General features: G+C 41.7%; 1 protein-coding gene across 1 annotated transcript; it reads left to right on the plus strand.

Annotated features, from left to right (window-relative positions):
- Window positions 1-16,844: 16,844 nt before the first annotated feature.
- sfrp5 (secreted frizzled-related protein 5) lies at window positions 16,845-31,843 on the plus strand. The gene is made up of 3 exons (XM_083923432.1): window positions 16,845-17,771; window positions 25,893-25,970; window positions 30,175-31,843. The coding sequence occupies exons 1-3, from the start codon at window positions 17,213-17,215 to the stop codon at window positions 30,501-30,503; spliced, it is 966 nt and encodes a 321-aa protein (XP_083779558.1). The 5' UTR covers window positions 16,845-17,212; the 3' UTR covers window positions 30,504-31,843.
- The last annotated feature ends 31,612 nt before the right edge of the window (window positions 31,844-63,455 follow it).

The following is a 63,455-nucleotide window of genomic DNA, read 5'->3' on the forward strand; positions in this document are numbered from 1 at the left end:
CTTACTTCTTCTTTTTTAAAGCATACATGAATAATTTCAATAGAGCTATGATTGAGTTTCCATGAAAGCTATACGTCGGCTACCATGTTCAGTCTACTTGAATTAACCCAGATATAAGATGAGGGGAAGTGAGTGAATGAGAGAGAGAGAGAGAGAGAGAGAGAAAGAGAGAGAGAGAGAGAGAGAGAGAGAGAGAGAGAGAGGGAGAGAGAGAGAGAGAGAGAGAGAGAGAGAGAGAGAGAGAGAGAGAGAGAGAGAGAGAGAGAGAGAGAGAGAGAGAGAGAGATAGAAAGCAAGACAGGGAGAAAGGGCAATATTCCAATAATAAAGAGAGAGGGTCCTGCCAGGAGGCAGATGATTAGTCTTCTCTGCCAGGAAGGAGAGGTCGGGAGGGAGGGAGAAAAAAAAGACAATACTGTTACATAATAGGTGATTTCAAGAGTTTTGAGACTCTCATGTCCAGTCCATCTCGAATGGATACTGGGGTGAACAGAGGACACCGGAATTGAAATAAAAGAGTTCTCCCTCGGTTGTTGACAGCCGTGGCTTTAAAGCGTTTTGTGTAAATAGAGCTCCTGTCATGGTAAGGTGCTCTGAAAATACTGACAACACACACACACACAGCACACAGTAAGACACCAGACACAAAAGGTTGACTTGTTAAACATACTGAATTTATGAGCTTTCAGGACTTTTCACAGTAAAGCTCTGGCAGTGATACTGACAGCAATGAGTTTGAAAGCTGTTGGACTGAGCCCCATGATAGAGTGCTCTGTAATATAGTGTAATGATACCACCACCAGCAGTCGTCCTACTGAGAGAAGAAAAATGAGCCTGTCAGGGGAAAGAAGAGAAAAAGACAAAAGAAAAAGAAAATACCCCCTCAAAGTCCTAATGTGCTGTTTGGCCGTAGACCTCCTTTTCACAGCCAAGTCTCTGCACAGATTAAAATGCACTTATTTCATCAAACATCCAGTGAAGCAGCCTGCCAGCTATCTGGCTGCTGTTTGTTTACAGGACGGAAGGATCCAGCTCTGCTAAAATAAGGCCTGAGAGCATACAGGTGCACAGCTGGTAGAACAGAAGACATGTTTTATTACTGTCACGGTAATGTTCCTTTTACTAAATGAGCCTCATAATTGCATGTGATCAGGTTCCAGAGAAATAGACTAATGCATGTCTCCTACATTAAATCAGACAGAAACACCGCTCTCACTCTTAGCGTATGAAAATGACTGTAATCATAAATGAAAGTGAGGGTTCCCGCCATATGCCAAGTGTGCCTTGCTGTAGCCCACAGTGCAGAGCAGGATTTCAGGCTGTTGGGAAGCTTATTTCTTGCTGTGGCTAAAGAACAGAACAGACTGGTGGAGTGTATAGTAGAAGGTACGATGAAGCCAGCTAGTTTCCTGCCCTCAGATGGCAGAGCAGATGGTGAAAGTCCCAAGGGCCGAGGATACAGCCTGTCATCCAAATCTACATCAACAACACTCATTTTCTCACCATTTGGTGGTGGCAGGTATGACAAAGGTATGACTGCTTACATAAGGTGCAAGGGGTGTTTCCCGATTCACAATACACATTTGCTTCATAAAGCACCAAACATCATGTAAATCCGGCAGGTTTATGTAAATCACTTTTTCAGAGGTAGCAAAGTCATTTTGGATTGTTAGAAAGCTTCACACCTCAGATCCAGGGTCCAGGTCAGCCAAAGGCCAAAGATCAACTATGTCCACTGCCCCCTCTAGTGGGTATCCACAGTTAAAGGTAGAGTAATGAAAATGGACAACAATTGGAAAAAGGAGGACAAGAGGATACAATAAATTGAAGTTTTGCCCTTTTCTAAAGCAACACTAATATGTAGATTTAAAATATTGGTCAGATGAAGATAAAGTAAATCAGTGGTTGATCATGTTCTACACAATATCTGTGATTATTTTTCCATGAATCAGCGTTTGGAAAATGAGCAGCATAACTTCAGACTAATAGCGGAAAGAACAGAGGGCTCATATTATTCTATCATCTGGGCAATAATACAGAAGGGCCTTAATACATCCAACAGGATTGGCTTTTGTCTGTTTTTAATAAACCACCATCTTCTGTTTCAGTGCCGCAATTACTGTTTTAAGGATTTAATCAAAACACACATTTTGAACTATTAAAAGGAAAACAAAACAGTGCCTTAGTTCTGAGGGGAAACGTCAGAGCATCTGAACCAAAGATAGTCAATAAAGACAATGCTTTTGTGTTATCAGACTTCTTTCAAAAGGAACCAGGGATAGTAGATTTTGACTTGTGTCCGGTTGTACACCTGCATGGACAGACAAATACAACAAAAAAACAACAAATAAAGACTCATCCATCTCTCATCTTAGATAACAGGGGACCGAAGATGACAAGCGCAATAACAGCAGCTCTTGACAGCTTGCAGGCTTTTAAAAATGAAATAACGAACGCTGATGCACTAGTGAATGTCAGGCCTCATTACACTCACACACACAAAGGAATAAATGAATAAGTGCATGCAGACACACAATAATGCACGCCCACAAAGACTCACATACACACAGGGTTTTTATTATCAGATACTTGGAAGCAGCCACACAGAGCAGAACACTGCCCACTTCTTCCCAGAACCGTTGGCTACTTTATTTGAGCTTAATCAGAGGACCTGAAGTGTGTGAGTGTGTGAGAGGGAGAGACAGAGGCAGACAGAAGGACAGATATGCATTAACATTAACAGTAATTTTGTATCATAAATAACCTATTTAGGCACAAGAGTAATTTACCAGAAAGCTTCCCCTAATCAGATCTATTCTCACATGGCACAAGTGTAAAAAAAACACGTCAGCATGCGGTGCATACAGTTTCTCACTGCCTCTCCTCTTTTCTATCTCTGGAGTGTAATTTAGAGATATATTCTTCTTGTCTCATTTCTCCTCATGTGCTGCTTCTCCCCCTCTATCCCAAATCATCTCGCTGCATTTGCCAGTCTGCTGTTGCTTTAAAGTGCTTTTTTGCTTTTCACACTCAGACAGAGCTCTGGCCGGGCCTGACAGGGAAGGGACAATGCAAGAAATGCTAATAACTTTCTCCAGTGCAGTGTGTGTGTGTGTGTGTGTGTGTGTGTGTGTGTGTGTGTGTGTGTGTGTGTGTGTGTGTGTCTGTGTGTGTTTGTGTGTGTGTGTGTGTGTGTGTGTGTGTGTGTAGCTGAACATGTGTATTATCATCAATTCTCCAGCCTGGCTATGTCTAATTACACCATGTCATGTCTTCTCTTGTCACCCCCTGCTCCTTGTAATTCCTTGATCATCCAAGAAATGTATTTTAACATTCTTAGTATGCCATATTCATCGCCTTTTTTTCTTGGTTAGCTCTAATTTGACGATCCATAAACTTGGCCAACTTAGTGCCATGGTCCACTCACAGTGCTACACAGGGGTGGCCCCAGACCAGATCACAGATTTTTTTTTGGCTCAGGTACCTCTAATCAACCAGTCATTTTCCAAACTGTAAGAGCGAGCCCAGATTATTTTTAGAGCCCACCTTAGATTCAGGAAATTACACCTTCTCCTGTTCTCTGACTCAAAGGAACATGAGCTCTAACTGTCCTCCAAATGTCCCATCACCTACCAACAGTGATGGAGACAAACTAGCGCACTCATTAGCCATCAGCAGAAATCCATATGTCATTTTCAGGGGAGTAGAGGAAGGGAACGAGGGCTGAGACAACGAAAAAGTAGAAAGCAAGAACTATAGTGAGGAGGAGATGGATTTGTGCTGTACTGTTTTTGGCAGCAAAGTGTCAGTGACCACAGGTCAGAGAAGATGGTTTGCATTTCATGGACAAGAGGAGCAGAATTATGCATACTAACAGCGGGCTGGTTTGACTGTTTGAGCCAACACAGAGAGCATTTCATGTGGAAGCACAGATGCATACAGAGACCTTAATAAATTTGTCCGGGATCTTGCAGAATATGAAAAGAAGTTATTGAATGTGGCGCTGTAGCTGTGCGAGGTTCACATTCTGCCAAGACTCCACTTTAAAGTGAAAGAATGTATTTTTATAGAGGCAAATGCTCCGTTTCAAGCAGTGATGATTGATGCAATTGATTGAGTCTTCCAGGCAGTTGTCAGAATCAAATCGTCTTTTTGAGTTTGTGCAACTGCAAAACAAACAAGGGAAAGATTTAAAACCCATATTCAAATTTATTTCTGGTTTATTTCCAGGTAGACTTGATTTATTAATGGGCATATGTGGTTCTGAACATATGAAACTATGCAAAGACAGGGCAGAGTGGTTATGTTCATAGCCCCACCGTACCATGGCTAATGTATAATGTACCACATCCAATGGAAACAATTAGTGCTATAAAAAAGCCATACATACAGCATGACAGCAGTCTGGTACAGGAAGGGAGGAGTCTGTTTTCTGGAAATTAAATTGTCAAATGGCACAAAGTGTAACCAGACTGCAACAATAATCAGAACAGTGACCCAGAAAAAGACTGTGGAAACAGAGCTAATCACAGAAGGATGGGGTCAGGGATGAAGGTGAAGAGAGAGATCAAGAGAGCGCTTCAGCACCTGACAAAAGAAAAGACTAGAGAGTATCTGTCAGCACCCGGATTGGACCTGAATAAATGAAGGGAGGAGAACAGCTGTCTTGTAACTCAAAGGCTCTCATCAAATCTGCCGTCACGAGAAGGACACTTGCACTGTCACTAAAAAGAGAGGGAGGGTGAAAGAAAAGCCCCCGAGCATAAAGCATCTATAGCTCTTCCTTGTAGATGAAACTGAAACCATTCCCCATCTGGACGGATTAAGATTAATTACATCAAGTACAGAGTTTAGCCTGCTAATCTAGAATGACACTGCAGAGTGAGAGAGAGAGAGAGAGAGAGAGAGAGAGAGAGAGAGAGAGAGAGAGAGAGAGAGAGAGAGAGAGATAGAGAGGGGGGGGAGAGAGAGAGAGAGAGAGGGAGAGAGAGGGGGGGGAGAGAGAGAGAGGGAGAGAGAGGGAGAGAGAGACAGAGAGAGAGAGAGAGAGAGAGAGAGAGAGAGAGAGAGAAAGTGAATACACGGTCCTGTCATGGTTGTTGCGTATGCCCATTGTTAACATAATGTTTTATTGTTTGCTTCTTAAAAACTGACAGAAAGAGAGGAGTTACCCCTCCTACTGGGAGAAATGAAAGAATGTGCAGTGTTGGCTGCTAAATATGCCTCTTCCTTCCACAAAAAAAGGAGGCAACCAGTACCATTTCTTGATGATCTCCTCTGATGATATTAATTGTATAAATATTATTTTATTTCATTATCATTGGCAACACGTGTCAAATGTCATGTCAATAAAGCCTTGTGAAATGAACTATGTGCTTTGTTGAGAGTGAGAGAGAGGCAGAGAGAGAGAGAGAGAGAGAGAGAGAGAGAGAGCGAGAGAGAAAGATGGAGAGTGAGATTCTTAAACTTTTGTCTGGGAAACGCCAGCAGTGCCTCAATAAAATAAAAGCGATATTGTAATTCCATCCAAAAACAGCTCATTTTGTATGATCTTTGGCACTTTACAGAGTCTGTTTCTACTGTAGAAGAAACCACGGCTGCTCAGGTTGTTTTCTCACCTCACTGAGACAGGTCTGTTTACAACCAGGGCTTCTGGCTCACACACACCAGAGCTGGCAGCTCTTTCTCTACATCTACACGAACTGTATGGACACACTGGGGAGTTTCATGAATGTGGGCTCAGGGACAGATTATCAAAACGTGTGGAAGGAAGTCATGTTAAACAAACGCAGATACCATACATTACTTTATATGCACACATATTTTTGTGCATTCAGAAACACAGACTTGCTTGCCAAGCCGTTGTTTTCATTTTGTTGTAGCTGGTTATTCTTTGTGTTCCCGTCTTATTCAGGTCGCCCACGATGTAGATCAAAATGAGTGAGGGAAAGGAAAATGCTAGTGTGTGTCTGTATGAGTAACTGTGTGTGTGTCAATCATACTCTGACAGCGGGCAGTATGAGTCACAGGACACAATATGGTATATTGTTACCTATATAAAGAATAAACTGGGCCGAGATCTGAAACAGACAGTCCACTGATCAGCCACATGGAGGACATCATAAAAACCAAGATCTTGTAAAATGTACTTAAATAAACCTCTTATATGAAATGCAGATTTTGGTACCTTTTAAAGACAAAATGGGTGCAGATTACGTTCCTACAAGACTTTTTTAAATGATGTGACAATAGCACAAACTGGACAGGAAGATAACATACTCTACTTGCAGAGAAAAAACGTTTTTTTTGTTTGGATTAAGTTTAAATTGATGCTGAATAGTCTGGTTTTGCAATGCCATGTGTATCCACAGGCACAGCCTTTGTCCTTCTTTTGAGATCATCCCTATTTTACACGATAAATTAATACATTTTTTGAAAGCGATGTCAAATACATATCTGGAATTTTATTGGTTAAACATAGACATAACCAAATTAGCCATGGGGCTTCTTGACACCATGACAGGCACAGACCCAATCTACCCCTAGCCCAAGCTAAAGACTTTGTTTTAACCTAAGTGGCTGAAAGAGCATGGAATCTACTGCGATGTGGACGTAAGTGTGCTACTTACGTCCACATCGCAGTAGATTCCATGCTTTTAGATGCTAGCATAGACAAGCACAAAAGCAACGATCAAGGCCCAGGTGCCTCTTTACTATTATAGTACCTCAAAACACCAAAATCTCTGATGCAGATCTTTGTATAGTTTACCATACAGTCAAGCATCACCAGTTATACAGAAATGTACAATGTGTAATGAAATCTAAGATCTTCAAGGACTCATCAATAGCGAAAAAATGTGACCTGAGAAAAAAACAAAAAGCCAAAACTTTGTGCGAAAATGTCAGAGAACCCTACTGTCCAGACACACAAGGATTATGTAAAAGAAAATTAACCTTTTAACAAAGATACGGTCAAGTGTTTTCCCATTTCACCAACATATTTTCACTTATCAGAAGCTGACGTGCTTGCGGAAAACATTTTAGCCCATATTCTGTATAATGTAATAAGACATGCAGCAGGCAGCTTGGATGTCGACATTGAAAATGTTCTGTTTAAGGTTTATAGCAATTTTAACACCCCAGCTAGCAAAATGGTAGAGCTAGTTTGTGAAAGTGGAGGAATGCAATCTGCAGCGGCACATTGTTAATAAGTGGCCTCTCTGCTGCCATCCATTGACAGAATCCTGAAGTACTGGAAACTCCTAACCAGTTTCTTAGTGAGGAGATGCTTTGGAGATGATGTTACTGAACCTGAGATGTATTTTCTCTTCCTCAGTCACATTCTAAATTTGTTGTCAGACTGCATTGAAGCACCTGAGACCAAATCATTTGGCATAACCTTTGTGTTTAACGTAATCGATTGAGCTGAAAGGGAAGCTTGAGAGAGGCTTAAAGACACATTTTTGGCTTTGCTGTGAACAACAAACTCAAACATCTGCTAACCCCTGATCTGGCTAAGAAATGTGAGGTGGATTTTTATAGTTTTCTATGAAAGATCCAAGACATATGTGAGTGAAAGGTATGGCTTCTCTGAGAACAGCTTTCATTGCAATATGTCAAAGCTTGGCTTCACGACTGCTGTGTCTTGTGAAGAATACAGTGACGTGGTCCAGGCCTGCAGTCTGAAAGACATTGATATGGATGGACCAATGACGAATATGGCATGGTGGAAGCTTTTCTCAGCTCTTCAGAAATGGAAGCTTGCCACAGTGAGTATTTGAAACTGTTCTTCAAAGCAGATGTGCATATTGGGAATCTGATAAAGGTCAGGGCCTAAATCTTTTTTATCTCCTGTAGCAATGCTCATACAGAATGTGTCTTTTCAATGATGCCCTTAACTTGGAGAAATCAGATATTTTGTCCTGATGTGGATAGTGTCATGGCAGAGCTGCAAATTTGTTTCGATTTCCCATCTGAATTCATAGATTGTTATGGGAATGTCTTGCATACAAAACAAATATTTGAAGCAGCCGGGCAGAGCAGATGTATCAAACATAGACATTCAACGTGAGTACACTTATTCTGTACTAAATGTTTTTCAGCAATGCAAAGACTATGCACACGGATTGGCTTAAATATTTTCTCACAAACTGACTACTCCTTGGGTGTGCCTCAGGGAGCTACTCTTGGCCGCTTACTTTTTAGCTTATATGTTAATGACCTTCCTACTGTTTGCCCTGATGTTATGACTCAAATGTATTCAGATGACACCAACATTCTGGTGTTATGGAAATGGCCACCACAGTGCTGCTCACCCACCAACATCACTTTCCACAGTTTCAATGACAGACCTGTTGCAACTGTGCTTTCTTTCTTTTCTTTATATGGTGAGACATGTCAAGACATTCTAGAGGACAGGAACAACAATAATACATTTAATTTTGAATCATGCAATGATGACTTGGAATTATTTGGAAGGAAACATATTACATAGCTGTTTTTTCTGTTTCTGTTTTGCTTCTCTGTTTCCTGTAGGTGCCAGCATGACACAAGCATATCTGAATGAGGCGGGGTGTCAGGTCATTGACCGGAAAAGTTTGAGAAACTCTGATGTACTTCATTGCCCTTTCATATTCAACACAAATAGACCTTTCTGCACTGCTGAATTCACCCAAAGATCATCTGAACAGCGCAATAATGTTTCAGGTTCTCCTTGTTACACATTTTTGCACCTGTGAAATTGGTTGGTTTGGTGTAGATTACATTGAATGGGACTTCAGTGAGCAGAGCAGCCGGCACTGCCCTGGAGCCAGCCCAGCACATGCCTGTCTAATGGCTGTGATATGTGAGTGGGACAGAGCACACTCTGCACACTGCGCCTCATTGATGAAGACAGGAAGATTTTCCTCTGACCAGGCATGGAATAGCCAGGTGGTCCGCCCTTGACATTTTTCATCTGTGCAAATTGGTATGTGTGGGGTAAATGTGCATGAGAGAGAGAGACACAGGGACACAGTGAGAAAGTGAGGGAGAGAGAGGAGAGCATGATGCTTTTCCTATTCCAAAGTTTGTGTTGTCCAAAACTAGCATAGGTGTATGGTAACCAGACTGGAAGAGGACAGATGAAGTGGTTTGGAACAGCAGCCTCACTGCCAATGTGAGACTGCTGTTCTTCCATTTACACAGTACAGTAGCATGTCTGCCCACTGGAATAGTGAAAAGCACCATTGTACTTCACAATTAACTAGTTTGTTCTTACCTTAATTTATCTGGGCAGAGTTTGTTCAGGACACATGGTCTTACGCAATATGCCACATTCTTTCAGTTATGCCCAGTTCACTTGTACTTCAGTCTTCTATTGATGCTGGCCTCGAACAGCTCCAATTATGTGCTTTACTCAAGGAGGGCTAAAATATACAGTAGTTTATATGGAAGAACATTAGTAATGGATTAATCCCAGTCGCTCGCTCACTATTTAAATAATGACCATGTTATTTTTACTATTCACACATTAGACTTCTGTGATATAAGAATAGTAACACTTTGATAAAAAGCATTAACTGTTTATACGTGTGTACAAATCATCCAGAGGTTAGTTTAATTTTTAGATATTTAAGAAATACTCAAGACATACAGTATGACAATATAATTACATTATAGTGTGAGCGTGTTTCATAGGTGGAGTAATAATCAACAAAGATGACAAATATTGCATTTCCAATTTTTTTTATGACATCCAGCTCTCACAACTTTTGAGTTTTTAGGTTGCTTTGGAGAAAAAGCATCTGCCAAATGAAAGTAATGTGTAACACACATCGATAGGGGAACGGCTTCGACACAACAACTACAAAGAAATCTGAAACCAGCTCAGAGCAGACAAGCTAACAAACAACATTAACAAATAAAAGATGCTAACTCGGCGATCTGCCCAAGAGGCTTCACTGCTCCGGCGCCTCCTGTTTGAAACCGGTCAAACATGTAGGCCTATGGCTGATTTTCTCCGATGTGTTTATTCATGTATATTGGCGGTTTGCATGCTTCTCTTTCACCTCAGGCCTGTGAGTCAACCTCGGAGAAGAAGCTAGTAGAATGTTGTCACAGAGAAAGTCTCAACCTAGAAAGAGCGTAAGTGTGGTGGGCGGGGCAAGGCCAGATGCAGAAAATATCAATGGGGGAGAAAGAGTAGATGTGCTTCCAGCCCCTTCTCTCAGTTTTACTTTCTATGTGGAAAAACCATGTTAAGCTAAATATTACTCATATCAGAGTAGTTTTTAAATACTTTAAAACATGTAGGACTTTAATTGGTCCCTTTGTGTCTCCATTGTCTGAACACTGGCCATCTCAGCGTATAGTTGGGTTGCATAGGGTCGCTGCCTTATTTTCAGCATCCCCTTTGGTCCCCAACACAGCAGCCAAAATGCACTACCCAGAACTGGTGTTTTCATAGCAATCTCTGATATCGTGTGAATGCAGCTTTGGTTTCGATTTTCCATCTAATTGAGCTTCATTTCATTGTCATCTTGAACTAGAATAACCTTGAATAGTGTCACTTTGCCCATAAAATTGATTACTGGAGAACGTCTAGAAGTTTTATTGCGATGGCACCATAAAAAAAAAAAAACCTTTACGGTCTTGTTTTTAACTTTGTGTCAGATTTGTTCACACGGATAAATGTGGAAGGATTTTGAAAATAACCTTGTGAACAATTTAAATAAACTACTCATAAAACAGTTTAAGAGGAAATGAGAAATAAGCTCTTACACAATGTCAGTGGCCTGGACAATGTATCAGACGATTTCCAAGATGATATATCCATTACAATAAATATTTGGTTAAGTGATGCTAAAGTTTGAGCCAAGCTTGTTAAATCATCATCTTTGTTTTATCAGATGCTTTTAGATGGTGTCTCTCAATTCTTCCAGATTCACAGAAGAGACTATAAAATCTCAGGCAAATCAACAATTCTTTAATATAACAAAATCTATCTGAAACTGTGATTCATGTTTGGCTTTCAGTAGGCCAGTGAGTGGGAGACCTTTCTAAATGTTTGAAATATCGACTGCGTATAAAGCTGACATTAATGCCTAGACCTCTTCTCCGACCAGCCAAAAATGTTATCACGCGATCTTTCACTGAGATATGGGAAAATCCTTCCCTGTTTGTTGAAACTCCTATCTCTCTGTTTCTCAACAGAGGTGAGGTCTGATCCTTAACTGATGACCCCGGCCATTACAGAGATGAGCGGACAGGGCATGTGGACACACATACACACACACACACACACCAACAAAAAGATGAAGAGATAGCATGAAGAGGAAAAATGGGTTCTCACTGTCCTCGTTGACATATTTGGGATTATATGTTGAAAGACTAACAGATGGATCGATAAACACGCACACACACACAAACAGCAAACAGATCAAGTGACAGGAAAGTGTTTAACAATGAAGACCACGGCTCATAAATCATACCAGATTTTCCAGTAACAGCTTAAACACACAACTCACTCACACTCGGGTTCACATTACAAACGGTTACAACACTTGGAACAACACCAAAGACTAAGAGCTGTGCTAAAATACTCAGCTATACAGTAGCTCACATACAGGTTGTGAGTCAAAACGGATGGGGTCAAAGAGGAACCTGGAGAGATTCAAAACAGTCGACATCCTTTATTTAAATAAATCAGCGTTTCAAAAAGCCCCACATTTATTTATTCTACATATCCAATTATGTGAATGTTGCTGGAATAAGCTGGGGCTCAGCCTGACCTGTGGTTGCTTTGAGCATTTAACTTTAGGTTAACTCCCCTCCAAAAAACTATGCTACAGTATGGCGAGGTTTCACTGCCTGGCACTCGTTGAGCCTGTGTTAAATCTTCAAAAACTAAAACAAAATCTCTTCTTTGAACTGATCCCTTCCCATTAAATACACAGAGCAAATAGTACAAACGCCACTGGGGAAAGGTTACTATCAACTCTGTCCAGCTTGTAATTATGTTAGTCAAATCAGTCAATAAGAGTTTCCGTTTAGTAAAGTGAACTAAATGTGCCAGGGTCGTGTCAACTGATCCATGAAAAATGATTTTCTACTCTCGTGGCCGTTGTTCTTTTCCCCCTTTCACCTTCTCTCCTGTTCTCCTCTCCCATCTCATTTCCTGTCATACAAGCTGACGACGCACTTGTATGTGCATCCGTCCACATGCACGGACAAAAGCGAGATCCCAGGATCAAACATTCAACATGTGCTGCTTGAAGTGAGCTGACTGACGAGACTCAAGCTGACACTTACATACCCCAGTTGGAGGAAACCCATTTTTTCCCCCTGAAGAGATATTATGATATGCAAGTGCGCTCACGCTTACACACATGTAGCAATTGTGTGAATTCTAGCACTGTGGTAGCAAGTTTTACCCAAAATGCTGACGATGGCCATCGTCTCCGGGCACCGTTACAATAACAGGCTGTCGGAAGTGCAGTACGCTGCTGCTTCTGTTTAGAAGTGCGTGTACATGTGTCACAAGATTCAGCGAGGGTCACTCATCACTCAAAGGTTTTTACTGGAAGCTGACTAGATGTTGGCCACACACACATACACACACACTGACAAAAATGCCCTCCGCCCCAGTTTGGGTATCCCTTTCTCCTTTCTGTCTCTTTATATTGGGTTCCATGACGGTGATCTGGTCAAAGGCCCTTTACAAAGACTCCGATTGGGGGAAGCTGAAGCCAGTTGTAAGGGTTTAAGTTGAGAGTGAGGGGAGGTGTGTGTGTGTGTGTGTGTGTGTGTGTGTGTGTGCGTGTGCGTGTGTGTGTGTGTGTGTGTGTGTGTGTGTGTGTGTGTGTGTGTGTGTGTGTGTGTGTGTGTGTGTGTGTGTGTGTGTGTGTGTGTGTGTGTGTGTGCACGTGTGTATGTGTGTGTGTGTTTGATTCAGGCAGAGGGAGGAGAAATTGTCACATTGTCTGATTGTGAGACAGGAGACAGGAGAGAGCAAACACCTGTCAGCATATCTCTTCACCACTGCCTGCTGTGACAGGCATCTATGGGTTTAACACTATGTGGCTGTGGTGCAAGAGTCATCATCACATTTCAGCAACTACGTGCAACAGTCCCCAGTGACGGAATCGTTCACAGCCCAAGGCTCAGTGCACCGAGGCAGAACTCAGACACACCGTATAATCCTGATATTTCCTGTTGGCACTCAACCTGCCAGTTTTTGTGCCAGTCTGCGACATTCTTGAACAACTACAGTTCTGTTTTTTTTTTTTTTGTGTGTGTGTCTGCATGTGTTGGATTTTTAATCAGTGGTGTGTGGACTGACTGACCCACTGACGTTGTTTGCAAACAAGCAGGATAAGGGTGCAGATTACCCAACAAGCCTTAATTGTTCATGGATTGCATACTAATTTTCAGATCGCAGATTTTGCAGATTATACAGCTCATTTTGATAACTAGAACTATTGATGAAACCAAGATGTTTTCACTGCAAGCCTTTTTGCTTCTGTTTCTTTTCAATGCACAGCTTAAGCAGTCAAAGGAATTTTTAATTAACAAATGTTAGTGCTCAGAAAGGGAAGAATCAAACTGTAGAAGCTACTTTCAGAGCATCTCACCTGAATTAACCTGAGCAGTCAAATCTTCACGCTGAACTGAGAAAGCAGATAAAAACGTACTTACTGCACACACTGACAAAAACCATACTAATGAAAACGAGTGTGTCTGTAAGAGAAAGAGAGATGGATAAAAAGTGAAAGAAAGAAAAAGTATTTGTGGGAGACACTGGTCTATATGTTTCACACATGTTTTGACAGTTCTGAAAGCTATCTCCATTATTGCTTCACGAGGCTGGGAGGTGTGTGTGAGTGTGTGTGGTGAAGAGGTGGGGGTTTACTACTTTGGTAACCTGTTACTGCATGGTTGAAGCCTCCTCCATAGCTGATACGGTTTATTATTGCACACTGGAGTTATATAACTTCATGGATGTGTCTGAGTTGTGTTTCTGCTAATTGCAAAGAATCATTTAATAGAAAAATCTTTAAAAAACAGCTGTACTACACTGCATCCAAGAAACATTTTACCAAGCTTTTAAGTAAAATAGATTATTGAGCTCCCGAGAATACACCATAGATAATATATATATAGTAGTATAAAGTACATAGAATATATTTTTCTGCACTAGTTCAGTCAAAGAAAAACATGCACCATGCGGATGTATCTGTTGTCGTTCACATCACCCCCTCCATCTTCTTGTGTGGTTTGGAATTCAAACTCTGCTTGGAGGGCATATCTGGGCGTCTGGCCACCTCACCCACACCCTCCAGCCTTTCCTCTTTAGAATCTCCCTGACACACACACAACCGCCCGTACCCACCACCACAATCTCCAAACACACACACACAGACTCACTCATACAATTGCTGAGACACTCTTTTCAAACCATGCTAAACCTTTAGGCCCAACAATACAGACTGGACATAATCTTATAGCCCTCGTCCAATCGGAAGGCTGGAAACTGAAGAGTGGAATTGATTGGCCAGTGGCCACAGGGGCCAGTTAGGGGAAGGAGAACAAGAGGAGACAACCATTGTTGATTGATTACCATGAAAGACACTTTTGTTACCAACTTGAAGGCAGTACACTGTGCCTGTATCAAGAGGAAACACTAGCAGTCTTAAAATAGGTCACCGCTGAACTAACTTGTACAGAATACGTCACAGAGATAGGGAGGTGTGCACAATCTCAACACCCAACATGAAAGAGTGAGGTCCATAGATCATTAGCTGTGAGTAATATTGATTAGCTGTGGTGCAAAGGTTAGCAGAGTAGTTACTAACCATGAATATCAAAACAGAATGAAAGCAGGAGCAGAGTGATGGAAGAGAAGAGGTGAGGAAATGTAGTCAATTAGCCATGGCTATAAACTTATCAAACCACAACAGCTCTCTATATCCACTCAATGATGATTTTAGCGATGATGACGACATTTTAGGGATGACTTAAGCTCACCGCCATCTCATCTTTCTACATCGCAGGTTGTGAGAACTGCTGCAAGAGAAGATTGAGCTTGTTTGTTCTGCTGATTCCCAGAAAAATCACTTCGCAGTGTCTGCAACAAACCAAGAAGTCAACAGGGATTTGAACTATAGCTTGAGAAGATAAGGCTGAAACATGTTCAACGTCATTCTCAAGTAAAAAAAAAAAAATTAAAACGATTTGATGGTGCAGTAATTTTATTAACAACCCTCCGGCTCTGGAAATGAGTGTGGCAAGATACTGTAAAACTATATGGGTGCTTGGGTAATGTTGAGGGTTTTATTGATGTGCCTGATATTGAAACACTATTTTGTAACTATTTGATTTCATCATTGAATTAGATTTTACAGACTTACTGCTGTTTCTGGAATTTTATCTTCTACGCTACGGGCGAAGAACAACACTGTCCCTGATTCTCATCCAAGTACACCGCTGACTGTTTGCAACACACACACACACACACACACACACACACACACACACACACACACACACACACACACACACACACACACACACACACACACACACACACTCACACACACACACACACACACACACACACACACACACACACACACACACACACACACACACACACACACACACTTTCCTAGACTCCCTGTTTGTACTGCCACATACAGATATAAAATAATAATCCAAAAATCTCATGTCTTCTTACTTCATCTCAGTGTCAGCAGTATCCAGCCGCAGTATGTTCCAGATTTTGTCCTTAAAATCCTTCTTTATCATGATAAAATGTCAGCCTAAACCAGAAAAAAAACACTCCTTACTATCATTTGTATGAACCTGCATTTACAGCCCATTCACATGAGGACAAGCATTAATGCGTGACATAGATCAAATGCAAGATGCAGGAACGCTCTCCGTGTGAGCCGCCGATCCCACATCCTGCTCACACAGCTACAGCCCTTTGAATCTGATTGTGACCCTTCTAGTGAATTCGCTGCCAAGGCGAAGGCACTCACTGTGTCTAAGTGGCACTGATAGAAAGAGACAGAGGGGCAGCGTGCCTCTATTCACAGCCAACATACACATTAGCATAACTCCCATAGAGCGGGTGAACCACCTAGCCACCTGTAGCTGCGAAACCCACTCGATATCCTCATTGCAGCTCTTTCCCACCCACTTCATTCACGTTCATCTCCTGGATTCTCACACTTACTTTGTGCTTGAGCATGTGTGTCTGAGTACATTTTCTCACAGTTGATGCCAGCAGAAGTCTGTTATGCCAGACTGCTTTGAGTCAATGAAGTGAGTAGGCTTGAATGGCAAACAGAAATCATTTGTTATGTGTGGAGCAATGTGAAGGAAGGTTGTTACACCTCTGATGAGTAAATGCAAGTAGGGTAGAAAGTTTATAAATGCATTAGAAAAACAGCATGACTAAAAGGTTGACAGTGCTATGAGTGTTTATGGGTGTGTTTCTGACCAAAGAATCTTGTGCATATTAGAGCGATCAATATAAAAAACTTGCCAGTTTCTCTCTCTCTCTCTCTCTCTCTCTCTCTCTCTCTCTCTCTCTCTCTCTCTCTCCCTCTCTCTCCCTGTGAACTTGTTGTAGAGGAGGGGTTTTGTCCAAGACAAGGGGTAGGAGGAGTGTCCTGAAGGCCGGTGGGAGCCTCCCCCAGGGTTGTAATTGGCTCAGGCTGTTGTGAGTGAGTGCAGGGGAGGCCAGTAGGAAGGTGAATGGTCTGGGAGCCTGCTAGGGGGCAGGCAGCCTCAGAGAGCAGCTACCAGTGCCTCTTAAAACCTAAGGTACTCCTCATTACAGCTACAGACTGATAGACAGAGAGCAGTTCTAAGAGAGGGAGAGGGAAGGAGAGTGGGAAATTGTGAACAGGGAAAGTTAGAATATAAGCAGTCCTACTTGTGTGCTTACCCTTCCTTGATTGCTGGCTCCCCACTCCACTACCTGAGGCATACACATACACACACACAGGGAGGTGTTTCAGGGAGGCTTAGAGGGCTGACTCTCCAGGGAGGAAGGGAATTAAACACTTGGTTTTCAATCCACGGCGTCCATACTCAGGACAAAAAAAGGGATTACAGCTTGAACGTCTGCCCCACTTGTTTCTCTCTTCTCTCTGCATTTTGTCTTCACTTTGGAGACTTTGGATACAACCTTCTTGAATTGTTGGTTCGGGCTCAGAGAGGCATGGCACACGGACAAAAGAGCCCCAGGTGGGCATTAACCCAGGGCTCCTTCAGCTTGGCACTGGGCCTGTCGCTCTTCTCCCTCCTCCTCCTGCTCCTCACCGTCTCGGCTGCAGATGAGTACGACTACTACAGCTGGCAGTCGGACAATTTCCACAATGGCCGCTTCTACACCAAGCAGCCCCAGTGTGTGGAAATACCAGCTGACCTGCGCCTGTGCCACAATGTGGGCTACAAGAAGATGAGGCTGCCCAACCTCCTTGACCACGAGACCATGCCAGAGGTCAAGCAGCAGGCGGGCAGCTGGGTGCCTCTCTTGGCCAAACGGTGCCATGCTGATACCCAGGTTTTCCTGTGCTCGCTGTTTGCACCAGTGTGCCTGGACAGGCCCATCTATCCGTGCCGCTCCCTGTGTGAGGCCGTGAGGGACAGCTGTGCTCCGGTGATGGAGACCTATGGCTTCCCCTGGCCAGAGATGCTGACCTGTGATAAGTTTCCCATTGATAACGACCTCTGCATCCCCATGCAGTTCACTGGGAACCACGCGACCCAGCCACCAGGTAGGCAGTTATGTGCACATACACTTACTCCAACTCACACTCTCGTTCAAGCATACTCACACAAAAATCCTCTGCACACACATACAAGTTAAAAGACAACAATAGTGTAAATAACTTTCATATTAGTATGGACTATCCCTATCCATAGTATGGACCCTAAAAAGTTGATTAAAAAAGTAAGGAAAATGTTAGCTTGACATTTTGCACAAACTCTAATTTCAATGTCCTCTCAAAACACAAAATGTCAAGTGACATTCTCCGTAAACACATTCAAATCAATTCAAGTTGAATAAATCAATAAATACTATTTAAACAACTAACTTTTCCAGCATAAAAAGCATGCTGTAAATTGTTAACATTCAATCCAAAACATGCATTATACTGTACAAATCAGCTTTTAATGAAGAGGTATGACACATGTATTGTACTAGTGACAATAAGTAATATGTATTTAATTATACATGGGCTAACAAAAAAGCAACAATTGTCATAAAAAAGACAAAATCATTGCTATAGTATGACTTGTGCTATCAAATGCAAAAAGAAAAATGAAAAAAGAAAATACAAATCCTTTCCTATACAAATAGTGTATTGTTAATTTTAGGACTCTCTCTCCACTCACAACACAATGAAGCCAGGTGAGCGTTCAAGAGCCTGCAGTCAGAAACAGCGAGAGCCCAAAAACGGCTGTGAGGCTCATGTGGTTTCCCCGTACGGCAATAGATGAAAGTTTAAGTGAGATACTATCCAGAGTCAGTGAGACAGACGGGAGCTGACAGAGGCTACAGGGGGAAGTTCTCGAGTAAGTGGATGGTTTGGTTCAGGACGGCTCCCTGCCATCTACATAAGCCTCAGGGAGGGACAGAGACAGGAGACTGGGAGACTCCGACGGCCAGATCGCTCACGAGTTAAGATTAATGGGCTGTGATGTTAAACACATCTTACCTGAAAAGGCTATACACACACACACACACACACACACACACACACACACACACACACACACACACACACACACACACACACACAAACACACACACACTTTATCAGCAGACATCCATCAACAGCTAATCAATCAATCTAACAACTGAGTGAATGGAGAATGTCTTATTTCAAAGCTGTCACGCATGCAACTCACAAGCAGGTCTGCAGAGTGTCAATAAATGAACAAATATGATGAAATAAGAAGGGAAATTAGTACACTGTGGTTTCTGAGAGATTTAATCCACAAAAAAATTAAATATATAAATGTTCACAGGAAACAAGTAAGAGAACAGACAGACGGGTCAATAGAGAGGGTGAGTGGGATTAAAAAGGGAGGAAAAGGTGTGTGCATGTGTGTGTTTGTGTGTATGCACCGCGACTACTTAAGCAGCCTCTTCACAAAAGCAGTCAGTGCTGAGAGGGGGAGAGAAGGAGTTGATGAGAGTCTTTAGACGGTGGAGGGGGACAGTCCCCACTGTGTCCCAGCCTGCTAGGTTTTTTGTTGGGTCTGGCAGCCAGCAGGCCAATTAGCTAGAAGGCCAATTACTGAGCTCCCACTAATTAGTGGACATGACAGGACAAGAGAGGCAGGCAGAGAATGGGGACGGCTGAAGTCTGATTGTCCCTGACAGAGCCGAATGGAGAGGAATGAAAGGAGAGGGAAGCGTGAGAGTAAAGAGGAGCAGAGTTTAGAATAGAATAGGAGAAAAGCTGCTTCTTGCAGCACAAAAAGTTTCTGCCTCTCCGCTTTCAATAAGGACTCGAAGAAAAACGGTTTATTATTCTTATTATTCCACCTCTTGCCTTTAACCGTTTATCACCATTACTTATCTACTTTGGTTGAAATTTTTCTGCATGTTAATATATCATTTAATATAAAGAGTAAAATTTGTTTTCCTTAACCTGATGTACAGTATTATAGTGATTTACTAAAGCACTAAAAATGCCAAAATATCATTTTAGTCCTGTCAATCATCACAAGTTGTGTGACGTATCTATGTTTTTTATCAATAACGTTCACAGCATAAACATATCTAGCTATCAACCCTGTTAAAAAAAGATCGTTTCAGGATTCTCTGGTGAATTCATGCAGAGCTGACTTATTCCATTAGGGAAAATGGCTGTTCTGTTTTTGTAGGACAAGGATCAACTATGTGACACTTTGGCTTTGCAGAGCCATAACTCATTCTTTTACATGCTGCCTGTAAGGGAGGCGGCTTATACTTCATCTGTCACCTTCTCAAACAGGCAACTGTTGTTGATCCTATCTAATCAAATAATGATCGGAGGAGGCTTAATTACAGAGAGTGAAGCAAGAACAGCACAAATATGTAGAGGGGTCTTTCTTATCAAGCAAGTTTTTGCAGAGAGAATAAACATGAAACATGTTAAATTAAATGCTTAAACCCATATTTTCATCCACCCCTATACATCATCAGTTTTTATAGAATTAAGGTGAACAATTCCATTTGAGTGTGTGTGTGTGTGTGTGTGTGTGTGTGTGTGTGTGTGTGTGTGTGTGTGTGTGTGTGTTTGTGTGTGTGTGTTTGTGTGAGAGAGAGAGAGATGGATAGAGATAGAGAGAGGGAGAGAGAGAGAGAGAGAGAGAGAGAGAGAGAGAGAGAGAGAGAGAGAGAGAGAGAGAGAGAGAGAGAGAGAGAGAGAGAGAGAGAGAGAGAGAGTGTGTGTGTGTGTGTTTAAAATGGAGAGTGAACCCGTATCACTTCTAGCCGGAAGGCACTGACATTTTGTTAAGAACCAAAGATTCTCAGATGTGCCGATGAGGCCGTCCTGAGGACAAAACTTTTGGCTCATGCACGCACACACGCACACCCCTTGCACACACAAACACACACAGCAATGATAAAAAGGAATTTGAGGTAAAAACTGTTAGAAGTGAGTTTCCTGGGATCCTTCAGTGTCAAAGGACATGGATGATTCTCGTCACACAGGATCATGAGGCTTCTTGTGGTAATCCAGGTGAATCTTGGGAAGTTGGATCAATCAAAGGTATTAACTGCTGTTCTACCTGCCGCTCTCCCTGTCCAGGAGGCCCCGCTGCAATCTGAGCTATTCTGCAATTACATGATATAGCACGGTTCGAGGACGCCTGTGGAAACTAACAGTACAGAGTCACATTCACTTTCCACCCCTCTGTCATAGCCAAAACTGAGAGGAACACCACAGCCACCTGAGCTCAGGTTGTGTGTGTGGATGATTTTTTGGCATGTGTACATGTGTGTGAAACAGGGGCCCATGGGGTGTGATTATGTGAAACACAAGTCCGTAGATATTATACCAGGGAAGACAAGTAGACTGCCGACAAAAGAGCGCCCAGGCATCCAGGGAGCAAAAAAGGCCAGCTGAGCTCTGTCTGTCGAGCAGAGCCAACTTAATGCAACCCATCATCTCCACCCAATATAATGATGTTACTTTTAGCTGCTGTCAGCATCAGCAAATCAACAGGTATGATTCTGTCTGTTTAAGTGCATAAAGGGTAAACTCCATCAGTCAAATTGCATGTTTCCACAGAAAATGCTCTTCAAGACAATATGCACGTTGTCCAGCGAAAGTCATTGAAATTGCATGGTGTGAAAGATATTGTCTGTCCTCGCCGTACTCAATGATGCGGCTAGTGTAAGTTACAACCGTGCTAAAGGAGACAGGCAGCACTGTCAGGTCCCCAGCAGCACAATGGGCGCTACTCATGTGGCCCTGGCTGCTATATGAAAGGGAAAATGTGATCCAATGCTCCGTGCATGGACGACTGCCTTGGCCTTTTGAGAATGTATTTTCTCTTCTGTATAGGATTCCTACAGATGCGAGGAGCGTGCTGTGTTTTAGGGGCCCCGGGGGCTGCCTGCAGGTCGTATTTAAGTCCTCCTATGTCCGTCTGCATGCCACATTTATACAGACCTCGGACATAAATCACACGCTGCATTTCATCTCCGGCACAGTACCGTTTTATCTCATAAGTGTTGCTGCTCGTAACTTTACGGGCCCAAATGAGGCATGAGATAGTGACCCGTGCATACTTTAGTGGAACTTTCTTTCAACAAAAGTTGCCTTGATGCTCAGGCTGCAGGGGATGATGCACACGACACGGCAGGGGTTGGATGACGATATTGTCGGATCTAATCATCTTTGGTGTGAAGATTTTTGTGTGTGCGTGTGTGTGTGAGTATAAAGATAAAGTAAGCAGAAGCATGTAACTTTGCACAAACTGTATTTAAGATACAGATTGTGAAATAAATTTTAAGCAACTTTGTGAAACGCTGCAAACACAAAATGTGATAGTGTCACTTAGTGAAACTTAAATAAACGTACAGCAATTTCCTACTGCACCCACTAATTACAACACAATGACGATACCATCATTGTGATGTCATGATTTTGGAGGTCACAGTGGAAAAGATTTCAGAGATAGCATTTCACATAAGTGCACAAAGACATTGCTTTACGGCTTTCTCTTCCAAAACATGTCATTAGTTGACAAATTACTTTTCACATGTATTTATCATTAACATCAAGTTTTTTCAAGTAAGTTTAAAAGGTTTAAGTCTATAGACTAAAGATACTGCAGGGGAGGGAGATTGAAATGGAGAAAGTCATCTCAACCTCAAAGCTATGACTATATGAAGCTGTGCAGTTAAATTGCTGGACTCTTGTCGCACGTCATTTACACTCTGGTTTGCTGTTTGAAGGTTAACAGCAGGGCTTTACAACAGACCACCTCCGTACTTGCCCTGCTCCCATCATCCTTTTCCCTTTACCCTTAATCATCAACTCCCAAATAGTGCTGGGCGTTACCGGTTTTAATTCCCCGTTCGATATGTTTTTGATATGTATTCATATACCATCATACCCGTGCACAACTGAAACAATTGCCATAGCTCTTCAATAGGCAGCAAAGAGCCATATCCCCTACTACTGGCACCCTTGCTGGCACCACACCCATCTTTAAATGTTACCTTAATTTTGAATTCGACTACACACCCTTTAACGTTTAGTGACTGTATCTTGCATGGTTGGAAGGAGTGTCCTTGGGCAAGACACTGGACTCCAGATTGCTCCCCTTGCTGTGCATGGGTGTGCGAATGTGGTTTGAATGATTAGATTAGATGATTGGTAGATACCCTCTGCCATCAGTGTATGAATGTGTGTGTGAATAATGTGAGAAGTTGTTAAAAGCGCCTTGAGTGGTCAGAAGACTAGAAAGGCGCTATATGTACAAGTCCATTTTTTATTTAAAAATCCTAGCCGTAGACAGACAGACGTATAAACACCTGCACAAAAAAACTGCCTTTGTGGTAGTTCCCACTACAGCAGGTGTCTTCAGGGCCACATGGTGACACACGCACCAGACACACACACACACACACACACACACACACACACACACACACACACACACTTGCAAGGTGAAAGCAATACCGGTAATAACCCAGAACTGACACCATGGCACACAGCAATTGGTAACACTAATAATTGTACATTTACAAAATTACTCCACACAATGGCATGTTTGTTATTTTCTATCTATTCCTGACAATAGAATACTATAACCACTATAAACCTATAATAAGGTCATGCCAAAAAAAAAATCAATAAAAAGTACCATGATGTACCGTAAAACCGCCAGAATCATAAATAATCCTGTGATACACATTTTTGGTCATAATGCCCAGCAACTGCCTCATCATCCATAACAACAGCTCTGAGGGACAATATCATAATATTCATCATTGTGAACAGGAACATTTAGATTCTGTGATTAAGTCTATAACCCAGCAGCACGCAAGAAGCCAGTCCAAAGTCAACCAAAGCAAGAACATAATTTTTACAATTCAATCACATGACATGGTAATAAATTCCTAAACTGTTTTGAGATGATGGCAAAATACACGAATGACCTAATGTCAAAATATTTGCTGAGTGGAAATGTGTCCAGGAAAAAAACCCACACACACTAAGCAACGCAGCAGTGATTCCCATCAGAACATGACGGTGATTCCCCCGACGAAGACAAGACCGTGATGAGGGCAGTCGTCGTTTAATTGATTTCTCAGCGGCATCCAAATGGTGGTTTTTCGGTCCAAGCTCAACTAAGTTTCACGGAGGGGCCTGCTTTCTCCTGACACATGCTCTGGCATCAACGCAACTGGGCCTCCTGCCAACATACCACCCCTGTGAAACCAGAATGAATTACCGTGGAGTCTGAATAAGACGTTACAGCTTCAAGGGAATCATTCAAAACAGACAAATCCAGAGTTTTGGCATCTCTTGATCCGTGTGTCAGTGTGTGTGTGTGTGTGTGTGTGTGTGTGTGTGTGTGTGTGTGTGTGTGTGTGTGTGTGTGTGTGTGTGTGTGTGTGTGTGTGTGTGTGTGTGTGTGTGTGTGTGTGTGTGTGTGTGTGTGTGTGTGTGTGCCTGTGTTTCCGTGCTCTTGTCCCAGTCTTCATGTCAGCACCAAACAATTAAGAGGCCTGACCCTGTAGGCCTCGCAGGTCTTCCTCTTATGAATGCATGGGGACCCTCAGAGGAGAAAAAACTGGCAGTTGCTCTTCAAGAACATGGTTCAACTCCCTCCGACACACATATACGAATGAGCGCATACACACATACACAGACCCCAGTGGTGGTTAGGGGGTTCACCTCCCCACGACCCGAGCAGTGAAGCATACTAAACTTTGACCCCTCTCATTATCTGCCGAGACGCTGAGGTTTGGGCTGAGGTGATAACCTTTGAACCCTGACTTTTAACCCAAGGGGCCAGGGATGGACTGTGCTAGGATAATCCTGTGTGTATTTGTAAGTGTGAGACACACAGGAAAACACAGTGGGAGGGGGGAGAAATCGGAACATATTTTGGATATTGTGGGGAGTGAAAAAATTTGCTCCCCTATAAGTAGACCTCCCAAATAGGCTACTTATGATATTTCTCTACCCTGTAGGTGTTTATATATATACGTGGAGTGGGAAAGACTTCTATGCCACATCCTTCTCTCCCTGACCATTTCTAATATTAACCAAAGCTCTGGTTTGTAGATGAGTGGACTGATATTAGATGTGTATAGCTACAACCAGCCCTTCAGGGATTACACGGAGTTTATGTAGTAATTGACATAATAAAGTTTTATATTGAAGAGCTTTTGGAGAAAATTGCAAGGCGGTATGAAGCACGTTGTGTGTGTGTGTGTGTGTGTGTGTGTGTGTGTGTGTGTGTGTGTGTGTGTGTGTGTGTGTGTGTGTGTGTGTGTGTGTGTGTGTGTGTGTGTGTGTGTGTGTGTGTGTGTGTGTGAGAGAGAGAGAGAGAGAGAGAGAAAGAGAAAGATAAGATTGAGGGCTTTGAAAGGAAGATTTGTAAGTAGCATGGTAGATAGAATAAGAAAGAATATTCAATTTGAGTCAAAATGTCACGGTAATTAATCATATTTAAATAGTTTGTCCATCTACGCTGTAGAAACAAGCAAGTTTGTGCAGTAAACAAAAGGGAAAAAAAATGTAGAGCCTGTACCTCTCTCTCATGTTGCATGGGTACCCAATAACAACAATCACAAAGTCCCAAACCACAGTTAGTGAGGCTAAACATGCTTTTGAGCAAAGCAGGCATGACCATAAATTTTGAGTTAAAAATAAACTGAACTTGTTGCTTCGGTTTCCCCTTGCTGTTTCACAATGTGTGGTTGCTGTGTGGCCAAAGTGCTGGCTGTGTCTGTGTACTGAATCACTTTTCACCATGTTCAGTGGCTCCTGCTGCTGCAGCGTTTACCTTTCTGCACAGCCAAGACCACGCCTGCACCACCAAAATATACAAGGGCCAGAATAAAAACATTTTGTCCAGTGTAATTGCAGGGCAAACATCAGTCAGCTTGCTGGACTGTGTATTCACTCCGCAGCAAATAACTTCTGACAAGAAGAGGGGGGCTGCAAATAAGTGCCTCAAAAGTTCTCAGGGCTTAACGATTTCATACCGACACGGCTTTGGTTTTGCTGACTGTATTTCTGCTAGACACACACACAACTAACACTGACCTCAACTCGGCCATTAGATATTAGCTAATCTGGCCCTAATAGAACCATATTAAATGTGATTATGTAAAGGTTCCAATGACAAATGCTTTTCTGTCCCCTCAGTGTCCAAGGTGTGCCCTCCATGTGACAATGAACTGAAAGCAGACAACATCATGGAGCATTACTGTGCCAGTGACTTTGGTAAGTACCAGAAAATAAAGCGTGCATATATATTGATGCATTTACAGTATAATACAGTACATAACAGTACAGTTCAGGGGAGCAGTTTAATGCACAGCAGAGCTAGGCTGTCTTTGCGGGGCCCAAAGGAGAAAAAATACAGGTACAACACCCGTTGCCTGCAGGTGGCACAAAAGTTAAAATTGCAGCAGCTATCGCCTTCTTTTCCTGTAGGTGGCGACATCGACTGCTAAATTTGCTGGCACGGGGTAGCTTCAGGTTGGGTTGAACAGCCCCCTCTTGTGGAGAATCTACAGCCCGCCAAATGTAGCGAGTGACTTTGTGAGTGACTGATGGGCCAGCAGCGATTGCGTTTTGCACACAATTAATTTATCAAATGACAAGTGCAACTGCGTGAATTAGGATTTACAAGCCTTTCCCACGAAAAAAAAAGAAAGAATTTAAGGCACAGCTACTTATTTCATCATCTATTTATTGTATGTACCAGCTCTAACATTTAAGGACATTTGTTTTGCCTATAAATTTAAGAAAATTACAATAGAAGCCGCAGTTTCTGTTAGAAGTCTACCTGTCCACCACTGATATTGTAATAATATTTAATTTTGTAGGACAGCAAAGGTAATAGCAGGACTATTTCTAAATGATCTCTCATACGGATGTACAGTACTGTCAATAAAAACACCCATCAACATTAAAGTAATATGCACACAGTTCTTTATTACCTTAAAGACGTTTGTATTTCCAAATGACATAGTTTTTAAAAAACAAAAATGACACCAGTACCACAACACTTAAAGGGTTAGTGGACATAATATACATTACACATAATAAAAAATGTAATATTATAAAAAGAATTGGACTTAGGGATTTTTTGTATTACATATTAATGTTTCAGTCTCTTCTGATCAACCACATATTCTGTTCTGAACAAACAGAACACACATTAATTTTGTACTATTCCCTCTGCAACGTATACCCTTTTCTTCTCATAAACGGAGACATTTATATAACCTCGATGTCCATTCAATGAAATTTTCAAAACTTTCTACTTCCCAGCATTCCAGTTTCACCACAGTAATGACCTATACACGAAGCCAGAACATAATTATTCCATTATTTGTGCTCATCGAGGCTTTTGGCCCATCATACTCCACAGCAGCTGAATTTCTGCTTGCATGGGCTATTGCCCCAGCCTTTAGAGTTAATGATATACTGCTCTCTATTTTCTCTGCTCAAAAGATTCTCAAAGACTCTACTCGAAATGGTGACAAAATCAAATCATAACTTGGGAGACTCATGAAGAACATGGCTGGTGTTTCTGGAGAGATTATTGAGAATTGTGTAATTCTAAATGAAATGTCGGCCAGACTGGTGCTGAAAACCATATTTCTATGTCCAACAGAGCAAATGTCTGCGGTTTAAAAGGGACTGAGTTTCGCAAACTATCTCCTGGGCCCACACACATACCCCCCCCCCCCCCCCCCCACACACACACACACACAAACACACACACACACACACACACACAAAAACACACACAGACACACACACACACACACACACGCACACACACACACACACACACACACACACACACACACACACACACACACACACGAAATGGCCTGAATATGTAGAACATGACCTAACAAGAACAAATTCATCTTTGTGCACATTGCTCACGCTCCGAGCTGCAGCCAAATCGTAGGCTTATCTCCCATAATTAATCATGACTCCACCAAATCATAGATATTTATTTGTCTGATTAATTTCAGGATAAGATATCTCAATCTTCATAGATGAGACTGTTTTTTTCGGGGATTGGATTCTTTCGATCTATTAGAATAAAACATGGTTACATGGGAAGCAGATAGAGAGCCAAAGATGGATATTTTATTGGCTATAAATGTTTGTGACTGGATGAGGATGAGCCAAGATAACCCTGATGTATGGATCTGGAGATCAAGGCAAGAATGACTCTCCACTGTTATTCTATAGGGTGATAGCTGATTACAGCTTCATCCCAAGCGTCATCTTTGGACACTGTTCGCCCTCAGAGAATATCCTACTTCGTGTTTTATTACGGTCTACTTTTGATGTTTGATCGCTCCACATTCCTTGCTGTACCATCCTGCATCCTAGCACAAACCACAGTGTAGAAAATAAAAGGAGGAGAGAAGTGAGTCTGGCAGGGCACGGACATGAAGCCCACACCTGGTTGATAGGGGAGGTTGCTTGCTTAAAGAAAACCTGTTTCTCCTCAGTATGACAGCACACTCTTCTCTCCGTTTCTCTCTACCTCTATGCCCCTTCTGCTCACTTTAAAGAAAGTGAGTTTGTATAAAGACGTGGGCACAGCTTGTCACAAGGACACTGGCCAGGCTGCGCTGTGGGCCCCGCAGCATCACTTATGGGTAAATATGAGTGGGCATTCAAAGTGAAGCAGGGAGGGAAATTATTTTATCCTTCCTATCTTTACAGACACACACACACATGCACATGAATGCATTCATTCACAGAATACAAGAAACACGCGCTCAGGCACGCAAATGCAGCACACAGACACACAGCCTCAGTGAAGGAGCTGGATGTGAATCAGGACGCAGATGAGAGGCAACTCAACACACGCATTCCTTCTCGAACATGCTATCGCTTCGCATGTACTGTATATGTATCAGAGTGTACCGAGGGATGTTTATGCAGGCGAGAAGTGAAATGGCGATCTTCCAACAGGCTTGGGTACATAGCGTTGTTTCATACCGACCCCTTTGCCCGGCCCGTGATTAATTTCACCTGTCAAAATGTTCACCCAGAGAATTCCTCTCTCAAATGCTTGGCAGTTCAATTTTAATCTCTCACATGAAACTTATAAACACAAGGCTCGATGGAAGATACAAGTCAGTACTTCATTAAGTTGATAAACCGGAGTTTGCTGTAACCAAAATCAGCATATACCAAAAAAAGTTTACAGTGGTCATCTGTTCTGTATTTTGTGTTGTAAAAATACAAGACTGTAAGCACAAAGTCATCACAACAGAGGAACATGAGACGTCAAAACTGAATACATCTGACTTGTTGCATAGTGATCACAGATCACAAGTGTAGTAAACATTGCATATGTTATAACCAGAGATTAAGACCTAAGACTTGAAACAGGGAAAGAGAGTTAGGTCCAAAAAATAAAGGACCTGAGACATGACTTCATTTAAACCTAACTCCCTTAAAACTTGACTTCAGGGCAAAAACATGCAGTTCCCAAGATTTGACGTTTGGAAAGGAAAAAGACATACCCAAACAGCTTGCAAATTTTAATTATTAGGTCATATCACTGAAAGGACTTGGTCTAGTGCATTCAAACAAACACTAAGTTGTGAAAGGTTTAATGCCTATTTCCCACCCAACTTTAGACCTGATTTTTAGCTTACCGACAGCTTTTGGAGTTCCCCGACAAAAGCCCCAGATGGGAGGCAGATTGGGGTTGGCTCAGCACCAGCAATGTCTGCAGATATCCAGCCGGCTAAATATATGGAGCTGTCTGGGACTATAGGAGCCAGTGAGAGCGTAAGACACGGGCTGAAGGCAGATCAGGGGGACGGGGGCGCCTGTAAGAATAGGAACTTTACTACATGTGAAGCAGTAGACAAAGAAGCAGTAAGGCAAAGCTCAGCTTCTGGCTGCAGGAGAAGCACTGCTTCGGCTCTAGAGAGGGGGACCATATACAGAAAGGTACATGTATATATATTTAAAGTATATATACATATAGATAGTGGGCTCATAGTCTGAGGCACTCCCGGGCTGAATTAGAGTCTCGCTCTGGGTCTGCTCAAGGGCTTAAGACTTGACTTCAAAAATAGGTTCTAACTCCAAAAACATGTCCTCCTTTTCATTTATGAGGTTTCCACAGGTTACACACAAACACACACACACACACACACACAAACACACACACACAAACACACAGGATGCAGTTTTTATATGTTGCAGGAGAGTTTAATTGATGACACTCAGGAGAGGTGTAAAATAGCTGCTTCTTTGGCACAGCACTCCCAGCGCTGGTTTACAGAAAGGATAAATGTCACAGCTGTTAAGTAGAAAGAAACAGGAGAATCAGAGTGACACATTAATAACTTCTGGCTGTAAATACGTGTTTTACAGAATAAAAGTTGAACTGAGTTAAACTATCTGTCTTTTTCTTCTCCCTCAGCCCTTAGGATGAAGATCAAAGAGGTGAAAAAGGAGAAGGGTGACCGGAAGCTGATTGCAGCACAAAAGAAGAAGAAAGTGTTGAAGCAGGGCGTGCTGAGGAAGAAGGACCTAAAGAAACTGACCCTGTACATCAAGAATGGTGCCAACTGCCCGTGCTCCCAGCTAGACAGCCTGGGCTCCAACTTCCTCATCATGGGCCGCAAAGTTGACCAGCAACTGCTGCTCATGTCCATTCACAAGTGGGACAAGAAGAGCAAGGAGATCAAGTTTGCCATCAAGTACATGAAGTCCCATCAGTGTCCCACCTACCATACGGTCTTTCAGTGAAGCGGCCCGAAGCACTGTTCGCACAATCCATGAACGCTCCCCACATTCCACCCTTTTCCACACAGATCCTAATTCTTCGTCCCTGAACCCCAGATCCCTGTGACATCTGTTACTAGGCTGCCACATAGTCCTGCAACAGGTTTCAGGGCAGCCAAGCTTTTATTTTCTTAGCTTTAACGTGAATCCGGCTGTCAAGGGGGTCATCCTGATCTGCTTAGATGAATCAGACATGTTAATGTTGGAGAGGCGGAAAGCTGCAAACTCTGCAGCCCCCTCCTTATAATAAAAGCCGAAAAGAAACCACAGATTTATTTTTTTGCAGATTTTAACAATTTGGGTGATATTAATTTGTTTCCCAAAGACAAACAGACATTTTAATTGACTCGCTGCGATTTAATAGAATCTTCCTTAACAATTCTACTTTCCTCTTCAGTAGAACAAATGACTTATATGATATCTTACAGCAACTTTATCAAGACAGTGGCGTTAATAAATGAAAACCTAGAGATTTGAGGCTACTATCGGAGGGAGAATATGTTTGATAATGTAATGATTAAAGACAGACAGAATGGAAAGAGAACTGAGTGGGAAGGAATGGTATATTTCAGTGTAACAAGAGCTGAGAGAAATGATACGCTACAGCACATGCGGGCTGTGCAGTGCGCCAGTGCACACACTGGCACATAGGTCCCAGAAACAACATCAAAGCAGAGACATGTAGATGATCCACTTAACTGTATATTTTAATAATGTAAAAAAAGTAGGTAATTCAGATGAATGCTAGATGATTAGAAAAATGGGCTTTTTTCTTTTACCCCTGCTGGGAAAGAAGACCGATGGAACAAAACAGACTGGATGATGCTTCCACTGACTTTGTACAGCAATGTTCTTCTGTGGCGTAATAGAGGGAAACTTGAATATTTTTTGCTTATCAACTGGAGGGAGAAGGAGGTCAAGGCAGAGAAGACATCTTCCGGAGAACAAGTGGAGAAAAAAAAAGAAAGAAAGAGAGAGAAAGAGACTCTGGACAGAACCAACAACGTTGGGTTGATAAGTCTCTGGTACTCGTTGTTTTTTAACTATCACTCTTTAAATGTTTATTTGTTTTTTACTTAAATTTTTGAATTTGCTTCATTTAAACCTTTTATTGTATGAAAGCAGGAATCATACATACAGACATAGCACCTGAATTCACCGTTGCCATAGCAGTAAAAGCTAAAAAATTTAACTTTGACAATATTTTCTAATCAGTTAACCTGTAAGTAGTTCTGTTACTGAAATACATCTTTGTTTTACAAAAAAGTAAATGAATAAAATATATTTGAAATTTTTATAAAGAATATTTCTGTGAAACGTGCCATTTCTTTATCATTATGAAGTGCAGACTTTCCACATCCATCTTTTTCTGACTTCATCACAAAATGTTTGGTTGAGGAAACACATATGCATACATACATGCATACTTATACAGTGTACAGCCCTGCGGTGACCACAATCACGAAGGCCTTCAACGCGACACTCGCTGAATCCTTTTACAACCAAAACAGAGGACAGTCTGCACTTCGTCGTTAAAACCTGAACGGGTGGATAAAAAAATCTGTGGTACTGACGGTAGCTTGGCTTTCAAAAATGATAGATTTGTGCAGGATGTCCTGTGTCTTGCGATGATGATCCTCTCTGAGCAGTCAGTGATCTGCAGTGTTTTAACTCCAGCTTCTAGTATCTGCACAGCTCGCTCAGAACAAGTTCCAGTTAGTATCCACAACTTTTGGATAGATTTTGGATGGAAGAGAGAGTCGAGCCATGCCATGCAGTGAAAAAATGGCATTACACACTTGATTCTATACAGAGCTACATACTCTCCTGGTCTGTGCAGTGCTCAACAGTTTTCCATTTAAAAATAGAAACGTATTGGAAAGTGGTTTGCATTGTCACATTTGACAGATTCAATGGTTCCCACTGGAAAGTCAGATCCAGTCAGGCAATTGCGCAGACAGAAAATACAAGTTGAGACAATTTAGGTTACTTTGAAATGGTTCTCATTAAGTTGCAGGGTTTTTTTTCTTTTTTTTTTTAAAAACATGAGTACTTAAAGGATTGTGAGAGTGCACATGGCCTGCTGCCTTGCACCTTAATTTCTCCTTCCAGAGGGAAAAAGGGGTGAAACCTCAGTCACTCTCTTTGCAATGCCAAAATCTTCCAGATCCACACTGGGCACAGCTTTACACAAAGCCTGGGCTACAAAAGCAGTATTTAATGTTGAAAAGTGAAGGGGTGACGCAGACAGACAGCAGGCTGCAATGTAACCGACTAACTTTATGAAAACCACCCAGACCTTAATCACCCCAGATGCATACACAACGAATTCACTGCAATAAAAACATTTGGCTTCTTTGTTCTCCAAAATATAAGATGGATCAATTCTGACACTACAATGTTTAACGTCTTCCGCCCATATTTCCCGAAATTTGTGGAGACTTTTGGATATCGCTCGAAGCGTGAACGCCAGTAGAGTGATGACCCATTTCCAGCTGATTGTGGAGATAGTGCACTCTCTGTCTCTGGACTGTGGAATGACAGAAACAAGAAGGGAAGTGTAATGGGTAGACATGTGATGGACAGGACTGCCTTTGTTTTTAACCCTACAGATTCTTTGTGAGTGATCAAACATGATAAACATGAAGCTAAAAATTCAAATTCCATCCAGTCAGGTGGAGAAAGTGGTGAACCAGCTTTATTACATGCAGCTTAGAGGGAAACAATGAGCAGGTTTCATAACACTATGTGGTAAAGCAGTGAACTCAAAGTTGACAAGACAAAAAGGGATGGTGGAAGAGGAGACGGGGGAGAAACTTGGCTCAGTCCCACACACACCCATCAGCACCTCTTCAAAGGTCACTTGGAGTTAATAAGGGCCTGATGAGGGACCAGCAACACACACAGAACCACACACCCTACAAGTCCATTTAAACAAGCATTAGTTCCATCACATATAACACTGATTGGTTACAGAACTATAGTGCAGAAAGGGCACTGCCACCACACACACACACACACACACACACACACACACACACACACACACACACACACACACACACACACACACACACACACACACACACACACACACACACACACACACACACACACACACACACACACACACACACACACACACACACAGTAGAAGAATGGCCACATTGTCTGTTTTTATTGCAGTGCGCTGATAAGCAGCACCTTTTTCACAGTTGAATAGTGGTCGTCTGTCTGGCTGACACCTGGACGCACACATGCACGGTTTAAAGTCATATATATTCATATAGTGCACATTCTAGTAGTTAATGTTGTAATTTGCTTTTATTTTAAGTTAAAGGTATTGCATTATATTATGCTTATTTTCAGGTTGATATTTTTATTTTAGGTTTCTACTGGAACATTTTGACATGCTTTAATGTTCAAAAATCAAATTTTTTTCCTCATACTCATACATATTTCTGGCTGAATATACCTGTATTCACCTTCGGTCTGAAACGCTCCATTTTCTCGTCTTGTCTCCCAAAGAGGAAAGGGCTGTGTGCATTTCTCTGTGGATTGAGTGTTTTGATACTTTCACAGTATTTTGCATAGCACTTCAATCTGCTTTATAATCAAAAAAAGACATGGCATTCAATAGGCACCTTTAACATACTTTCGCCCATCCATCAAGTTGTTCTACTTCAGTTGTGCTGATGCTGATCTCCTCCAGTAATCCTAAATCCCTTTATATTAATTTTTATTATTCGATTTCTTTTTATGTCATGGACAATGAAAGAACAATAAATATGCAGTGATCCAATATTGAATATTAGATTTTGTAACCTCACTGAAGTTTTCAGGATGGATGAAGAGAGTCTGGAAGAAATCCATTTGCCTTTTGATTCTGGGCAGCCGACAATAAAAACCTGACATTTACTGCTGATGTTTTGATCTTCATTGTTTTTTGAAAAGTTATTGTGCATTGGAAACAAATAAAAAAAAATTTAAACAAGTAAAAAGGATTGAAATTGTTACAATTGTTTCCATAAAAACAAGAGGGATTCAAAAGGTCATCTTTCTACTTGCTGTTATCATAGACATCTTTGTTTAAGTTAAACATTAATACAGACATGAACACACGCTCATACACACGCTAATCAAATCTGACTAGTCCACCTCAATAGAAAGAGACCATTATATAACATTCTGGAGGGTCAGAAGCATTTCTATTAGTTGCAGCATGCCGCTCTCTACCCATCACACAAGGTACCATTAAAACGGCATTAGACAGTAAGCCAACATCTTTGTGGTCTGAACCACAAGACCACCTGTCTACAGGAAGAGAGGACGGAGAAAGTTGTACATTCATTTAGAAAAATAAGAGAGAGACACGGTGGAAACAGCAGCACATGGCAGAAGGACTGTACTGGCTCTGAGCGTTGGCCCTACTCGCTCAGTAAAATGCATTAAAGATGTTTCGTTGTGTGTGTGTGTGTGTGTGTGTGTGTGCGTGTGTGTGTTTTGTGTGTGTTTGCCGATGTGCATAAGTGTGCCGTGTAGACTCCCTTTAAAAAGGCCTAGAGCAAGCCAGGGAATCATTTTCTCTCTATAATAAAGTCAGAGAAACTTTTTACATGTGGTACACATAGTGAGAAGGCCGCTTCCCATAACACTGCACTTTTTTTAATTCATACAACAAAAAAAAAGCCAGTAATTTTGTCATTTCTAAACCAGAGTAACGTGGAGAGCATTTAATGATCCATGTAGAATTATTTTGAAAACTGGTTTTCAGAGTCAGATGTATAATTAAAGAGTACTTTATTGGTATTTCACACTCAGACCTGAGTATGAGATGTATCCTACGCTGACATTTTGAGACAAACTGCAATCCGACTCATTCGATCACCTCTCCGCAAATGATTTGCAACTAGGACTGTTAACAATTATTATGAATTTGACTAAAACAACAACGGACATTCAGCACTACTAATAAAGGCAGCACTACTGCGGATGTCTGCCTCACGTGGGCCTGGGCCACAGCTCCCTAAATGACTCTAAACGTTCAGCTTCCTACTTGTAAAAATGTTTGATTAAGCCGAACTGGTCATCCAGAGAATTCACAGTTTCTAAATGGTAAATGGACATATACTTATATAGCGCCTTTCTAGTCTTTTCACCACTCAAGGTGCTTTTCCACTACCTACGACCTTTACCCTTTCACACACATTCATACACAGAGCCATGCATCTGCTCATTAGGATCTAATCTAATCATTCAGGTGAATGTTCACACACCGACAACACAACAGGAGCAATTTGTTTCATAGTCTTGTCCTGAAAACTTCGACGTACTGACTAGAGGAGCCGGGTATCGAACCGCCTATCTTCCTATTAGTGCGTGACCTGCTCTTCCATAGCAGAGCAATGTAGATGTTTTCAAATACATGTTTATGTTGAAAAAAATATAACTAGGGGCCAAATTTAAAACCCTATTTGCAACTGCCTCTAAAGTTGCAAATAGGTTCTCAAGCAATTGAACTGCAATCCCTGTCTAATACCTGTTGGCTGCATTGACACTTTTCCATCCCATCCATCAAAGATGCATTAAGTGGCTAAAGGAGGTTAAAAAGGAGAAATAATTGACAAAATGTAGCCTTTCCTCTTCTTGGTACTAGTGATGTGTCCCACACTGAATCAGTGACACAATGGTACTGTAACAATGGCATTCAAAGCCAGTCTGCTAGCCTATAGCACCAGGGTGATAAGGTTAGATCCACAGAACACACACATACAACACCACCCACCTGAGGAAAAGAGGGCAGGGGGACAGAAGAGGCTAGAGGGAAAGAATGAGGAGGGAGAAGGGACTGGATAAGAAAACACCCAAGCTGCTCTCAAGGGACTTTGGCTCTCGGAAACAATCACATTGGCCTCAGTGTCTCCTCTGCAGTGGAAAATGAATAAATTAATAGGTGAAGTAAGAGGCCTCCCATGGGCAGGGTCCTGAAGCCATCTGTGAAGGCCATCAGTGTGTCCCAAACCTGCTGTTTCACCACTGAAGCAACATGTCAGTCTGGAGATTTACAGCCGCCTGGAAAGCACACACACACACACACACACATCAAAGAGGATATACAGTAGGTGCAGCCAAACACGCATCCATGTGTATTTATACAGAGAGAGTGCCAGCATGCAAAGGCACAGACAAAACAAATATTGGCACAAACACATAAGCGGAAACAAAAGTTCATACTTTTCACACACACCCACGTGGTCGGACAAAAACACTTGGCTGGCGCGCAAATTTACGCCCGTTTGGAAACACAACCATCAGCCAATAAATACATCTGTTTCCATGGAGACCTGTTGACCTCCCTCTCTCTTGTTCTGTCACACACACACAAAACGGAAGAGGTCAAGGTCAGACAGGGATGAGCAAGGGGTCAGAGGGAAGTGAATGTGATTTGGTTTGTGTGTGTGTGTGTGTGTGTGTGTGTGTGTGTGTGTGTGTGTGTGTGTGTGTGTGTGTGTGTGTGTGTGTGTGTGTGTGTGTGTGTGTGTGTGTGTGTGTGTGTGTGTGTGTGTGTGTGTGTGTGTGTGTGTGTGTGCGTGTGTGTGTGTGTGTGTGTGTGTGTGTGTGTGTAGGCAGGCAGGCTGATAGAACTGTGCACAGTCAGAGCTCTCCTCTATGACCGGAGGTTAGCAGCCCCCAGTCAGGTCGGGAACTCTGACCCCGTAAGACCCCTAGAGACAAGGCGGTCTCGTAAGGTGGGAGACTGGACGCTAATTAGAAATAATCTCACATCTCCTACTTGTCAGTGTCTTTTCAAACAGACCAGAATAATCAGTGTGGCTCAGGGAGGCTGTGTTTGGGTGGCATTCTGCTATTGTTAGGGGGAAATATTCCCTGTGCCCTTGCTAGCTCTGCTATCAAGTGTCCTTCTGCCTTAGAGAACTGAACACAATGGGCTCTTAAAAGATCCACAGATCTACTTTTGGGGTTTTTAATGATTTTGCCTCTGGGCAGGGGTAAAGTAGAAAATCTGTGGGTTACGGTATATTTGATGTAATCAGGTCCAACAGTGCATGCAGGTTATCCTGGAGTTGGAAACTACTGAAAACAAAAGACATGGTTCCCTTAACAACTCAGAATTGGAAAGTGTTTCACAATGTGTTGGATCTGGTCAGGCCACTTGTGGAGAGGCTTGTGTTGTTTGTTTACCGAAACATGAAAATGTGTGTGTGCTGGCAAAAACAACAAATGCACCTAAATGGAAAAAAAAGAGGGAAATAAAAAAGTTTGATTTGATTAACAGGCATACAATGAACTTTGCAATTGAGTCATTTAAGTTTGTTTTGTCTGTCAGTTATCAGAAGGTCCACTAATTGTGTAATCAACATTATGTCAGAAACCGAGAGCTGCCCCTTTTTGGCCTCAGGCCACCCAACCTCTTGCTCTTCTCTTCTTTTTCCTTACTCCTCCTTGCCCTGATGACAGGTTATAGTCCGTGCTCTACTCACTCTCACTCTCAAACAATAAATTATCTTATTGCTTCATTATTACTGACCCTTTTCTGTACCTCATTTTCTCTGCCAGGCTTTGCTCACAGTATAAACTATCCCAGGATATCATCACAAAGGCCACTGAGATGACAAAACTCGCATTTGTCCTCTAACTAAAGGACTGAGGATGCTCCCCACAGTTGGATACAGCATTCAATTAGCAACCTTGTCATATCACTAAAACAATATGCTTGTTTTGCACAACAGATGAAATGATGCAATTACCACTGGCTTTCAGCTTGACAAAACAAGGGGAATGAGGTTTTAATGATTTTGCCTAAGCACAGCTCTGTATCTCTAGTGCCGACACAGGATGTCTCCAAAATGTGTTTAGCAAATTACACATTAAATAATATCATAAGGAACTAAAATGCCTAGCTAGAATTTTTAAAATAAAGTCTTTTTCAATAAATATTCACACAAATGACTTAAGTCCTTAAATGTCCCCTGCTGGTATTTGTCCAGCATTGGTGTGAATACAGACTGCACAGGCTTTATTATTGGATTCCTTTCCATGAGCAGACTGCTTGTCCAAAAAACGGTCTGTACTTTCCCCCACTGCCTAAAACAATAACCCCACCAATTGCAGGTCCAACAAGCCAGCTTCAGAGCAATCGTTCTTCAGCGTTTGAAGTGTTTATGGACATTAATGATCCAACATTTCAAAAGAGCAGCACATGTTTGGCATAGCAGAGCACTTGGGCAAGAGGAGAAAGCATGTTTCAATGGAAAATGTTTCATCAGAAGAAAGGGATGTGAGGATTGTGTGGTCCGAGTTTGGTGAGTACCCCGGGATGTCAAAACATCAACTGTCCGACAGAGACATCTAAGACAAGCAATAAAAAACAGGTGTTTCAATAGAAGTAAGAGCATCTTAGGCGCTAATACAGATGTCAGGTGTACAGACTTGAGTGTGCCACACGCTTATTAGGAGCATTTTAGGATTACAAAAGAAATGTGTAAAAATGCCAGAAAGGTAGGAATTGCTTAAAGAGATTCTTATGTTTTGTTCTATGAAGTGAAGTATGTCAGTTGGCAGTTGGTTACGTGGCTAAATGAGACTACAGATGTTGTTGGGGACTTGGAAACTCATCTATTCACTAGAATACCTTTACAACCTTGTCTCACACTCATGCAAACTATTCACTATAAACTTTCTAACTTGTAGATTTATCTAGCCAGATCAGATTACCCTAAGAGGGAAGGCATTTGCAGAAGAGGTAAATGAAAATTTAAAGTTGAAAGCCTAGTGTTGGAAGCTTAACGTGAGCTCTTAACTTCTAGCGAATTCTTTTAGGCTTCAAATATCATAAAAGTGGTGTTCATTTGTGAAGACTACTAGAGCTTATTTTCTTCAATAATTAAAAATCCATAGTGTAGGGCCGCAGTCATTAACTGGATCATAACGTCACAACATTAGTCGGTTGACAGAAAATGAAAAAGCAACAATTTTGTTGATCAATAAATCGTTTTAATTATCTGTCAAGCAAAAAAGCCCAAACGTTGCTTTTATTCCTCTGTAATATTGTGAGTTTAATATCTTTGTCACGGTTGGTTGGTCAAAAGTAAACAGTTCAAAGATGTCATCTCTGGCCGTGGGAAAATGTGATTTTTATTATTTTTTAACATTATTTTGGAAAATAATTATTAAAAACATAACAGATGAATGGATGATGAAAAAAATAATAATTTGCAATCATAAACAGAAGGACAGAGTATGCCGATGGGTAAACACATAAAAACAGCAGTGGGCAAAGGAAAAACGCAGCTCTGTATTCCACCACATAGCTCTTGTGGTCGTCTAGCAGGACTGAGCCAGATGTAAATGATTTATGCTGCTTTTTTTTGTTCTCAACTCAGCTTACATGATTTTGGAAACTTGTGATCCTCTCGAACATGTACTTGAAGAGAACAAAACCCAGCTCACTATCTGCCATAAACGGAGTGTTTCTCACATGTTCTGCATACTGATCTCTGGCCAAGACAAGCAAAGGGTCAGTCAATTCAGCGGGCGCATTGTGCGTCCACCGAACTTCATCTTACTCTATGTTTGCCTCTGCCCGGATCTTTTTTTAATTTTCTATCTCAGTCACTCTCTTTTTCTCTATCTAAACTCTCATCTGTTTATCTATGCATATCTGAGTCTGCATATACGTCTCTGTTTCAGTGATCAGAGTTAAAGGGATGACAGACAAAGAGCAGAGCTTCCTGATGACCTCTAGGACTGACAGAGAGGACACAGTAATATGTTTTCATCACGTATCAGTCAGCTTCCTTGAGGCCACACTGGAACTATGTGAGAGCTGAATGTTCTATTTGAAGCATGCAAAAGTACATTTAACCAAGGAGACATAAGAAGAAGAAGAAGAAGAGAAGAAGAATTACTTTATTTATCCCGCACGGGGAAATTGAATTTTTTCACTCTTATTATTATACATGTTACACACACAGGCCCGAAATACACACATGCAAAAACAGGACCTATACATGCAATTAAGGAGAGATGTTAGAGCGAGGGGGCTGCCAGTGACCAGCACCCAGAGCAGTTGGGGGTTCAGTGCCTTGCTCAACAGCACCTCGGCAGTGCCCAGGAGATGAACTGGCACCTCTCCAGCTACCAGTCCACGCTCCATACATGGTCCAGACAGGGACTTGAACCAGCCAAGTCACCTATGGACTGAGCTACTGCCACCCCATAAAGGACATAAAATAAACTAGAGACCATCTTACAATTGGATAACACCAGAAGCAACACCAAATTGGGCCAGGGATGTAAAGTAGTGGTGGGGCCCTTGCCAACTTTCTACACCCCTACTTCCACCGCCCTTGCTGAGCCCTTAACCAACCTTAACATTCACCTTAGCAGGCATCAGAAAGCCACTTTTATTTCAAATAGATATTTATTTATATAAATGTAATTGAGAATAAGTGTGGAAATCAGATTTCTTTTTAAACAACAGCAAACCTTACTCGCATGTGGTACAAACACACCAGATGAAACTAATATGGTGGAACAGACCCTCAGCATGACCACACCTTTCATGTGAAGATACAGTAAAGGCAAGTGCAGCTGAAAGCACTTATATCAATCATATACTGCTGAAGTCATTGCTCTGTGGATTGCTCAAATAACTTAAATGCCATGCAAAAGCATTGAAGTCGGTGTGTGGCGACAGAATTAGTTTAGACTGCATGTCAGGATGAGGAAAAGTTTCTCAAGTCATGGGAGGTACTTCAACATGTTGCATTCCTACACAATAAGTCACAGGACACTTAAATCACCATGCAGCGTTTGAACTAACGCCATGTTGCTGAGTTTTATTAGTATTGTGTCTTCAGGTGGGTCATGATGAAACCAAATGAGCCGCAAGGATTTTCTAGCTTATATACAATGAAAAGATGATACCCTGAAGGTCGGGTACTCTATATGGATGTGTCTTTTCTTGATGACCGTGTCTCCTTTTCCTCTCCTTTAATAGGTATTTCAATATGCTGCATGGTACAGATTTCTCTCCGTCTCACTCGTCTGCACCCCACCCCTTTTCCCCCTCAGAGGGATGAAGTATTTGTTTAGACAGACTTAGTGAGATCACAGTCGCTGAGAGGGAGTGGGAGCAGCTATCCAAACCGCATAGTGGGACATTACACTGCACCACACAATGTGTATTACGATGGATCCAAACATGTCCCATACTGCATTAGTTTTGCAGAACAGGAGCAGGTTTAGTCATCATGTAGAGAGACAGTAACTATGACAGAGAGAGCTTGAAGGGCAGCAAACAACTTTCTAGGTAAAAAAAAAAGGGGGAAACTTTCCGCTAAGTTGAATCCAAGTGGTGTGTTAGTGAGAGCGCCAGGTGCACAGTTATCAGAATTAAATCGACTTATAAAAGTTACATATAAACTTTATGGTAAATGTTGATTTTTCAATAAGATAGAGAATCATGCTTTCAGATGGACCACCATGCATCTTTGTGGTTTTCTAAAGGTCTTAAAGGGTGTTACTGTATGAGTACAAGGGATCACGGGTTCAACGCGATCAAGGGATCTCCTTAAAAGCCAAACAACAGACTATATAATCCTTCTACTTGCATAATGTATATGTATGTAGCTTCTGCTATCCCTTTATTAGAACTGTAGAAAAGAAAAGGTCCTCCTGTGCAACGTTTAAACTGATCCGTTGACAAAAGAAAGTAATGAAAGAATTTACAAATCCAGATTAAGAGCAATTAGTTAGCATTCCAATCTTCAGTAGCTCACACCCTTTCATGTATGTCGCCTGCATGCTTGCAGCTACTTCATAGGAAAAACTTCTCATCTACTAGGAGTCAGAAGAAGCAAAGAGGAAGGTTAGGAGTATGCATAGACACAAGTGTTTGAGTGTGACTGGTATGCTAATTCGTTACCTCTGAGCATTGTTTTTGTGCTTCTCTTTTGTTTCAGAAAAAAACTGATCCGCCTACTGTTATTACAGAACACCCTTACCAAAGAAAATACCCGTAGCATTGATTGATGAAGCTGCTTATACGTAACTACCACTTATACGTCTTGCACAAAACCAAAAGTCAACAGTTTTTTAAGTTCACCAACTTTGGTAGTAAGTCTATGACGTAAATAAGTCTGTCATTTGTTTAAAACTGCCCCTTAAAAAGAATGATGACTGTATGACTGTATGACTGTATGTCGTTTTGGGAATTATTAGCAATGAACTTTGTCTGTCGTCATGGTATAAGGACGTGTTGGCAATTAAGTTTAGGTTTTTGTTTACATTCATTTTGTATGTGATTGTCTTATTAGATAATATACAGATATGCTTACATTGCAATATAAGTAAATTAATAATAATATTGGGATGTTGCTGTTGAGCGTGCCTGTTTCAGAGCGTATATTACAGAGCTACACCATAAGAAAGAGCAAAGTCCTCTTCTGCTCAGTCCAGACGATATATATGAGTGAGTGATGATGAAACCCTTGGTAGTTTTGACCTTCAGCTATCTGAAAGAGCTCCCCTGGCTCCTTCATCACACTCTACACAACCTCTGTCTCTGCCTGTCAACACTAGCGTATAATGAAAGAGGCATCACTGGCCAACAACACACACAAATATACACACATTTGCACACGCAGGAGGCAATGCCTTACCACTAGAGCAGCAGTTACAGAGTGGATATTCGTAGCAACAGTTGAATGGTACCATTTTTCAAGTTGCACACTTGGTTTGACGCATAATGGCTGGTAGAAACAAAAGGGGGATTCCTGGGCTGTGAATGTGCTTCAAATAAAATAGGACTGAACCAACACTACCACCCCAACACCTCATCCCTTCTTGTCCTGTATTATCGCTTAAACACTTTTCCTGGAAGCACCCCCCTCCAGCTCCCTCCTGACAGACATTCATCGACTAGCCATTTCCAAACATCTTTCATTCATCATTCTGTCCACCGGGCACTGACCAGTAAGTCTCTGTTTACTCACCACCCTGTGCCTTTGATGAGCTGTCCTTGCTGGATGTGTCATCGGTGCCACCCAGGGGACCAACCCTTTGCCTGGAAGGCATAGCGTCAGGTTTTAATCCACAGTAACACTCACTGCCCAAATATTCAGATGCTGCAAGCTGGCGGCCTGATTCTCAGAAATGTCTCTGCCATGGGTTTTTGATGTCTTTATGCTACAATTATTTTTGAATAACACTTTACAGTTCAGTGAGCTAAATGCATTCTCTCTCTTCATGTAAGCAAATATATATGGAATGCATCTTAAATAACCTTAAATGAATCCAAAATACATTAAACTTTCCAGTGTTGGTTGGTTAACTGACAATATAACTGAAAATTAAATGTATGGCAGTTTACTAATCAATTAATTGCCTTATGCTCAACCTTTGCTGGTTCCAGCTTCAAAAACTGCTTTTTGATCATCAAAACAAGCTGTTTTAAGTTGTTACTGTGTGCTCCTAGAAATGGTGGTGCCCTTTTTTTCTATCACCGCAAATGCATGATACACTGTGTATGTTGACAGTTTGACTGTTGTCTTAATTAGGGCCAGAGAGTGCATTTATCCTCAGCTCACAGTTTCTATGAGAATATGATCCATTCAGAGCCAGTCCAGCCTGAACGCCCCTCACCTTCTCTTCTTTCTCGCAGCCATTTCACTGACTGTGGACATACTGCTGGCAGCTCTGTTGATATAGAGGGACGAGTCAACAAATCAACAGCTTCCTATGCCAAACTCATCACACAACGCTCAAACTGTGCTGCACTGGCTCATCCACACATAGACAGATATAGACAAGAGTTTGCACACACGTACCTACCTGCGGCACAAACACATACATGCACTTGTACACGCCTATGATTGACCTAATGGTTACACTTGAAACACATGTGTGTGTTTACCGGGAGCTAACATGGTACAGTCACTCAGTTCACAGCCAGCATCTTGGCGGCTGCCTGATTGAATTTTTCAAAGGCTAAGAATAGACTTTTTACGGGTCTACCCTATGCCAAAAAAAACAACACTTTTGGACAACAACAGGGGCTCTGAGAGTCAGATCAGCCGGAGATGGCTATAGCGAGCTCAGTCAGTTTCCAGCAGTAAGCAGGGAGATTCTTAAAGATAAATTAAGTTCACTTCCCTTTATCATCAGTTTCTCTAACCGCTTTGCTTTCTGAAGTGCAAAATGTAGTAAGTCGAGAAAGAAGCTCAGCGGCAGCCCCACCCTCCCAAAGTAACCCCAATATAATGTGCCAGGTAAATGTCTGACATATTTTATCAGAGGGAAGCACAAGTAATCACACGTGTTCCAATATCCAAACTAAATGTTTAAGAGAGCTCCTGAGTAAATTTTTTTAAAGGATTAAAAAAACTTCCATAAGCGTATTCAAAAAGGAAAAGCTTGCATGTACCATAGAAAAGGCATTAATGATAAATCCCTGTTGCAAGCCTTAATTGTAAAAACTAGGTCATGTCTTTGTCAAAGTACCTACGAGGGACACATGTGTGTATTCATTGAAACAGAGAGAGAATGGATATAATAATTCATCCTGTCCCTCAAGAAAATGATGGCTTTATTGGCTTCCTGTCAACGAGCAATGCCTTTGGAGAAGATACCTTATCGGTTTGTGAATGTATATGTTTGTGTATTATGACCGGTCAATCAATTAGGGTGTGTGCTGGGTAAAGGTTCTTGCTCCTAGACAAGGTCAAAAACATACGACAAACAAAAGGCAGGTATCACAAATCATCAGATTCCAGTGAACTTTAAAAAAAAAAAAAAAGATGAGTATGAAGGATGAAATGCCTCTCGTTCTCGGAAATTTCTGGCTGAAATATTATCAGAGACTCCCACGTGCTGAAGCATTCAGGCCTAACCTTGAAGAATAGCCTGTGCTGTGTCACCTGTGTGTGTGTGTTTGTGTGTGTGTGTGTGTGTGTGTGTGTGTGTGTGTGTGTGTGTGTGTGTGTGTGTGTGTGTGTGTGTGTGTGTGTGTGTGTGTGTGTGTGTGTGTGTGTGTGTGTGTGTGTGTGTGTGTGTGTATGCCTGTGTATGCCTGTGTATGCGTGTGTGGGAGTAAGAGCAGGGGCCTCTCAGAGCACTAATGACAGCTGATGATAGGCTGAGACGAACAGCTCTATGACTGATGAAAGCTGCTGCGGCGCTGAAGCAGAGAGAGGGGTCAGGTTGTGGCCGGGTGGATCACAGCGCACAAAAGATAACGCTAATGACACAGCTATTTCACCATTAACACTTGCTTGGCCAACTTGCTGACAAGGGTGGCTGCTAAAATAAAAAGTTGCACCAGATCCAAATAGTTTTTTGAAAACTCTTAAAAGGGGGTTTAAAAGGCAGATTTAGCAGCTCTCTGACATGTTTTACATTTACTCCAGTTGCTAAAGGTCATGGGAAATATCAGTGCCAATCCGGGTGATCCTATTCGTCCCAAGAGTTGACGGGAGTGGTTGCCTGTTGTACATTAGCCGTATCCATCGGGCCCTTGGTGGTCACTAAAACAGTTTGATGAGCATAGAAATGATGTGAACCATGTGTCATGACCATTTCAGTCACATCTTAACACTTAACACTTAAATGGGACATTTTGGACTAGCGCCTGATGCAGAGCTTTCCACCGACTACAGCATCAACAGCAATTAAAACCCCTGTAATGTTATCTCACATGTTCTCAAGCAGAATAGAATAGAATAAGGTGCCAGAGTTCAAACCTAGGCCTAGGAGAATAGCACTTAGTTTTAATAACGTAGCTTAAAAAAATATTTACCTGAGGACCCAAATTAGTTGGCTCCACAACTGTAAACCAGAAAATACTTAAAGTCTTGAGGTATATTGCAGGACAACTGAAACAAGGCAGTGAATGATGAGAGGTAACTCCATCAACAAAGAACTTCAAAGGCCAGTCGAGTCTCTACTGTATAGCCTCGGGCAGACTACTCATCAATCTGGAGACAGCACTGAGGTGGTGCTATACATCCAGTAGATAGCATCATACATCAAACAAACAGTGGAAATACAACCCTGCTCTTCTGGCTGCAGCAGAAGGATATCTGGTTTTGGCCCACACACGACCTCACGTGGAAGACATACATGTGGAATGCTTATATACACTAACAATTTGGTGTTTTTAGCTGTGGATTTCCACGGTCAAAATTGGTGCTACAATCTCACTTAATCAATACACTGAACCTACGTATTGGTTTTAAACTCATATTACAGGCTTATACTGTCAAATAAGATTTGGCATTTGATCTCTCTTTACATTCAAGGGTCAAACGTGCACCTGGTGCTGCTGGACTGTGGATGATATGTGAAACATTTAATACTCCCCTGTCTGGATATGTATTTATCCACTCATTCCATCGCTGAATAGTTTGAGTGTTTGTTAGAAAGGAGTAAGTGCTACACCCAAAAAAGTGGATGAGAGCCTCGGTGGTCATCCTCTTACTCAATTATACCTGATAAGAGCTGTCTGGAGCTGATCTATCAAATTCATTGCCAAGCCAACTTTTTGATTTTCAAATTAAGATACGCTGTACCTTTTATATGTATGCTGGAGTTTCTAAATGTATTGTTACTGTCAACCTAGTTTGAACGGATTAATATTGAAGAGATCCTACTCATTTCAATAATTTTTTATTTTTGTCTTCATTATTAATTTTATTATATTTTTGAGCATTCTTTGATGTTGTCGTTGCTATGTGAGGGTTGCATTTGTCTTGACAATGTCATCGTATTGTTATGTGTGTTGTGTGTATTATCTGCCTGTACTAAACAAAATAAGATACATTTAGAAAAAAAAAAGTTGTGCTACTGTATATGGCTGGAATTCTGGAATATTAACGGCCATAGTTTTGTATAAATTCTGTTCTCCCCCTCTATCTCCTAAATCATCTTACTGCGTTTGCCAGTCTTCTGTTGCTTTTAAGTGCTTTTTTGCTTTACACACTCAGACAGAGCTGTGGCCTGGGCCTGACAGGGAAGGGACAATGCAAGAAATGCTAATTACGACATTGTGAGTGTGTGTGTGTGTGTGTGTGTGTGTGTGTGTGTGTGTGTGTGTGTGTGTGTGTGTGTGTGTGTGTGTGTGTGTGTGTGTGTGTGTGTGTGTGTGTGTGTGTGTGTGTGTGTGTGTGTGTGTGTGTGTGTGTGTGTGTGTGTGTGTGGTGGAGACATGTACACATGATCAGTTATAGATATAAGAGTTGTAGAGTTGATTAGAGAGATAGAGCTGTGCACTCTAACCACACTAATCTCTCTTCAAACTCATTACTAAGTGAAATACAGCCCCGCTATTACTGTCCATACAGAGCGCACTGTGTACAGTAGGTGACAGCATACAGATACTCTGTTGACACAGTATACACAGACAGCAGACACATCCTGTATGTGTTATAGAGGACATGGCACCAGCGAGCCCACACACCACACACAGTCTTCAGCCTATGGGCTGAAAGCAAAAGAAGCCTCCATGGTGAAATGCTGTAATTGCAGCTTAACTGTCCAACACAAACACAAACAATTTGGTCATATCCTTCACAGATACAAACAAACAAAGGAAGGGGAAGATTATTACAACAGCAACATTAGATATTCAACGCTGTCATTAAAACTAGGCCTTTCTAGTTATAGTATTACACCAGGCCACTAGCACTTTTACAGACATTTACAGTAGAAGATGAAAGGTGAACGAACTGCAGTCAATAACATATTTGATTGCTGAAAGGACTGTCAGGAAAGGAGCAATAGACTGAAGTAGAAAGCAGAGGAATGAAAGTGTGGCAAAACGTGTAGAGAAGTGAGGAAGAAAGAGAGCGAGGCGAGAGACCAAACAGAGGATAAACGGGAGGGAGAAGGGCAACGTCTGAGTGTAGGAGACCCAGGAATGTTAATCCTCTTTGTATGTCTCCCAGCAATGATTAAACTTTTCTAATATCAGGCATGACAAGAAAAAACAGGTCATAAATGGGTCAGCTGTGGGAGAAGAGGAAAGAACAAAAACATGTTCACTGCAACACAGCGTCAAAATTCGCACAATGCAAAGTCACAAACAAGTCGCAGTTGGGCTTTCATGTACTACAACGGAACCAAAGCCTGCTGATAGTTAGCATGTTTTCATGTGTTCACTGGGCTGGGTGTACATCAGTGGAAAAGTGGACATACATATTTGCACCCTAAATGAAACCAAGCTACACTGAACTGTAACTTACTGGCCTGGTTATCAATTCACCACAAAAACCGGGGCCACGTGACATATGAAATACATCATGCCTGCTGCTACTGTGTGAAAACTGGCTGAGAAGCTGGCAGGCTGAGTGGAGGAGTCACAGAGAACCACTTAGCGGCTACGCTAGGCTAATCAGAGGTGAGAGGTCAGTGCCAAACCGTGTATGCTTAAACCCTCCGCTTCCTGGAAACTGTGCTCTCTGGAGGAGGATGAAGAGACGACGAGCACACATTTTTCCACAGCTCGGGAATCCCTGAGGCTCTGGGGACTGGACATATCCCTCTTTTTTCTCTTCATTCTTTTCCTCCCAGTCTCTCTTTTCCCTTGCTCTCACCACTTTCAATGAGCTGCATCATTACCAACAGATTTAAAGACAGGGCAGATGAAGAGCAACACAGGGAAAGTGAGGGGGCACGGGTGGGTTAAGAGGGGGGGCATGTTTGTGTCTGTTACGCACTGGTGTCAGCAGGGAGACAGATTGGAGAAGTATTTCCTTGCCTGTCAGAGGAAAGGTCCTCTCACAGGAGGGCTCAGACATCATAAATCCTCTGTGATTCTTTCCATGCCCCTCTCTCTCTAATTCTCTCTCACTCTATGTAGTCCAAATTCGTAGTTATATGCGTACAGTTGTAGCGTCGAAAACGATCTGATTCATAATTTCCCCTGAGTGGCTCTGAGAATTAGCCCTTCACACAGCTTAGCAGGCCTCACTTTCACACGGTCTCTATTCATCAGCGTCTGTGGTTACACACTCTAAAACCTGCAGTAACATCCAAGCCTGTCCAGCACAGGGCAGAGACACTGGACTGTCTCCACCGATACTTCATTAGGCTCTGTCTGTCACGTATTACTATGTTAAGTATTATGATCAAGTTCTGTTTTATGTGGCCTTTATTGTGAAATACCATGGACACCCATACACCCACTTAGGCTCTTTCACACGCTCTCACTTGGCTCTCTCTCTCTATATATATTCTTCCATCGAAAGCAGCACAGCCAGGATCATTAACATTCTTACATTGAAGGGCAGTTTTATCACTCCAACCACACGAAGCAGCCGCTCCCTTTGAAGTCGAGTTAAAGTCCGCATCGGCTCTCGTGCTAACTTTGCAGCTATCTGCAGGACGTCCAACTTCAGCTGATTTAATGAGAACTCCGTCGCTGCGTGGAGTAGCCATACGTGTGTCACACTAATCCCCTCGGTGGACCACATCCAACAAGGATGAGCAAAAATCTGATTGTTTGAGAGAGGGAGAGCCACTGCTAAGTATCTGAGAGAAAGATTTACACCCTCACCTCTGGACCAGTTGGGGCCATAGATGTTCATCAGATTATTTGCTAGATGGGGGAACCCACTGTATGAAGCCTGGTCCCACATACAGACACATCAGACAAAATAAAAGAGATACATGGGTGTCAGGCCAGTATTTATTTATGCTGCACATGACTGCCCTCTTCTGGTCTTAGTCGCTTTGAGTGAATTTTAAAGGATATGGTTTAATGTGTTTTTATTTCATAAAGCATAAAAGAGAGAATTTTGCACAATGTTATAATTTTTGTTTATTGTAAAGTATAAGTATTTCCGTCAATTGTCCAATCATGTTCTAAACATACCTGGGTTTGTGTGACAATGTATCATTTGGTTTTTGTGAGACGGAAGACGTGAGCTGAGTTTATCTTGGTTCAGCCTAAAATAGCAGCCTGGTGGCTCCAAAAGGCTCTCAGCTCTTTAAGCTCAAACAACAGGTAATACTCTGACCGCGTTCAGATGTGGGTATCCTAAAAACCCTACTTTTTACTGCATCCATCGCATGTAACAGTGCACTGGTGCTCTGTTGATCTGTGTCGTTGCTCCACTCCCAAAGGGAAATGTTTCTAATTTCAAAATGTTTTTTCCTGTGGTTGAAGGACACTGATTTGGTGATTATTCACAAAAACACAAGATTGTTTTTATTACAATAACACAGCTCAGCTGTGGGCTACAATGCTTTGGAAAACTTGACTGAAAAGAAGCCAGTGCAGCCGCTGCGTTACACAATGCACAGATACCTTTAGGGATGATGTAGGACTAAACAGGCTGGTAACCTGTGTATGTCATACATCAGACACTTCAGGTGTACATAAAAGGTCAGGTGCTATGAAAAAGTGCTGGTACTCTGCTTGTGGACTCATTGCCTTTTGGTTTCCCCCTCAACCCCCCTCATCTGACTTCCTCCCCTCTCAGGTGCCGGCAGAAGCAGAGAGGGTCCCATGTGTTCGCTCATCTGTCCCTCGACACACATTCCCTAAACAAGCACTCTCCAAAACACTGCTGGTTGCCATGGCAGTGCTTCTGGCCTGAGTAAATAAGGGGGAATAATGTTCTTAGAGGAAGGGAGCATTCAGAGCAGCTATGTGTGTGCATGTGTGTCTTTGCCACTGTACTGCCCCCATGAGAAAGCTGCCTGGCAGAATCATTACTATATACTGACAGCTCGACCTAAGTTAGCCCTGCCAAACACACACACTTACTGAGTTATATATATTTAAATCCATGTATATATGTCCATCATAGGTAATTGTTCTCAGTGTTTTAAGCAGATGCTCATTACTGGCCGTGTAGCGGGGCCACATTCTGCTCATTCTTCTAATTGCATATGTCCTCATGTTTGTTTACAGAAAGGCTACTTGTAGATCTAAAATAAACCACATCTACTGTCCGATTCTTTATCTTATTTAGTCTGCTGCACACATGCCAACACAATGGTAAAGCATGTTTAGTCTGGTTCATTATTTCCCCTTTAATTTCTTCTAAATGCTATGTCACTTTAAATAAAAGGGACCTTGGAGTAGCCAGTTGCCCAAAACAGACAGACAGACAGAGACACACACACATAAACACACACACACACACATACACACACACACACACACACACACACACACTCCCACCACTGAAGCAGCATAATGCCAATTAGACACTGATGAGAGACATGAATGAAGGAATGGTGAAAGTTTAGTCCTCACTTGTCCAAAGTCCACAGTGGGTTCCTTTTTCTAATCTCAGGCTCAGAGAACATACTGGAACCTGCGCAACCCACTGCTGCTCTTCAACCCCACTGGTTGCATATCACATAGTCCATAGTACTTACAGAACTTTCTTGATGTATCCCTGCTTTAGTTGGCAGTGCTCTATGTGTATATATGTGCATGCACATGCACATATATGTATGTGTGCATGTGTGAGTGTAGTATGGTACAGGGTGTTTATGTGGTGCATGAGCATATGTGCACACATGGCTTTGTTATTGCATATATAAACCAGTGATTAATGGAACTCAGCACTGCAAATGAAAAAAAATGTCTCTGGTCTTTTGAGGATTTAGTTAATTTGTGATGTTGCAGTATAAAAGCATTCTGCCAAATGCTAAAGTTTCAGCTGAAAAAAAAACCTTTGATTCAGTTTGGCCTACTTTTCAAACTCTTTATTGTAGGTCCCTTAATCCCTTCAATCTTCTACAGTCCCAGTTCTTATGCCTGCTGTCTTTAAACTTACATAAGTATCATATAGTTTAAAAATGTCAGCTTCATCAAAGTACTAGAATGACGATAAAGAACACCTTTAAGAGATTTAGGAGACTTTTGACATGAGTTGCCTATGCAGTTTTTTCCATGTAGGACATACACATGTCAACAGAAATAAAAGACATGCAGTTAATGACTCGTTCCTTGGTTACCACGAAGTAGCTTAAAAACAATCCACAAAACACACCTCAGTGCATTTAACAGACACATAAAGCATGGCTGGAACACCCATCGGACTCATTCAATTGCATGGCAGAACTACCCATTGCATCATCAAAAAACAATGACACCCTGGTCTATCTACACTGTAAATTATATGACCCTGACCCAGCCCTCACTTCTGGCCCAGTGGGGGCCTCTGGGCAGGCACTAGCCAGGTCCAGTTGGCCCTCCATTACGTACCTAATCATCCAGGGTCCAAAGACCACATCTGGAGCTAACCAAGACCTCCAGGCCTGAGGCGAGCCAGAGTGCAGCCTGTCATGGTCAACACATGCTGCAGCAAAACAGCTAAAGCACCTGGGCTCTGGATATCAGAGTCCAAGGCCTGCAGGCACAGGACACAGTACAGAGAGATGTTTCAATTTGCATCCTCGCTGTTCTGGTCAGAATGGTAACAATTTAATTGTCCATCTGCAGCTAATTCACTTTATTACAAACAAAATATTGCAATCCTCCTGCTCTCTGTCTGTTAATTCAGAATGTGTTGGTGTTGTGTAGACAGAATAATGGCAAGACTGTCTTCTCCAAGCCTTCGAGGGAAACATTTTTCTGTGTGTGTGGTCATTATGTGAAAGCTCTATTTGTATATTTGCATGCATATACATTCAGTATGCATGTATGTAGTGGCCTGCTTATTGTGTGTTGGGAGGCTCTTGGCTATCGGTGTTTATGATTAGTCTTTATCTCCAGGCCTACATGAGCGTTAGCAACATGAGTAAGGTTTGTGTCAGTATCAGCACCCCGTAAATCTCTTCCCCACCCTGTCCCCAGCTGATGACACATGTCTCTGTCTTGCTAAACATCTTGTTCCAAAGTTTTACTCATTCCAAATGCCATGGCAGTAAGGAAGACATTTTCATTAGCAGACCAGAACACACACATAGCACTTCCCTTATATACAGTATACACACAGTATACCCACACACAGAACAGGTCCATGTGCCGAGACCACACACACACACACACACACACACACACACGCACACATGCACACACGCACACACACACACACACACACACACACACACACACACACACACACACACACACACACACACACACACACACGCACACACACACACACACACACACACACACACACACACAAACACACACACACACGCACACGCACGATAGGCACAATCCAAAAATCTCTTCTTTACGTAATCAACTTTTTTATAGAAGTTGTAACACAGTAGTCCCGAAGTCAGAGAGAAACTTCAGAGTGGACAAGAAAACAAGGCTTTCTGTTACGTTTTATAAAACAAATGGAGAACAGAGGCAGATGTGAAGCAAGAGGACTTTTGTGATGGTGTGGTCAGAACTCTGCTGCATGCTGGAGCTCCAGGTAAAATTAAGCAAACAACTCTTTATTACCAGCTATGATGGATGTACAGTAGGAAAGCAGGTTTTTCCCCTGGATGCCTTAAATCCACATTCACCTGAGAGACATCATTGAGGCGTAACCCACACACAGAAATTACATTTGCTGATCTCTGTATCATCTGACATTTTTTCTCCAGGATGCTAAATATGTGTCCACCTGAGAGACATAAATCATTTACACCACATCGAACGTGGGCCAAACATAAAACACACATCAGAGAGAACAGCCTTGGCACAGCTGTCAATCATGTCTTGGCAAAACACACCAGAACTGGAGGCGGAAACCGTAGGAAATGATGGATATTGAATTAGTGGAATAATACACATAGACATAGACATGCATCACACAAAGTACACATACAGTGAGGTTAGCGTAGCGCTTACAGGTAATTCTGTTTGATGGCTTTAACAAGGCACCACTTCAATTTCTCTTAGACTGTCTGTTTAAACACTTGCAGTGAAATATTAAATATTCTGTTTGGTCAGGCTAAATTGGCCCTTTGGCTAACCTATAGGAACAAGGCAAGAAGTATGCACCAAAGATCCCAGTGTGCACAGCAGGGTGGAGTTCTCAGAACCTCCGAAGTGATATTGTCACATTTACAGTATGCATTTTTGAGGAGTGATGGAAGAAGAAAGATTGAGAGTTTGTATGCATCAAATTTCCCTGCATGGAACACATTTAGGTGCTAACACAGCAGTTCCTTTAGCACCTTCAAATGAGAGTTAATTTCAGTTGGCCTGTGTGTCTAAGACATTTCTTCATATTATTCATTCATTCATATTAAATTACTTCAATTTTTCCTGAGTTGAACCAGTCATCAACATAGAGGAAAATAAACATATTAAATGCTTTTACTTGGCCTATCCACAGATTTTCCAACATATGTTCAGTGTAGCTAAATCATTTGTCTGTGAGATGCAAATGGATTGGCAAGAAATTTGCAAAAACAGAATGCTATTTCTCTGTGCTGCTTTGCCTGGTAATGATTAATATTGGAGCACAGAGACTGATTTGCAGCCAGTAGCACAAACAGACTGGTTTGACTCCACTGTGTCTTCATCAGAGTTAAAATGGACAAAGCCATGAGGCAGATAAATACATATAACACATAAGGTTAGCTCAATCAGTGGGCTTCAGTCTTTTTAAAGTTCGCTATAACTGATGTGAAAAAGCTTCTGAACCCTTTGAGCAATGCTGGAAGATGCATAAAAGATTTTTACCTAAATAAATATTCTTCAGTTCATTGGCTCAGAATGTGTCCAACATTTAGAGCTATTATATACCCCTTTTTCTCTCTCTTTTTTCATGTGTATAGGTCCTGTTTGTGCATGTGTGTATTTTTAAGCATGTGTGTGTAATATGTAACAGAGTGAAAAAATGTAATTTCCCCTTGCGGGACTAATAAAGGAATGCTTTCTTTTTTTCAGCTTAAACAATTAGTTCAACCTACAACAGATGTGAAAGGAAGCATCATGGATGCAGCGTATTGACACAGTTTTTATACTTTAAACTAGTAGTGACGTTCATATGAATTTGGCAACATGCTGCTCTTTGCTGTTTTATTTGTCAGTTTGTGTTAGTTGTGTGTGTGAGAAGTGAGAAGTACAAATAAGTGGGTGGCAGGCTTTGCACACACACACACACACACACACACACACACACACACACACACACACACACACACACACACACACACACACACACACACACACACACACACACACACACACACTTACTTCCTGAAGCCCCAGTTGGCTCCAGGTAGACCCTCAAATCTATCTCAATCTCAACTGTACTACAACCATGGGCTGCCAGAAAGGAAATGTTGACCAAAGGTCAAAACTTCACCAAACTAACACATACATACAGACATGGCCATGGTCATACACACAGTTGTGACTACGCAGAGACCATGCAGCATATGGTCCCTGTAAATGTTTTTGTTCGGTTCTTCTAACCACAAGACCATGAGTTCAGTCTTGTTAGCTGGAAAGCTGAGTCCCTTTTGTTTAGAAGAAAGAGAATAATGGCTTGTTGGAAGGGGTCAGCCTGCTTTACTTTCATGCCGGTGGTTGTTACGGATTTCTGGGGATTTAGAATAAAGCCATTTGAAGATCATGTCATTGTTCAGAGCGGCATGGATACACATGGGATGGAAATTCATATAACTTAGGTAGAGCTTGCATTTCAACATGTTTAGAAATGATGATGGAGGGATTAATGTGGAAAAATCTAATCAACTGTAAGCATGCCGATGTACATATTGTATTATGCAACAACATTTATTTTAATGTGTGTGCACATGCATGCATATGGGCATATTTATAACCTGATGCTTGTGGGAAAATTGTATAGCCTTAATACAGTACTCCTGCTTAAATATACCAAAGAGATCGAGATAAAATCCTCAGGAGCAAAGAGAAAATTTGGTAGTGATTCGGGGGAGAGGAGGGCTGGGATGTGAGGAGGTAGAAAGTGGGGTTTAAGGGATAAGGATGACCCCACCCACCAGTAAGAGCCTGAGAGGAGCTCAATCACAGAGATTGCTGGCCAGGGAGCAAAGTGCTATACATGGCTGAAAACATTAATGACACACTGCAAAAGTATGTCCAGCAAACAGCACGTAGAAGAAGACAAACCACACGATGTAAATGCATGTATGTACAGGCACTCACACACACACACACACACACACACACACACACGCACACACACACACACACAGGCAGATGCACAGCAAGTGTTTAAATTCCAGGGAGACATCTGTAATGAGGTCTGAGTCATTTGGATCTAATTATGGGCAACCAAGTGAAAAAGAAGGAGTAAATCAACTCAAAGTGATTTCAGTAAAGAAAACTCAATTCCAGAGTGTAAACTCAATTCGCCATAAATGTAATTAATGTTGGTTTAAATGGAGGCACTCAGCTGATTGTGAGCCATAAAACATTGCTGAGGTTTCGGCTTCACTCCCTCCGTCTCCCGTTCTCATTTGTCTTTCCTCTCCTCTCAACCCAAAAGTATGGAGTGAAAGAGCAGTGCTCTAGTGACATCTTGTGTCTTCGTATGCGTCCTACAACAGGTAAGACAGTCCTCGACCCTTTTTTTGAAGATTAAGTTAAAGCAATTCTTACCTTTCTGGCATTTTTACACTTTTCTTTTGTAATCTTAAAATGCTCTTAATAGGTCTATAGCCCTCTATTATGTAAAAGAAATCCACAAGGTGTTGTAACTCATCAATATTGAATCCTCATATATGTCTGATAAAAGTCTGAACAATCATTTTATGTTTTATAAATAATTTTTACGAGCTTCCTGCCCGTCATCTGTTATCACCGGTTGCGACTCTCTGAGAGAGAGCATGGAACGAGGAAGAACTGATGCGTCAAGAGGCAAGAGGCGAGTCAACATTGACTCTCTTTTCCAGTGATGGCAGAGGCTAATGCAGCTTCATCCTAAGCTAAAAAGAGATGAGATGGTTGCAGAGTATCTGCTGGACAGGTACTTTTAGTTTGCCTAATCCTAGAACGCAACATTACATGTGATAATGCAGCATCCAGATGCTATCAGTTACTATAGTTCTGTAATACTATGTTATTTGTGCAAGGAATATTAGTTCTAAAAGTGTGTTAATTGGTTCTTTAATATTCTGTATATCACTATACCATGCTGAATAACTTATAACATTGACATGCTGTAAGACCCAATGTATGAAATATACATGTGTTTCTGAGTTATTCAAATCCAAAGCTGTTTTTAACTTGGGACAGGTACGTATATGCTGAAAAATAAGGATGTGGTTCCCAACCTTTTGGTCAAGCCCCTTCCATCAATTTTAGGGGCCCGAGAAGATAAACACGTTCGTAACAAGGAAAATACCTCTTTTTGCTACACAATAATACAATTTTCTTTTAATCTTTGTTACTGGATAATTTCACTTCTTCAGGCCTCTAAAAGTATTAAATAAAACAATCTGAAAGGGAAATGTAATTTATAATAATATAGTAATACACACACACACACACGCATGCATGTGCACGTGCACGCTCATGGACACACACACACACACACACACACACAGACACACTTTCCGAAAATATGTAAGTAGCTAATCAAGCTAATAAAGGTTGGGATTGGTACTGTGCTGTATAGGCACATTGATGAAAATTGCACTGTGCTAATTTTACCTCTAGATGGCCACAGCTACCAGTTGCAGACCAGAATGGGTCAGAAATGAGGATCGTTTCTGCAGCACAGTGGAATACATTAAATGTGCATGGAGGTCATCAAAAGTCATTGCTCTCCAAAAGCACCATCTTATTCATTATATCCCAGTGAGAAAAGTACTTCATGTTGCAGTGACAAATGTTGCCATGAAATGTGCAGTTTGAATTCACAATTCTCCAAATAATTTGTTTCTCACACAATCAACCACATGAAAGCCTCTCATGCATATTTAAATTCTGCAGGTGTTAGTGTATAGTGTGTTAGTGTAAAAATACAGCTCCAGACATCTGATGACAAGTATCATGTTTGTATAGGATGGAGTTGTTGGGTCTATGTTTATCATAGAGTGTGGTCTTTACCTAGTTTGTAAAGTGTCCTGAGATAACTTCTGTTATGATTTGGCACTATAAATAAAATTGAATTGAATTGAATTGAATTACAGTGGGGCTGACATAAATCTATCGGCCAACTCACTAGGAATCAAAGAAAAACTGTTTGAGTTGTGAAAAAATGGATTGAGGAATGAATTAACTTAATACTAGCAGGGTAAAGGCATAAGGCACATACATTTATTGCAATCTTTGCAATAAAAATAAGAGCAGGGCTTAATGTTTGAGTTACGATAATACCTCGTGGGTAATAAAGATAGAAGGCATTAATCACATGGGTAAATTTGAGTTGGATCTGACACTGTAGCTAACTATTAGTCTTCTGTCCTCACTCTTTCTTCCTCGTCTGGTGTTCAGGGTGGTGACAAGATCACATTAATTTTGATTTAGCTCCTTCTGTATGCTCTCAGTGTCAGCTGTCCTCTATATATGGCTTTTTGTAAGTGATCTGAGCTGTAAGTATAAGAGTTGCTGATGATCCTGAAATCCAATCCTCTATCTCTGGATAGCCCCTCACCTGTTACCAATAAACACTTTATTGGAGAGAACAGGGACCCGTATTTTTCTTGGGGTTCTATGTTCTCATAACTCTTTACATACACATGTACTACAGACACTCAGGCACTGTCTGGGTCTCATTTGCCGATGTCTATTTATGCGTCTCTGACCTGTGATGGACATACTTTTGGGGCCATGATCATTGGAGCTGGCCTAACTTCTTCTTTTTTTCTTTTTTTTTTTAACTACAATGAGCAACCCACCCCGCTCGGGCTCGCCACCAACTGGCAGTGCCAGCAGGCTGCCCCCGGACCTTGGAGCAGTATCAAGCAGACCGGGCCAGTATCCCAGCAGCCAAAACCCAACAGATGCACCGCACTGAAGCGGACATCACAAAATCAGGGGACTAACATTTGAAATGTTCTCCCTCCCACATATACACACACTTAATTCACATCTAAATATAAACACTCTCTCAGCTGGGGAGTTAGTGGATAAGTGTAAATAAAATCTGGTGTATCAATTTAATCTCCACTGATTTGTTTTTGCCCTTGAAATTTGTTTCTACATTGCTTTGCTTTTCCGCCAAAAGTTTAATTTGTAACAGGAGTAGATGAAGGTCCTGCCAGTACTGTATGAGATTTGAAGGTCAATGTTAATGGCATTATTATTTCCTTTATTATGTTACTAGTAATATTTTAAGACTGAATTTGCCAAAAGCTTTTATTCTATGTAAGTATGAGAATCATCACAGTATTCTTAGTGTATTCTTAATAATTCAGTTTATCCTAAAAAAGTCCTTCCTGCATGTGCACATCAGGTGGATGAGCAGCTCCTTAAGTCATTTTGATCCAGCTTGCCGTGCAGGAAGAGCCTCCATCATGTCACTATCCAATATTTCCTTATTGGCTAATATCAGCTCATGCATCACATCTGTCATGGTCCAATATCAAGTTCTAAATCAATTTAGATTTTTTCCTCTTGGTATCTGTCTCTTTCCCTTCCTCACTCCTCAGAAAGACAGAATAAAGATTATAACACATCCCACTACTGATAAATGCCATGCAGTGAGGATGTCCTTACTCAACAACATGTTGTGCAAACCCTGTGAGATGTTGAGAGAGCGTATGTACAGACGTTTTGGTGCTGTTCTTTTTCAATTTAAACACAACCTCTTTCCAAGCACTGATTTGTGCCATCTCTGCAGCTCTGTCATGCAGCTCTCTAATAGTGGATTAGTTTGGGCTTGTAAATGCTGTAAAGCTCTGAGAATGAACATCGATCTTGCAGTTTAATGAGAAATAACATGGGACACAGACCCTAGCACCGGCTCCCCCTCCCTCTATGTCCGTCTTTTTTTATGAACACACACACACACACACACACACACACACACACACACACACACACACACACACACACACACACACACACACACACACACACACACACACACTCCAAAGCACCTGACAATCGCAAGAACTATAAATTATCTTGTCATGCAGGAACGTCAGCCAGCATCAGCGTTAAAGGTGATGCATTTTACTTGGGAAAATTACCCAAAGGCAAAATTGAATGTTATGTTAGAAGGAATGACTTTACCGCCAAGGCGAAGGAAAAAAAAGAAAAAAGAAAAGTTAAACACACACTCACACGGGCATATCCTTCCTTCTTGCGCCAGACCAATGCTGGCACTATACCTCCTCAGGCCTAGCTTGGCTGGTGGTTTGATAAATTGGCTCTTTCATCTCGTCGATGTGTATTGTGTCAGTGGGTTTGTGTGTATTTGGATATGCGAGAGCATGCTTGTGTGTGTGTGTGTGTGTGTGTGTATGTATGTGTGTGCGAGTGAATCTGCCTTAGTACATTGTCTGAGCTGTGAAGTGTTTGGCTTCCTCACTGAGGGCTGCTGTCACAGCCCCTGAAAGCATGTAATAGTCGCCCATTCTCACGGAATGAATGCACATCCATACACTAGCGAGAAAATGTGGCATTTCAAAAAGACTTAGGATAATCAGACAGAAAAAATATAAAAAGGGGCATAGCAATGTCATTCTTTTCAGCTAAGCTCTAAATTTGGTGCTTATGATTTGGGAAGTGTTTGTGGTCCGCAGTGAATTAATGCCATTTTTTGATAGATCAAGGGCTGTTATTGTTGGCGCTGCAAAGTATTCTGGCACCAAACATGGGGTTTCTGTGAGTTGGACTGCGCTATATGGCTGTGTAATGTTGTCTTGGATTGATTTGGCCTCAAATGTAACTGTTCATTCAAATTCCTTAGACATACTTCATCCTGAAATATACAATTTACAATTTGGTTGCATGTACCATTTTTAAGTGTGTTCTATTTCAGTGAGTCTGCACAATTAGACCTACAGCAATGAAACGCAATCATCCTAAACATTATACCTTGTTTGTTGAACACTCAGCATTTTGCTTTCAGGTCCCCAGCGTAACATTAAGATGTCTGCAGAAAAATTCAGTATGTAGAAGAGAAATTAGGGCTTCATGATTATGGCCAAAATTATAATCAGGGGTTATAATGATCTATATTGAGATCCTGATTACATTCCTTTTTTTACAAATCTCTGCACGTAAATAAGACTTAAGATAAGGTTCTTCTTGATTTGAATTCAGTGCATCTCTGAGAAGCTGAATATAAATAAAATTGTACCCGAAAGGGACTAGCTCTTTCGCGTCTGCTCCAGACATTTGATTTTCATTTTACCCGTCTGCTCTCGGTTGTTTATTACTCAACTATAAAAGAAAAAAAAGAAAATTCTACTCTGGACGGCAGCCATAACATTAAGTTTTTCACAGACTGTCGCTGCAGGGTGCGTGCGCAGCGCCAACACAGCTCCTCCAAAAGTGAAGCCAAAACATCTTGATCTCCCCCTGGTGGCTGTCTGTCAATTTAGGAAGCGCTTGATTTGATATGCAGCAGAGTTTTCTATGAGCTCAGTCGGCATTTTAACCACAAAAATCTCAATCGATCGTGTTCATTTAATTGTGGGAAGCCAAAATCTTAATCGCCGTTCATATTCCAAGAAGCTGAAGCCACAGGAAAGTGAACAACTGTGGAAACATTCATGTAGCTTTGATAGCATTTTGGTATTTGGCATTTTGCTTTTAGTACAACAAAGTTTTTATTAACTAATTGTTAAGTCTATAAAAACCCAGTAAAAAGAGAAAATGGCAACTACAAGTTCCAAATGGCTGGTTTTGCCTGATTAAAAGTGAGAAAATAACTTGTCCTGTCGATCCAAACGTTAAAAGAAAATATCACAGGATAAATATTAATCTTAATGCCTAAAGGAATATCAGGAACCTGTGGCAACCTGTCCAGGATGCTTCCTTCTTCAGTCAAATGCATGACGGGAAAACAGTGCACAATCTAACACACAATACCTACACCATTCCATCCATTCCGAGAAATGACATTCACAAAGGACAGGCAGTGATTCTTAACCTCTGTTTTAAAATAGGCTCGACGCAAGCCACCCTTTAAAACACAGCATAACTTGCCACCTCTCCTAACACGTAACATTTTGTCTATAGCTGTATGCATGTGATCAAACAGTCGATATCTTTTCTTGGCCTGTTTGAATAATTTTAAGAGGTTTGAAACATTTCAGTCTATCAGGGTAAAGAACGGAGATAATAGGATGGTAGCTGAAAAATAGTAGCCTATAGTTTCGTGTAGCACAAATAGTTCTTTACTCCTCTCACCTCAGATAAATACATTTAAAAAACACATCTCGGTCAGTATTATGTGACAGGGTGATTGTCACACACCTGAGCAGCTAAGCACTGGACCACTATTAGTATGGAAACACCGCATTAAAGGTTGAATATGTAGAATGAGCAGATCACCGTCATCTAGTGTCTCAAGGTCGAAGTTGCAACAACAGAACATGACTCCAGCAGTCGGGTTGCCAGGTTCGTCAGACCCGGCCCAGTAGCCTACAGGAGACCAGGGTCTGTTTGAGCCTGTTTGAACCCATCCCCTCCAGAAAATCGCACCATAAAAACAAGTATTACAGAGGAGAGTTTGACTGACAGTTACAGTTGCAGCTAAGTAAACATGAAAGTTAGCTTACCGATCAAGGAGAAACGTAGCCATTTTGGCGTGCATGTTAATGCGGTTGAACTCCTTTATCTCAGTCCATGGAGTGATTGCTTGGCCTATATTGACTCTGGTTCTGCCCGTCTCCGGTCACTCAGCTGCTGGGACAAATGACGCAGCTGCAGGATTGACAAACTCCATTTCACCCAGTGCAAGCATAGAGTAGCTGCACCCAACAACAGACAACCCTGGCAACCCGCAATGACAGCCTCTATTGGCTGCT

The sequence above is a fragment of the Echiichthys vipera genome (genome assembly GCF_963691815.1).
Source record: "Echiichthys vipera genome assembly, chromosome: 11".
Classification (NCBI taxonomy): Eukaryota; Metazoa; Chordata; class Actinopteri; order Perciformes; family Trachinidae; genus Echiichthys; species Echiichthys vipera.

Excerpts from the sequence above, each read along its gene's own strand:
- sfrp5 (XM_083923432.1), top strand. The coding sequence starts at position 17,213 with ATGGCACACGGACAAAAGAGCCCCAGGTGGGCATTAACCCAGGGCTCC. Across the intron at positions 17,772-25,892 it reads CCACGCGACCCAGCCACCAG|TGTCCAAGGTGTGCCCTCCA; the intron begins GTAGGCAGTTAT and ends CTGTCCCCTCAG. Across the intron at positions 25,971-30,174 it reads TTACTGTGCCAGTGACTTTG|CCCTTAGGATGAAGATCAAA; the intron begins GTAAGTACCAGA and ends CTTCTCCCTCAG.